The 72089-nt window shown below is 35.3% G+C and overlaps 5 protein-coding genes across 5 annotated transcripts; 2 read left to right on the top strand and 3 right to left on the bottom strand.

Moving 5' to 3' along the window:
* Positions 1-13627: 13627 nt before the first annotated feature.
* Positions 13628-17234, bottom strand: LOC110706837 (lipoyl synthase, mitochondrial-like). Its single transcript, XM_021884806.1, has 4 exons — positions 16648-17234; positions 15044-15255; positions 14090-14469; positions 13628-13983 (listed from the first exon to the last, which is right to left on the bottom strand). The coding sequence occupies exons 1-4, from the start codon at positions 17088-17090 to the stop codon at positions 13864-13866; spliced, it is 1155 nt and encodes a 384-aa protein (XP_021740498.1). The 5' UTR covers positions 17091-17234; the 3' UTR covers positions 13628-13863.
* A 9544-nt stretch (positions 17235-26778) lies between these two features.
* Positions 26779-28836, bottom strand: LOC110706718 (F-box protein CPR30-like). Its single transcript, XM_021884678.1, has one exon. It carries the CDS (start codon positions 27946-27948, stop codon positions 27238-27240), a length of 711 nt encoding a protein of 236 aa, XP_021740370.1. The 5' UTR covers positions 27949-28836; the 3' UTR covers positions 26779-27237.
* Positions 28837-33678: 4842 nt separating this feature from the next.
* On the bottom strand, positions 33679-34737 carry LOC110706750 (F-box protein CPR30-like; the record flags this gene model as incomplete). The annotated part of the gene is made up of 1 exon (XM_021884706.1): positions 33679-34737. A coding segment is annotated over one exon (1059 nt), but the record flags the coding sequence as incomplete, so codon positions are not given.
* Positions 34738-45226: 10489 nt separating this feature from the next.
* LOC110706836 (protein STRUBBELIG-RECEPTOR FAMILY 3-like) lies at positions 45227-52671 on the top strand. Its single transcript, XM_021884805.1, has 17 exons — positions 45227-45479; positions 46253-46409; positions 46549-46678; positions 46779-46850; positions 46966-47031; positions 47150-47218; positions 47327-47398; positions 47491-47562; positions 47652-47717; positions 47790-47855; positions 48916-49304; positions 49414-49775; positions 50432-50703; positions 50808-50946; positions 51359-51477; positions 51599-51755; positions 52224-52671. The coding sequence occupies exons 2-17, from the start codon at positions 46301-46303 to the stop codon at positions 52296-52298; spliced, it is 2235 nt and encodes a 744-aa protein (XP_021740497.1). The 5' UTR covers positions 45227-45479; positions 46253-46300; the 3' UTR covers positions 52299-52671.
* A 3652-nt stretch (positions 52672-56323) lies between these two features.
* LOC110706835 (uncharacterized protein DDB_G0271670-like) lies at positions 56324-57988 on the top strand. The gene has a single exon (XM_021884804.1). The coding sequence runs from the start codon at positions 56566-56568 to the stop codon at positions 57562-57564; it is 999 nt and encodes a 332-aa protein (XP_021740496.1). The 5' UTR covers positions 56324-56565; the 3' UTR covers positions 57565-57988.
* Positions 57989-72089: the final 14101 nt, after the last annotated feature.

Here is a 72089-nt window from a genome sequence, read left to right as displayed (position 1 = left end):
GTAGAGGCGTCCAAACCAGGCGCCTGCCCACTGGCTATGGCTGTCGGATCTGGCGCCACCGCCAGTGGGTGGGCGTCCTGGCCAGGCGCTCCACCTGCCTTATATATATTTTTTTTTTTGGAAATCAGAAAATTTGTGTTACTTTTAAATAATTTTATTTTATGTCTAATTTTTTTTTTAATGTGTTTGATTTTTTTTAAAATATTTATTAATTTTATGTGTTATTTTTTATAAGTCTAGTATATATATTTTTTATAAAATCAAATAAAAAACATAAATTTCCACATCCTAAATTAAAACATAAATTTATTAATCATAATTTAAAAAAAAAACTATTTTTAATAGAATTTCGGATTTTCAATTTTTTAAGGCAAAAAATAAATAAAAATTAAACGGTAACGACGGCGTCTGGTAGAAACGCCAGTGCACTGGTGGTGGTGCCTAGCCTGGACGCCAGTGCACTGGTTGAGGCGCCTGGGCTGGACGCCAGTGCACTGGTTGTGGCGTTTGGCCTGGACGCCAGTGCACTGGTTGTGGCGCCTTGCCTGGACGTCCTTGCCATGGTTTCGGCGTCCAAACTAGGCGCCACCTCGTTTTCCGTAGAAGACGACGTATCTCCGGCGTCCCTCGCCTCTCCGGCCTCCCCTCCAGTCTCCCTGGGCAACCCAGTACGACTCCACATTTGTTAGATCGAGATTTGTTCACTTTGGGTACGATTTTAGAAATGGGCAAAATTGTCAAACCATGTCTAATTTGTGGGCTTTATGTGGAGATTTGCGGGCGATGTTTAACAAATCCCATCTATATACAAGTACATTCATACATGCGGAAATACAACATTTAATTATAAAAGATATCACTACAACGTGGGTCGACCTAAACTCTTCCACAATTGACGTTATTGGTTGTTATTGTTTCGGGGTTTTCTGAGGTGTCTTGCGGGAGAGTTATGATTCCGAGACTGAGCTGTCAATGCATGTACTTGCAAGATCACGAAGACTCCGTTTGGTAGGAGCTTCGCCTCCGACGATCAAGTTAGTATACGTACAGGAGGTAAAAGTACGGAAATGGTAAAGTATTTCTCGCTGATTGAGAGAATTCCGCAATTAATATTGCTCGGTAATTGTGTTTGTATTTTTGAATACCATATTAATGAGGGTTGTCCCACTATTTATAGTGGGACAAAAAAGTTACTCATGGAAGGCTCCAAGGACACGTGTCAACAGGGGATTGGAGCCGTGTTGACCAATGGTGATACGCCACGTGTCACCAGCCCATTGGGCCACGTGTCTAGGGTATTTTTACCCTAAACATTTGTCCCTCACGGGTGCTGACAAGGCTGTGCCACGTGGCACCTATGAAGAGATTTTTTATTTATTTATTATTTTTTTTTTAATCTCTTGGATTCTGGCTGCTTGGGTGAAAAGGCGGGAGAAGCAGAAGGTGAAGAGTCGGGACTCTTCGCCTTCTGAAGAGGGGCTTATAAATAGCCAAGTTCCCTCCCCAAGCCCTCATTTACAAACTTTGGAGAATTTTCTGATTTTCAAGAGCAGCCGGTGTTGAGAGAATTTCTGAGATAGTTTCCGTGTGAGCATCCGGTGTATAACCGTCTGAGGGGTTTGATAGCAAGCTGAATTTGCATCTGCACTTCAAACAACACAGCCGGCTCAAAGGACGTCTGCGTCTTCGCAAGCAAACCCAAGAAGTTCCCAGTGACCAAGCGGTTTTCTCCCTCTTTCTTTTAGGTACCGCCTCTATTCTTTCAAGCTCTTCCATGTATTTACGCTTGAGTCTTTTGTTTGTTTTCTCATTTATTTGTCCCATAGTTAGATGGACCCTTTATACCCTATCCGGAACATAATAATGAGACCAGCCGGTCCGTTAGTACGGCTGAGTCTAGGACTGGAAATACCGCCTATAGACTCTGGGACTTGCCTTGTTTATCTCCCAATCCGACCGTCTCCGTGTCTGTGCAGGACACAATGGCCAGAACCAGGAAGACGGTTGTGGATACTAATTACAAAGGCGGGGACTCGGACGAGTTACCGCCTAATGAGAGGGCCCCAACTGAGGCAGCCATAGGATCTCCCGGCGGTGCCTCTAGTACGCCTAGTGATGGCATTCTAGGCTCTGATTAGGGAGACGGTGAGGAAGCCGCCTCTGTTTCTGATGCGAGGGAGTGAATAAATTCATCTCAGGAGGCCTCCTCCTCTGCTTCCGGCTCTACACTCGGACCGGTGGAGAGCAGCTCTAGCTACCTAACACCATCTGTCGATAATGAGGAGGAGGAGAGACCCTCGTGGCAAACCAAGGGTGATCCTTTGATGATCACCGTCTCTTCCAAGGATAGGGCCCTTATGCAGAATAACTTGGCAGATTTCGTCCTCAAACGGCCCCTTGGGACGGGATATAGACTGGTGGTCCCGCCTGAGAAGGGGACAATTGCCTAGGAGGATGACCAGTGCAACGCAGACGGCTGGTTTGGCTGCTACGAGGCGGCATTCTTGGCGGGACTCCGCTTCCCTCTTCATGACACAATAAAGGCCATACTAAGGGGGTATGGCCTGGGCATCTGGCAACTCACCCCCAACTCTTGGGTGAATATTATTGGGTACATCGCCGCCTGCGAAATGAAAGATCTGAACCCCGGCTGGGAGGCGTTTACCCATATGCACTACTTGAGTAAGAGCCCAAGCGGCTGGAGAACCTGGTACACCCTGACCACTTACCCCCAGTACCTCATGACACTCGACAAACCGTCTAAGTGGTCGGACTGGAAGAGCCGCTTCTACCTGGTCAAGGCTCTAACCAACGAGGAAAATAGAGAGTTCCGGACATACAACCGAAAACCTAAACTTTTAGGGCAGAAATGCCGGATGCCCCCAGTGCCGGAGAGGGATAGAGAAGCAATACTGGACTCCCACTTTTTTGAGCTCGTCCCTTCCACCCTCTCAACCGGAGAGGTAATAAGGGTGCCCAGAAATTGGGTGCCCAAACATGAGTTTCTAAGGGACGAAGCCTTTTTGTCCGCCTGCGGACTTAGCAGCATGTTCGAAAAACGTAGGTTAAGAGCCTTAGCCGGCTTTTTTTACGCCGGATGACAATTTTCCTTTGATTACAATGCCTGTCTGCTATTGTCCTGACCTTGACCGGACGTATTTGATTTGTGTTTTGCAGAAGAAGCAAAGGACATGTTGCCAACAGAAAAAAACGCCTGCCAGGAAGGCTTCAGACATCTGTAAGGAGAATCTGGAGAAAAAACCTGTTGCCCAGGCGGCTAAGAAGGTTAGACCGTCTGACTTATCTTTGATTTATTTGCTTTACTTCCGTTTTTTGCTTGTTTTTCTGATTGACCCTTTGTTACTTCGTTTCAGGATAGGAGCAAAGCTCCCCGCTCCCTACAGAAGCAGATTCGGTCGAGGCCGACTGTAGTGGAGCTTGCATCAAAGGTGCAGAAAACCACATCCGCCGCCCGACCCTCTACCGGCGGTAAATCCATAAAGACCCCAGGCGGGTCTACTGCTGAAGTTGTGGCCTCAAAAGAGGTCACACCAATGAGGACCTCCACCGATCCTTCTACTGACGGAGGCCAGAGAGGTCTCCAACAACAAGGTACAAATCCTTTCAACCTCGCGCTGCTTGACCTGTCCATGCGGGTTAAGTCTTATTCTCAGTCTCCGTCTGTTTCTGGTGCAGATAATTCCTCCCGCTGGCCGGATGCAGCTCAGTATGCCCGAGTCATGCTGAAAGCCGTCCCCCGGGACGAGAAGGAGGTGATCCCTGGGATCAACACCTTCAATGCCGACCGTGTAATGGTCTAGCTAGCTGATGTAAGCTTGATATACCCAGTCGGCATTTTATTTGATGTATGCACATCCAGTTTTTCCTAACACAGGTTGTGTTGTTGCAGGCACTGCTGCGCGTGGAAGGGCTCAAAAAGGCCTACATACGCAAACAACAAGAGGTAAGGAGGGCCAAACGGTCTGCGGATGACGCACATAATGTTGCTGAATATTCAATGATTGTGCATGACTTAGAAACTAAATCTATAATCATGCGACAGGCGGACCAGGTCAAGACCCTCCAGAAGGCCCTCAATGAGTCGAAGGTCAAATTGGACAATCTTCAGGCGGCGCTAGACAGTGCCGAGAAGGAGTTCAAGGATCACGAGGAGCCCCTCAAACGGTTAGAGCAGGTGGAGAAGACCAGCGACCGCCTGCTAAAAGAGAATGACCGCTTGAAAAAAGAGGCGGCTTCTGCAAAGGACAACTTCAAGGCCACCCGTGAAGCAGAACAGAGCCGGCTCATTGAGGAGAATGAGCAAGATTGCGAGAACAGAATGAAGAGGGTGTTCTCCATTATCCATCCGGGTACAGACTACAACGTCATGGAGCTCGCTTACAAATACGCAGATCTTGCCATTCTGGCTGAGGAGGAGGGTCAGCCGGGGCCTGAACCCTATGATAAGTGGGTTAAGGCGGAATTCAAAAGAATGGAGGAGGAGGCGACTACTGATGAGGAGGCTAATCAAGATGAAGTTTCTCCCGACTCCGTCCCCACCATTGACCCGCCACATCCGGAAGGGACTCAGGTTCCGAATGACCGGGTGACCGTGCAGATAGAATAGCAACGACCTCCCGGCCTGCGCGCCGTGCATTATCTTGTAATCGCGCCGGATGAGTCGGCTTATTCTGCCATTGTATTTTACTTTGAATATTAATATATATATTTTCTCACCGGCTGTGCCGGTTTTGTTGAATGATTTCTCCTTATTTGCACTTATTTAAATTTTGCTCTATGCCAAGTTTCTTTCAAATTTCTTCAAGTACTATTGCCGTGTGATCCTGAGGCGGGGTGGGGTTAGGAATATTGCCCCCGGATAGGTGACTGGTAGAGCTGCACTCAGACAGGCGGCTATCCGTATGCCCCCGGTCAGGTGACACGTACAGCCTCGGATAAAGCACGGTTTTTAAGTACCGTTTATAATTTGTTTTGTATGGTTGCCGGTTGCGTTCTTTCGTTAGGAGCCCAAAGCTTAGGGCCTTTCTAACATTGATGGCGAACCGTGTGTGGTGCTTTTGTGTAAAATTTGGTTAGCTTAAGCATATTTTTCCTGCGCCTGCCTCTTCAAAAGGGGCAGGCGGCGGTCAAGATGTACTGGGAGTACCGGCTGCCTCTTTTTTTTTTTGCTAGCCTCTGTTGGTACTGCTTTCCAAAGAGCAAAGCGGTTGTACTATTGGGAGTGCTGGTCAGCTATTCTTTGATGCAATGGATCATTCAGGCGGAAATGACTGACTTAATTTCCATTTATTATATCTGCCTGAGTTATGATCGCTAGAACAATTTACCACCCGAACTCTTCAGTGAATTCACCCGTATGGGCGTCACCGGATGTTTTTTAGTGATAAATGTGCCGCTTGTGTGATGCACAAGACATGGCGTATGGAAATTAAATGATGAGAGCCGCTTGTGTTAAACACAAGACATGGCATATGGAAATTACATGATGAAAGCCGCTTGTGTTAAGCACAAGACATGGCGTATGGAAATTACATGATGAAAGTCGCTTGTGTTAAGCACAAGACAAGGCGTAGGCATACAGAAATGTAATAAACCAAACTCTTCCCATTAATCATACGGTAATTACAAAATATTTACAATTCTCAAAAGTAGTACTTTTTTAGGTTGTCTACATTCCAAGTTCTAGGCAACCTCCTACCGTCAGGCGTTTTCAGGCGGTATGTGCCATCTCTAACCTCTTCAAAAATCCGGTAGGGGCCCTCCCAGTTTGGGGTTAGCTTGCCCTGCTCGTTTGCCCTACCGGTTGCCTCCATTTTGCGGAGTACAAAGTCCCCTACTTTCAAGGGCCGCTTGTGTACCCGTTTTTTGTAGGCCCTAATCATTCTCAGACGGTAGACCTCATGTCGTAAGGCGGCGTTGCCCCTTCGCTCTGGAAGAGCATCCAAGCAAGACGCATGGCCTCCCAATTGGCATCCTCATCATACAGCATGATGCGGAGAGTTGGTTCATAGTGCTCGATAGGAAGAACAGCCTCAGTGCCGTATGTCATAAGGAACGGGGTTTCACCGGTTGCCCCTTTCTTAGTTGTTCTGATAGCCCAAAGAACATGAGGCAACTCCTCTGCCCATAGACCACCAGCCCTTTCAACTTTCCTCTTAATGCCGTCTGAGATAATCTTATTGAAGGCCTCAACTTGTCCGTTTGCCTGGGGCCTGCCTACAGACGCAAAGCAATGGGAAATTCCCTGATCCCCCAACCAGCCCTTGAGCACAAGCGTTTCAAATTGAGGACCATTGTCGAAGACCATAGACATAGGGACCCCAAACGGGGTGATGATGTTTCTCCAAATGAAGGAGATTACATCCTTGGTTTTTATGCCTTTGACCGCCTCTGCTTCAACCCATTTGGTGAAGTAGTCTACGGCTATCAAGATATAGCGCCGACCGCCTGAGGCAGGTGTGTAAGGTCCCAAGATATTCATCCCCCATTTTGCAAACGGGACCGGACTGTGTATAGCTGTAAGGTCTGTTGCCGGACGATGTATCAACCGGCCAAACCGTTCGCACTAATCACACCTCTTTACCAGATCCATGGCGTCTACCTCAAGAATGGGCCAAAAATATCCTTGCCGCCTGGCTTTTTTAGCAAGGGATCTGCCGCCTATATGCTAGGCACAAAAACCCGCATGCAGATCTTCCAAGACTTCCTTTCCCCTTTCTGGGGTCACACATGTCAGAAACGGCTGTAAGTATCCCTTCCAGAGGAGTTCTCCTTGGTGCATAACAAAGCTCAGAGCTCGTTTCTTGAGCGCTGCTGCTTCTAAAGGAACACCCGGCAAAGAGTCGTCTGTCAGATAAGCCCAGATGGGGTCCATCCAGGTAGCGCTTCGGTCCAAAATTCCAATGGGATCATGCTCTATGCTTATTTTTTCCATGACTTTCCAAAAGACTGTCCTCGGCGCATTGCAGGAGGCGGACGATGCTAATTTGGAGAGCGCATCCGCCTGATTGTTTTCAGACCGTGGCACTTGACTCAAATGGAATTCATCAAGTGACGCAGCCTCTTCCCTGACCGCTTGCAGATATTTGATCATAGCCGGATGGGTGGCTTCATAGTCACCGTGGTATTGGCTAACGATCAATTGAGAGTCTGAGCAGGCGTCAATTTTCCTTGCTCCAGCCGCCTTACACATACGTATGCCGGCTAGTAGGGCTTCATATTCTGCCTCGTTATTTGAGGCTTGGAACTCAAACTGTAATGCATATTCAAACTTATCCCCTTCCGTAGAATGGAAAATAACGCCTGAACCACAGTCGTTTGCTGTAGAACTACCGTCTACAAACAACTTCCAAACTTGATCAGGATTTTTCGGTTGCATCGGCCTAGTCATCTCAACAATGAAGTCGACAAACGCCTGACCTTTCACTGACCACCTGGGTTCGGAAGTTATCTCCAGGCTTTGTATTTCAACAGCCCATTTGATCATTCTACCGGATGACTCTATGGTGGTCATTGGGCGCTTGAGTGGCTGATCAGTGTATACAATTACCGGATGAGCCAGGAAGTAGGGCTTCAACTGCTTGACTGCTTTGTAGAGGGCCAACCCAAAATTTTCAATCATAGGGTACCGGAGCTCAGCATTTCTAGGGACATGACTGATTAAATACACCGGGAGTTGATTGCCGTCTCTCTCAGCAAGGAGAACAACATTAAGGGAGTGATCTGAGACGGCTAGGTACATGTAGAGAACCTCTTGGGGCAGAGGGCTCACAAGCCTTGGTAAAGAATACAGATGCTGCTTGAGCTTCTGAAATGCCACCTCAGCCTCTACTCCCCATTCAAACCTTGACCTCTTCCTAATTGCTTGGAAGAAATAGAGGCATTTGTCGCATGACCGGCTGAGGAACCTCCCCAATGCCGCCAGGCAACCGGTGAGTTTTTGGACTTCTCTTGCAGTGCGGGGTGACTGCATGTCAATTACCGCCTGCACCTTTTCCGGATTACCCTCAATTCCCCTTTGGTCAATCAGAATTTCGAGAAATTTCCCAAACTCAACACCAAAGACACATTTCTTAGGGTTAAACATGACCTTGTGCCGCCTGAGTGTGGTGAACGTTTCTCGGAGGTCGGCTAGGTGATCCATCTGTAGCTTGGATTTGACTATCATGTCATCGATATACGCCTCTACATTCTTGCCTATCTGATGGCGGAAAACTGTGTTTATCATTCGCTGAAATGTAGCAGGCGCATTCTTCAACCCAAACGACATCACTTTGTAGCAGAATAACCCCTGATCAATGACGAATGTCGTCTTTTCTTGATCTTTTTTCCAGAGGGGTATTTGATGGAAGCGTGAGTAGGCGTCCATGAAGCTCATCAGAGCATGTCCGGCTGTAGAGTCGACCAGGCTATCGATCTGTGGGAGCGGGTAACTGTCCTTTGGACATGCTCTGTTCAGATCTGTGTAGTTTACACACATTCGCCAGGTATCATTCGGCTTTTAACCAGGACAAAGTTTGCTACCCAATCCAGGTAGTAGCATTGCCGAATAAACCCAGCATCTAACAGCATCTTGACCTCGGCGGCTGTCGCCTGAGATCTTTCCTCGCCATGATTTCTCTTTTTCTGCCTAACTGACTTCTTTTTTGGATCTACGGCGAGTTTGTGAACAGCTAGATCCGGGCTTACGCCTGGCATCTCTTCCACTTCAAAGGCAAAAATGTCTTTGAATTCCTTCAGCAGTTGGAGTAAGTCTGTCCCCAACACTTTAAAAGAAAGCGTCCCAACCTTGACGGTTCTGTCGGGCCGGCTGTCGTCCAGGACGACATCAACGCTCTCACCGGCCGGTTGGGGTCGAAGGTCATCCGACCTTTCTCCGGCAAGTGATTGCTATTGTTTCTCTTTTTTGACGGGTGCCAGTTGGTCCGCCTTTCTTTTCTTACCGGCTGCCGTTGGAGCCGGGACTGCAGGATCACAGTTATCAACATCTATGGGCTCGCCATGACCGACTGTACCCATAGTTGGTTTGACGTCAGAGAGGTAGCACTCCCTAACCGTCTTCTGGTCCCCGTTTAGGGAACCGACTGTACCATCATCCTCCTCAAATTTGACAAGCATGAGAGATGGGATGATCACAGCCTTGGACTCGTTGAGGGTCGGCCGACCAAATATCATGTTGTAGGCCGTCAATTCTTCCACAACCAAAAATTTTACGACTATATGGCGGCCTTGCCCCTTTTCACCCAGCCAGATAGGAAGGTCAATGCTTCCCACCGGATGCACCACTCCTCCCCCAAAGCCGACTAAGGGGTGAGGTGCCTGATTCATGCTGTTGGGCTTGTACTTGAGCTTTGTCAAGCATTGATAGTTGATTAGGTTAGACGAGCTCCCGGTATCTATTAAAATCCGACCAACTTTCTAGTTGGAGACCTTGCATTCAACGACAATGGGGATATCGTGGGGCCGTCTGACCTTGCCCCGGTCCTTTTTTAGAAATAAGGACCTCAGGGAAGGTGTCTCTCAACGCCTGGCCCTCATCCACTGAGTTAACCAGCTTCTTGATATTGTCTTTGGCACCCCGGATGGTTGGGCCTCCGCCGGCAAAACCGCCTGCTATGGTGAAGATTGTCTCTTCGTCCGTTTCAGAGTTAGCAGGGCCGGGTTTTTCCGGCTGCCCTTTGCTTGCTTTGGGGTTGCCTTTGGGCTTTGGCAAGTAGGACTTTAGAGCTCCCTCGTCTGCTAGACGATCTAACACCGCCTAAGGCTGTAGGAGCCATTAGTGTCATGGCCCACATCCTCATGGTATTGGCAGTACTTGCTCTCGTCCTGGATGCTGGCAGGACTTTTCATGGCGGCTGGTTTCTGAAGGGACAACCGGTCCTTGATCTCCATGAGAATGGAGGAGCAGTCCTTTGTGAACTCGTACTTGGGGACGTATGGTTCAGATTTTCTTCTTGCCTTCTGGGCCGGCTGACCAGACCGATCTGCCGCCCAGATTCCTTTCCTCTTGTCTTCCTTTTTTGCCGGCTGCTGCGGCCGGTTATCTTTTCTGTCAGATTTTTTGAAATCTGACGGCTGCTTTACAGCACAAAGCTCCGTCGCTTGTATATAGGCTTCTACTTCCATTAATGCCTCTTAGAGGGTGGCTACCCTTTTCCGGACGAGGTCGAACTTAAAGGTCGACCCATCCTTCAGACCCTTGAAGATGTCTGTGTAAGCAACTTCGTCAGACAGCCCTTGAATCTGAATTCTCATCAGATTGAACCGCCTGACATAGGACCGGAGTCCTTCCTTCTCACCCTGCTGTATTGCCCCAAGGTCAAGGCTGGTCTTTTTGGCAGGGATGTTCATTGAGAAGTTTGACGTAAATAGGTATGCCAAAGTTCTGAAGTTGTTTATGCATCCGGCTGGTAGGTTACCAAACCACCGTTGGGCAATGCCCTTCAGGGTCGCCGGGAAACATCGACACCAGGCGGTGTCATCCAACCCCTGTAGATACATGAGGTTGGAGTATGCCATTAGGTGGTCTTCCGGGTTGGAGGTACCATCATAGGCACCTACCAACACATTCTTGACCTTGGGCGGTTGTGCCGCCTGAGTTATGTCTGGCGAGAACGCCGTAGGCTGTTCTCCCAAATTAAGCAGACGCAGCTGCCAATCCGTGGGTTGGAATGGCTACTGCCCATGACCACCGAAGAGGCCTGGTGCAGAAAAAGGGGATCCACTCGGTACATATGGCGGACCATATTGTCCCGGATGGATCACTTTGGGAGATCGCGCGGAGGGTTCGCGAGACTGACCCCTTTGGTCTGTTTCCGAGTATCTGACGGAGGCACTGCGGAGGCTGTCAGGGAAGGTCGACGTTGAGGCCGACGCAGACAATTGCTGATTTCTCTTCTCCTAGAGAAACGTCCGGGCATCAGTGAAGGTTTTCTTGGATCCATCCAGCTGTAGGTGCCGGATGGCTTTTCTTGCCTCCACTTGAGGGAGGCGGAGCCTATTTAAGTCGATCTTGGGCCCCTCCCCCACCTTGGGCTTTGGATGAGGAGTGGGCACACGATCTTTCAGAGCCTTCTTCCTAGAGGAGGAAGGCTTCTTGGCCGGCTGACCCTTCTGGGGGGTGGCTGACCGGATGAGATTCTTTATCTCGCCCTTGAAACAATTCATGAAGGTCATGAGTTCGTTTCTCGTGACGAAAGTGGATCCCGCTGCTGCCTGGGCATCCCTTACCGGCATACCAGCTGGGTTGCTTGGAGCAGCTTGGTCCTCACCTCGCTCCTTCATTTCTTTGGAACGGGTGCGTTTTGTTCTGAAGGACCCGTCTGGGGCCACATAGGTGTCGATTTCATAGTTATCATCACTTTCATGGTCCGTCTTGACCTCAGGCTCGGCCAAGGGCCATTTTTCTGGATTCGGTGGTACAGTATCAGAAGTCATCTTGGAAGTACTCTCCCCACAGACGGCGTCAAATGTTTCGGGGTTTTCTGAGGTGTCCTGTGGGAGAGTTACAATTCCGAGACTGAGCTGCCAATGCATGTACCTGCAAGATCACGAAGACTCCGTTTGGTAGGAGCCTCGCCTCCGACGATCAAGTTAGTATACATACAGGAGGTAAAAGTACGGAAATGGTAAAGTATTTCTCGCTGATTGGGAGAATTCCGCAATTAATATTGCTCGGTAATTGTGTTTGTATTTTTGAATACCCTATTAATGAGGGTTGTCCCACTATGTATAGTGGGACAGATAAGTTACTCATGGAAGGCTCCAAGGACACGTGTCAACAGGGGATTGGAGCCCTGTTGACCAATGGTGATACATCACGTGTCACCAGCCCATTGGACCACGTGTCTAGGGTATTTTTACTCTAAACAATTATAATTTGTGAAGTTGTACTTTAGCAACATTTGCTCCCTAGATTTTTTTTACTACCGACTATTTGCATTTTCATCATAGTTGGCTTTAAAGCCTTGGTCTCAGTATATAAGTGACACAATCTTTAGTTGGTTCGAATTCATCTAGATGATGGGGCTCGTGTGGAGATGTGAAATATTTTATACACATCCGGGTGTATCATGCACCCAACTCAACTAGCCCAAAGTTAGTTTTTGCTCTTTAGTTGATGATTAAATGAAAAACAATCATCAAAATGAGAACAAAATGCTCATGGGTGTACTGTACACCCAGATAAATATAACAATCTCTCATGGAGGTGGATACTTAAATGTCAAGAGTGTTAATTCCTCGTTTGGTTCATGTGAAATCATGAAAAGTAGAAGGTAAAAACAAAGTAGGTTGCAATTTTCAAAATAATCTAATTCTCATAGAATAATTATTCTTCCGCTGTAGAATCAAAATCCTCAAAAATATGGCATGGCCTATCAGACTCGCTTACAAAGTTACAACAATGCATTTGTTGTAGCTAGGCTAAGTCAAATGAGTGGATAAACTTAATAGGCTTTATACCTTTTCCAATATGTTAGGAAAATCGCGATAGATTACGAATTATTGACCCACAATATAATTTGGTGGTCGTCAATGGACTACTTCTCCTATGACCAATTAATTTTGAAATACAATTTTGATTGACATTTATCTGGTCAATTAATCAAACTCTCCTATAAAACTTTATAGAGTTATAGAGGCCTATAAAAGTTTATCAATACTCAACAAAAGAATTTGTAAGAAAGAGAGTTTTTTTTTAGATTTTGATTATATTTTTTAAATCTTCAATATTATCTACTTAGGTAAGAAAGAAGAATAATTTCCACAATTTCCTAACTATTTCTAAGCAAAACTTAAAGATTATAAAAATGTTGGGGAATGTTGGAAATGATTAAATGTATCACAAAAAACAATTCTTAGCTTCCCTTCAAACCCGGGAAAAAAACAAAAACTTAGTATCCGTGTACTACCTCCGTTAAGTATTAGTTGCAAATTTGAAATATTTTATATCTCATAAATAATAACCCAAAGTTGCAACTAATATTTAACGGAGGTAGTAGTAATAGTCTAATAGCTATGGTATACACACACGAGCAAGCACATTCTTACTATTACTCTGTAGTTGGCTCCAACTTAAGAAGTGATACAATTTCTAAAATAGGCTGCAGGAAAATGAATATAGTTAAGCTTTTAAGCGAGAAGCGATTTGAAAACCGTGACCCATTTAATGTGAAAGAACCTGGAGATGGGTCCAAGGTCCAACCAAATAATCTTATTATGACAGATAAAATAATGCTCATTTTCATGATCAAAACTTTGAAATGTTGACAATTCTCATAAACATATGCTTGTATAACAAATAGTCATATAAGATATAGTTAAATTCATCACAATATGTAGTTCTATAATGTAACCTTGTTATAATATTTGAAATAGAAAATATTGATGGTCAAACGTATGTTTTTAATAAAACGAAGGTTGTATGATACTAACCACAGATTCACAGAAATCATGCTAAATACACTAGTACACTCAGTAGAAGGGGGGGAAACCCCAAAAATAAATAAGTGGCTCAAGCTGTGCTAATTTTTTCTTAGTGAAAAAAGTCGGGTTTAAGTTTTAGGGGGGGAGGGGGGGGGGGGGGGGAATATTTACCCACTTAAAATGGAAGGAATCTGGAAAACGAAGAGGCATAATATCATGAATCATGGCTGAATATACAAACAAGCAAAAGGAAGAATTTTTTTTGCTTTGCGTATGACTTTATGAGGTTAGAGCTCTCAGAGAGTATTCATCAGGTAACAAAAATTATAATCACAGTAATTAATATACAATGAAATCAAATGCAACAATTGAACAGCCATTGAATCACGGAATTGTTCACCTCCAAGAAATTAGGAGCTAACTGGATGCAGCAGAAGCTGAGGTTGCTCGATCTGCATCTATCATTGACTTGATGTAGTACTCACCAGCTTTGTATGAAGATCGCACCATGGGACCAGATGCCACATACCGAAATCCCTGCAGGAAATTCAAAATGTTAAAACATTAGCTGTTGAAGTTTAAAGAGACAGTAATCTTGTCTGTCTTGAAAGTCCAAGCAATTTACAAAATGCTTAGAACATACCATCTCCATTCCAAGTACTCTATATTTATCAAAAGCTTCTGGAGTTATATACTCCGACACTGGCATGTGGCGCTTTGTCGGTCTCATATACTGACCGAAGGTCATCACATCAACACCAGCTGCTCTCACCTTTTCCATAGTACTCACCACTTGGTCAGGTGTCTCACCACAACCCAACATTACCGATGTCTTAGTTAGGGTGCCAGCAGGAGCGTATTCTTTAGCCAACTTAAGAACATCTATAGATTGCTTAAAGTTAGCACGTCGATCTCTAACAACACTCTGAAGTTCTTCCACTGTCTCAATATTGTGAGCAAACACATCTAGCCCAGATACAGAAACTTTCTCAACACAGGCAGGGTCCCCGCGGAAATCAGGAACTGGAGAAGTTGCAAAAATGACAGAGTTAGAAAGGCGAGTCTTAAATAAACAGACACACATTAAAGACTTAATAGGCAAATAAAATAGAAATGTTTAGCTCTGTTTCCAAGTATTCTGTAGCCTAACAGGAAGGGAGGACAAAGAAAGGTATATACAAAGCCTGATCAATCAAGCCAGCACCATCAAAATTTTCAGTTAAGCTACTGTAATTCTGTTCTACCTCTCCCCCCCCCCCCCCCCACACACACACACAATCTTTCCACCATCGATGACAATAACATAGCTACTACTTCACACGCATCAATTGCAAGGAAGCTACCGAGGAACTCCAATATTTGCTAGTTTGGTTATTCATTCTCAGGGACAATATCCGAAAAGAGTATAGGAACTGAAAGAGCATATGAGAGCATGATGAAGCACGGCAATCATTGAGTACAGAAAGTGGACACTCCCTTGATTATCTTCCTAGGACGCATGTTAAGGGCTAAATGGTATCAGAGATGATAAAACAGCAGGACTTCTCATATAGACAAAAATTGAGTAATTTAAACAGTACAAAGAAGTTTCTAGTACCAAGAGCCTCTATCAGCATAGAGGGCTTTAAAGTCTTCAATTTCTGCACAGTCTCAGCAAAGTGGCCACTACCCTGATCAGGTAAATCATCTCGGTCAACACTTGTAATTACTACATAATCAAGGCCCCAGGATGCAATAGCCTCAGCGACGTTAGTTGGTTCATTTGGATCTGGTGGGGGAGGAGTTCTGGAAGTCTTGACATTACAGAACCTGAGAACCAACATATTATAATCTTACAAGAATATTCGAAATATTATTGGAAAGGGAACTTAAGCAAGCAAATTGTTCTATAGGTAGAATTATAAAAGCTATCACAAATTGTCCACATATGAAGCACACACAATCCCATTGCTCTCCTAGTAAAACGGTCCAGCCTAGGACTTTGTGCTCTTGCTCAAAAGTAGATTCCAAGAATGGGTCTTATACGGTTGGCAACTTGGCATGAGCCGGGTTTCGGGTTAGGGGTAAATTCCATTCTAACCAGTAGAAAGTGGCATAGTTAAGAGTTAAGAAAGTTTAGTAATCCCACTTTCGAGGCAAGCCCTAGAAATTCGCAAAGAATTTTCATCAGAAATCCTTCCTCATAAGCAATTTCTAAAGCACTACATATACAAGGTCCTTTGATTCAAGTTTCTCACTATAAAAACATATTTGAGTTCAAATTCCCCTCACATGAACATTGCTTAAACCAGGTTTTCCATCACTAATAATGCCACAGTCCAAAATCAAATGCTAACAAAAATGACCTGATTCACTAATCCCCGCCTCCTCCCCTGGCAAAAACTATGATCCAGAACTTTCAAATAGGTATGTGGTATATGATATAGTGGTACACATTTTAACTAGTTAACAAGATAAGGCAGTGACATTCCAATACCCGTTCCACATACCAGACATTTGATTTAAGTAATCCTGAAGCTAATATTCCATAATTCAGGTAAGCAACTCCACCATGCATTGCCTAACGAAAGATTCACCCATTCAGCTTGACGATTTAAGAAAAAAAGACACCACAATTTATGGCAAACAAAGGTAGATATACAACTACAGTGCTCCAAACATCCCCCATGATCACGGATTCAGGTCAGTGGTCACCTAAGCTAAAGCATAACTCGTGCCTTCACATGGTTAAAAAAATAAGCAAACAAAGAATTCTAACTTTTTGTTTGATTCCAAGCAGCTAGAATTTAATCAAGCAACCCAATATGAATTCCCAAATAATTCCAAAATTGGAAGCACATTGCAAGTGACTTCATCACAAATACCAAACAATTTGTTATCTTCTCCAAAATCAAATCTTTCCTACCAAATAAAAAAATCAACACTCCATCCAATCTCAAATACCAAATTATTTTCAATCCAACAAACTACAAATCATTTCCACATTAATGTATACATCTAAATAACACCAGCCAAAATCAAATGTATAATTATTAACCATTTTACACCATCAATTCCATACAAACTAATCAATTTTAATCCGATTCACGCAGTATAAATCAAAGACAATCATTTCTAATAATCTACATAAAAATCATCATCAAATTCAACAAAAAGCAACAAAATAAATCAAATTGAAAAGCAAAAAAAGCAGAAACCAACCTACAACCGCGAGTACAAGTATCACCCAAGATCATAATAGTAGCAGTAGCAGTCCCAGTCTCACCACCAGACCAACATTCCCCTAAATTAGGGCAACGAGCTTCTTCACAAACAGTGTGCAAATTCAAATCCCTCAATTTCTTCTTAATCTTGGTATACTTATCACCTCCAGGAATCGATTCCTTCATCCATTTGGGTTTAGGAAGAGGCTTCTTCTTCGTCCCAACTTCGACGGAATACTCTTCGTTACGCTGCAATCGGATGAACTCGTCTAGGGTTGGAGATTCGTCGGCTAATCGACGTCGGAGTAATTCTAGGGTTTTGGATTGGGGTTCGGGAGGAGAGAGAGTGGATTTAGGGCGGAGTTGGAGGAGAGAGTTGATTGACTGTGGGTTGTTGCGGTGGTTCAGATGGCGGAGGATGGGAGTTAGCCGAGGATACATTTTTCTTTTTCTCCCCGGTTTTCTTTGTTTTTCCTCCCGTTTCTCGGTTTTGTTTTTCCTGCCTTTAAACTACCTTATTTAATTCTTAGGTGTCAATTCGTGTGTTCGGATCGGGTTCGGTGAGGTTAGATAGGATTTACCGGTCTATTTTAAAACTTGAATCATGTTAATTAAAGTAACCACGCCAGTCGAAATCTAAATCGGATATTTTTCGAGTCGGTTTTGGATCAGGTTGGGTCGGGTGTGGTTTAGAGATTTGACACCTCTATTCCGATGTGTGGGTTCGGCTTGTTAATCTGATTTTTACTTATCTGAATTAATTATTCGTTTTGAACTATTTTTTTCAGTTTGGGACAAAAAGTTTAAGTAAAGTGAATTGAAATTAACTTAAATAAATTTAAATGAAATAAGCTAGACCTAGAGTTAAAAGTTGATTTGATGTGATCTACTATTAATTGTAATTGGAGATTGTATTAAGTACATATTAGGCATGACAAATTGAACAGAAAACTATCAAAATTTGGCAACTTCATCTCTATAAAAAGGTAATTAATCTCATGATAATATGTCATAATCCATATAGACCATATGTCTTAACCCTTTATAGTTTCATTCACTTTCACCCAATGCAACATTGTACTATCAACTACTAACTAAGCTTGCAAGCATATGTGAGCCAGAAATTGTTTGAATTTGCATTGGCAGATTGTTTCTTCAACAATGGTTAAGCAAAATTTGATATTTGGTATTTAATTTGAAACAATTGATCGAATTATTAAATAGCTTAGTGAGTTTAACACAGGGTCACAGGCGGTGGATCGATCAAGGATAAAAAAATAAAAAAATAAAAACATAGGTGGATTAGTGGTCACCACTTTGTACAAAAAGAAACTTAGTATGGTTGTGGATTTGAGGGTACCCACTCCATATTTCATTTTTGTGTGATAAAGTTTGTGGATTAGTTGTTGTCAAATTTACAGAAAAACCCTAAAAAAAAAAAAAAAAAAAAAAAGGGTAATACCTAAAGGGAATTTTTTTTAAATCATCAATTTAATTTAATTAATTATGGAAAGATTCTCATTATATTGGTTATTATAAATAATAATCTTATTTTTAAGGCTACTTATATGACTCAAGGGTTTATCTATTTTATTATTCCCTCCGTTTTTTTAATTTGCATCACTTTTCTTTTATGGATGTTTTTTTTAAATGCATCACTTCTATATTTGGTAATTTTATATTATATTTTATCATTTCTCTTTCGTACTTTAAACTTCACTTAAATTATTTTATCATTTCTCCCTCTTCTATGGTCTCCACTTAAATAATAAAAATATATATTCTCTCTCACATTCTTTTTCTTTCATAGTCCCTATCTTATTTTTACTATAATAATTTATTTACCCACTTACAATATTATATTACACTTCTAAAACTTTGTACATTCCTAAGTGATGCAAAAAAAAAAAAAAAAAAAAAAAAAAAAAACGGAGAGATTATACTCTAATTTGGCTGATATATTACATTATTCAAGGTTACTATTCTCATCAATTAGAAATTTTCTATATTAATTTAGGGTATGTATGATGTATCCTAATAATATTTATTTATTTATTTTTTTATTTGAAAAAAACTGGAGTGGAATTATATCAAATCAAGTTCTTGTGAGGCTTTGGGAAAAAGGTCCAAAACAAACAAACTCATCACATCCTCAGTGTCCCATCTAGCAACTAGAGTATTTCCCGCCTGTTTTACATGAGAACAATAAAAGAAATCAAAAGACAAAGAAATAGTAACAATATCATCCAAAATAAGGGAGAAGGGAGTGAACCCAATAGCCTTTGAAATGATGCCCGAAACAACCGAGCTAGCGTCGCACTCCAGTTGAACCTTTGAGTAGCCCAACCGTCTAGCCAAACTCATACCAAACCTGCAAGCCGCAGCTTCCGCAACATCAGCTGTCCACACCGCACCAGTTCGTCTAACAGCTGCAGCAATAATAGTCCCCTTATTCATCCCTCATCACCACACCCAGCTTTGATTCGGCTCCAATTTTTGAAATATTTGGCTTTCAAAATAGAATGCAATAGCGTACCCGAGTTACGGTAGAGCCTCCAACACTGCTTTGCAAGAAGAGCCAGATTAAAACATTGTAAATCACGAAATCCCATTCCACCTTCACTCTTTGGTCGACATAGTAAATCCCACCTTTGCCAATGCAACTGTTTTGTCGAAACAGATACCGCATCATCATACATTTTATCTCTATGCACGAATTGCTCATTAATTTTGGTTAGCTGGGTTAAGAAAAAGACTTAATTGAAGAATTGCTCATTAACAAGTAAAACATCAATTCGTATGTACAGTTATTGATTAAGCTGGACAAATATTTAGATATCGAGGTTGCGAAATTGTATGAAAAATCATAATAAAACTAAACTTTCATTAATGCAATCAAATAATCATATTAAACAACCACGTACTTCGTATAATCATCACAGATATTACTACTTTGAACTACATAGTACATAGAACGTAACATATACCGAGAATATTTAACATAACCGTTTAAAACCAAAGAAACTAATAAACATATAAAACCAGCTGCTGGATTTTAATTCTTCTTAGAGATGTCTTTAGTCTTCTCTTCATCATCAATGTCTTCCTTTGGACTCGACTCGACTTTTTCCACTTCCAGTGTACCAAGATTGTCAAAGTCAGAGTCGTAACCCTCTTCCTCGGTGCAACAGTTCCATTCATCTAGGCTGAAACTGACCGTGGCGAAATTCGTAATCACACGCATTCTAGGCTTCCTAGAACGTGGTACTACTCTTGGTTTATTCGACTCCTTGTTCACTCCCAAGAGTCCCAACGTAAAAGACTTCCTTACCCTCGCAACGTCACCATTGCCGTGTCAGTGTTGGTAATCAGAGAGTTTGGGACTCATATTTAAAGGTTACGAATGAACTAAACTTGGTAGCAACAAATTAAAGAAGAGACTTCTTTTAATGATGGAAAAAAACCAAAGACTTGAAACTGCAGAATATCTCTAATAATTTGAAGTAATTTTGGAATGATAGAAGTCATGAGCTAAGGAGTAATTTATAAGGGGTTGCAAAAGCGGTGTATTTACTACGTGATCAACAAGAATCCTAAAAAAATTAGGAAAGTTTTATTATTATTTTGAGAAAAATATTAACCCTAACCGACTATCAAAACCCTTGTACATCACAAATTCACTGCATACTACTCCGTATACGGTATATACTACTATATTCAGATATATTGATGATTTTAATGGTAAAAAATATAGGGATAAAGATTACTCGTATGTATAATCGAATCAAACTTTCAAAAACAAATTGAATGGAGTTTAATTTTTCAATAACAATATAGTACAGTATAATCTAGCAAAAAGATATTAGAACAATTAAACTTTTCTATATGGCTTTAATAATTTGAAGTCTAATCAAATACTTATTCCATCGCACATTATTATTTGTAGAATCAATAAAAAGTAAATCAGTTCTTCTTCAAGAAAAAAAAAAACCTTTATTATTATTATTATTATTATTATTATTATTATTTTATTTTTATTATTTTTTTTTTAAATAAAACTTAATTTGTGTAATTTGTTTGCTTTTGATATAGTCAAGGATATTTTGAGGAATATTATTGTCAGATTTTTATAGATATTTGGAAATCTTATTCAGTTTAGCTTTAGACAAGAAAAATATATATTGAAAGTAGTAAATAGTAATTGCCAAAATTTAATAACATACTGACTGTATGCATAACACCCAAAACACAATATTATATGATTCAACATTACAACCAGTTGATCAAATTAATAACAAACGTCAAAATGGTTCAAAACTGCAAAAGCAAAAAGAAAATAAAATTGCAGTCTCACAAAGTCTGCTTGATCAAACACACACTTGGTTATCGAGGACAAAAGATAGATAGCAGGTCCAGCATTTTCACATCTAACATATCTCAACAGCCAATAGCACACCTATGAGATAAGAACATGAAAACGAGTTATCGTGTAAATATATATACGCTAAGCATGAAATCGTATAATAGTAGAAAGTTAGTCGTAAAAAGGATAAGATGCAGTTCAAACCTCAAAATTTTTAAGTTTAATTTCACCAGTGTACGCGCACTCACAGTTTAAGTTAGTCGTAAAAAAGGTAAGATGCAGTTCTTTTTTTTTATTGGCGGGAAGATGCAGTTCAAACCATCCAAATCATGCCTACAAAGATCAAGAGTATCAAAAAAAAGAAAATCCAATATTTCCAACACCACGATGTATAAGACACTATCAATAGAGCAAAATTAGTCACAAATCACAGTGGAACATATGAAAAACAGTACCTTTCATTCTTGTTCGTACTTTTCTGAAATCCTTTGGGTGGTTGCTCATGAATAACCGGGAAATTTCTTGTAGTGTTACCAATCGGAACAAAACTACTTGAACACAACACAGTATCAAATGCTTTAGGCAGGCCGGAGATTTTGACATAATCAATTGTCTTCTTGGTCAAGTTGTACCAAAGAAACTTTTCATTATCTTGCTCAAAAAGGATTTGAGTGCCATCCTCTGAATATGTTAATGGCTTCAGATAATCGAAGCATCTGATTACATTAGGCTGCGAGATGGAAACCAGTTTTGTCCAAGACTCAGAAAGATAGTCATCCATCACCCACAAATCAAAGCTTTCTTTAGGGTAATGACAGAGAAAACAAAGACTACCCCCTAAAAGACCAATATTCATGTAAAATTCGGTGTCAACGTAATTTGGCTGAGCAACCTCCCTGCATTTCTCCACTCCAAGATCAAAAGCTATGAGCAGATTTGAGTTACTGTACAAGTCGGGACTTTGACGTGCCACCCAATGCAAAGCTCCACTTGCATAAACTCCATAGCATGGATAGCAAACAAAGTAAGAAAAATGATGCATCTGTTTCCAACTTTTGGCTTTCAAACTATATACTTGAACTTCATTATGAACTGTACCACCTTTGAGACGGTTGTGCTGCTGTAACATAGAGACAATCTTGTAGTCATCAGTAGTATGATCATAGCCAAATCCTTGGATATAGTAACGAAAGTGATTGAAAGCATGCTCAAAATGAAAATCAGGACAAGGAATTTTTTCATGTTTGCCAGTATATGGATTCCAAAGGGCGAAGTTCTGGTCCTTGCACAAGCAGATTAAACCATTACAAGAACCCACAATATCAGTATATTCATGATCATATAAAAGTGGGTGACTGATCTCAACGGCTTTATTGAGAAGCTGAGCATTCACTGAGAAAAACCTATCCCCCTTAAGAATGAGTGACAAACCACTGTTGCACTTCCTCGGAACTTCAAGATGCATCTTAATAAAATCTGGCCCGTGAATGATATTGTACCATGTCTTGCAAACACATTGAATCTGCACAAGGGTCTTAACAGGAAGTTGAGAAAAGATATGACAAAGCACTTTCTCTGGAAGGGCTGCTAAAAGACTGCTCAACTTCAATGGTTGTTCCTTTTGCCTTGTCACAGCATGATTTCTGCAATGAACAAAAAAAAAGAAAACAATGTGATGAATGAAATAGGGTTTTCCAATAAAGAATTTCAAATTGCTAATATATCCTCATAAACAATCTCTTAAATAAATAAATAAAAAAAAAAAAAAAAAAAGCAACTGACTGAAGGAAAAAGTAGGATTCATATCTTACAAAGGTAAATGATATATGTAACCAAGATACCTAATATATATGTATAAGAAACCATAAGTAGACAACTAAAAGCATTTGATAACCGGATGACGCATTTATCATACATTCTGAATATTATAGCATTTCAGAAAATTGTGTTATATTTTAATACATAAGAACATAACCCCTAGGGATACATAGAGCAAAACCCTTTTCAATGAGAACCTTATTTGTTGAATCTTTACTGCCAAAAAAACAATATAGCACCAGATAAAGTATAGGTAGCACAACAGGAAAGAAAACAAAATATTGAACAACTATGACCCAAAGAAATCTATGCAAGTGATCAAACTAGAGAAAGGTACACACCAAAATGAACAAAAACTGTAAACAACAATACCCTGGTGAATTAACAAAGCAGGCATGAAGGTGAAAGTAAAGATCAAGATATAAATCTACTACCTCATCTGGTTCTTATGGCTGAAAATTTCAGGATCAAGTAGACTTCCAGAAAAGACCTTTGCTCTGAATAAATTTGGCAGGTGACGTATATTAACATGCCTAATTGTCTTCTTTTGCAAGTTATACCAGACAAACTTTTTAAAGTCTAATTCCAACAGAAGTTCACTACCATTCTTAGAGTACATCAATGGTGTGATATACTCAAAGTATTTAATTGGCCTAGGGTGAGTAATTGAAATTAGTTTGCACCACTGATTAGAATCCTTCATTGCCCACATATCAGCACCGTGTTTTGGGTATGTGCAAATTATACAAAGAGATTCTCCTAAGAGCTCCAAGCTCATGTGGAAATGTATGTCATCATATTCTGGTTGTTGCACTACTCTGCACTTTTCGAGACCAAGATCAAACGCCATAGTTAAATAGGAGGTACTATCCATCTCATGCCTTCGGCGTGTAACCCAGTGCAACGCTCCATTTGCAAAAACACCAGGGTATGCGTCACAGATAATGTAGGGGAAATTATCAATCCTTCTCCAATTGTTGGCTTTCAAACTGTAAATATGGACCTCAGAGCCAGCAAATGTGTCACTATCAGGGTCCAGGAAGCCATATTCATCAAAACCACAATAGTGGTAACACTGCAAACACTGGACAACCGTGTAGTCATCAAAAATAGGATCATATCCAAATCCATAAATTAACGAGTGGTAGATATTTGAATCATTTTGGGAATCAGTAAAGAGAGAAAGGAAGGGAGAAATTTTAGACTGGGATTCAGAAATAGGCAACCTAAGACATTTTCCAGCCAGGGGATTCCATAGAGCAACATCTTTATGTTGGTTGGCTATACACAACAAGCCATTGCATGAACCCTCTATATAAGTCCAGCCCTCAGTGCATGTTAAAGGGTGGTTGACCTGAACAGCTCTATTCAGATTAAGATCAACCATATGCAGCTTCTCCTCTCTAATAATGAGGTTCAAGTTTTCATTGCTTTTTCCAGACACCTCAAGATGCATTTTAGCAAAATCAGGTTCACGAATAAGATTATTCCATTCCTTGCAAACACATTTTAACGGCAAAAGGGACATAGCAGGAAGACGAGACCAAATGTTGTAAAGTAGAATAGTTGGGAGTGTTGCCAACTGACTGCTGAGCTGCGCATATCTGCAATATGTCAAAAAAAAAAAAAAAAAAAAAACAATAGCCAACAAATTAATAACTGAAAACAAAATTAGTAACTTCAGGGTTTCAGCACTTTATCAATATTATGACAAGAAAAAGATGAAAAAATGATGCATTCTTAAATACTTTTCATAAGGTATCAAGGGAGTAGTATTGACACCAAGAAAAAGGAAATTATAAAAGAAAGGGCATTGCAACCTAAATACCTAATACAAGGTATTAACTAGAATAACATTTTAATAAGTGCTTACCAAATTCAATGATTGTGCATAAATAAACCACCATGATGCATAATATATGAACTAATTCTCTACAGGTATCAAAATATCTCCATCCACAAAAATTAATAGCCATCATACTCTAAGACAAGTAAACAACAACTAGAATCATTCAACAACATTACTTTCATCTATAAGGAAAATCAAACAGTTATTTTTTTTTAACTCACAAAATAATATTTACATTCCAGTTGGAGATTCAACCACAATCTAAATTCCAAAAGATTTAAGATAGATTCAATGCTCCAACTCTTATATTTCTGTAAGAAATTTTCTCCTCGCTTTTCAATGTTACCACAAAAAAAAAAAAAAATGGAAACTCAAAGAATAACTCTGAACAGTCACAAGGTTCATATCTTAAAACCTCACTTTTGCTAAATTTAGTCCACCAAATTTTACAATCACTTCAACCATTGAGAAGCACATATATCTCACACAAATAATCCCTCATTGAAGTGACGACAGAAAACAAATGAGCTTGCACTCTCCAGTTGTCAGCAATTTAACACAGAATCTTGCTATACATGAGGACTGACCAACAGTAAATAATTGTCATTCTCTAAAAAATAATTGTTTATTTTTAAAAAATAATAGTCGATTAAATCAATATTTTAACATGATTTTGCAAGCATATTCAACTCCCATGTACTATCGTTACTACCTACGTTCTTATCCACCTTATCTTACATCCACTCAGATTTTCCAACCTTTCCAAGAGCCTGCCTAATCTAAGTGTTCCATCATAAAAGGGGAGAAAGTATAAATCAAGTATGAACTTTTAAAAATGGAGAAAGTATGTACGATAAATTTGAAAAAAGATGGATACCTATACATGAATTAGATTCCTATGCATCCAAGGATAAGGCTTAAAGCATTGACTTCCCTTTTATTTTTAGATTTTCCCTTCTCATACTATTTCCATGAAACAACAAAAAATCTAGCAAAGTAAATTCAAGTAATCTACTAAATAGTGCACACTTAAGGCCTGTTCTCTTCGCCATATTTAAACTCAAATTATTTTTACTGTACTGAAATTATTTTTGCTGAACTTATATGTTTTACAGAACTGAAATTATTTTTACTAATTTTCTATTACATTTGTTCTTTAGACTTATTTTAAAGAGCTAGAACTATTTTTACTGTATTTTTTTATGGTAAAGAGAACAAGGCCTAAGTTCAAACCATTAAATACACATTTGCCAAATTCTTAGTCCACTGCACTTTGTGTAACTGCCTAAGACATTTGGAAACAGAGGCCTCTCCCATTCATTTTCCCAATTCTTACACATTAGACAGAAAAAAGAAATAGCACTCTCCTCCAGACAAAAAGCTTAACACAAAATTGCACTAAGGCGAACATTTAACCAACAAATTCTATAAAGAGGCGAAAAGAGCAGTATAACCTGCCTCCTTCCTCTGCATTTATCTATACGATAATCTCTCTTTAATTTAATGTTGTTGTCATTTACTAAAAGGTATTCATCAGCCATAACAATCTTTTACATAAGATATACAGAGTACTTCATATGAGAATGATTCTTACTACCAACCTATTTACTTATAATGTCCTTAGCCGACCCCCTCCCGCTCCCCCACCTGCCTTATTCTTCTTTTCCAAAATTAAGCCACCCCTAGGAAAGGCTAGAGAAAGACAGCATGCCAAGCCAATCATACAAATCTAGCAAATTTAACAAGAGAACTACAATAAATTAACTTATCTACCACATTTCACATAGATAGAGAGAAGAAGACTCATCCAACATACCATAGCTACTTAAACTATCTAAAGCCACATAAGGAGAGAAGAGGATTCATCCAACATACCACGATAGTGCAATAAAGGTACAAACAGATAATGCAACTAACAATACTTCGTAATAATGGTGACAGCATCACAACAATGTTATCATGCAAAAACCACGCATCAAATGACAATAGAATCATACAAAAAGTTCATTATTAAGCTACAAACATAAGAAGGCAGAGAAGTACAACATATCATGCTACCTCTTCTTTTTAGGCTTCTTTTTCTTCTTCTTCTTCTTGGGACAATCAAGTGGAACAAGGCTTTCCACCATCAGTACCGTGTCAATTGAATCAGGAAGACCACAGGTGTTCACAGTCTTAGATCTTCGCCGCTTAAGATCAAGCCACACAAGCTTCTCAAAGTCTTTCTCAAAGAGCACCTCCTCAGAACCATTCTTATTCAAGTAAACAATTGGCTTCAAAGATTGATAGAAACCAACACACTCCCTCTGAGGAACCGTAAACAGCTTAGTCCATGATGGTCTTCACCCCATACTCCTTCATGATCCACACATCAGTCCGAACTCTACGGTAAGCTACCTGAACCATAAGGCACCCATCAAGGACCCCTAAATTAGCAGAATAATTCAGGCACCCATCAATGACCCAATCAGTAGAACAATTCGAAGTCACTCGATCATAATTAGGTTGTGGCACAACCTTGCATTTTTCCGTCCCAATATCGAATGCAATAAGCACATTCACCCCATCGACGCTGGTTTTCGAACATACAACCAATGCAAAGACCCATTCAAATAAACTCCCCCAGAAATGCTATTACCAATGTAATATTTATTAGAATATTCTCTAACTCTCTTCCAAGTATTAGCCTTCAAACTATATAATTTCACTTCACTAACATGATCATCACTATTATCAGAAAACATTTGAATAACACGCACCAATTTATAATCATCATTCACATGATCATATCCAAAACCATAAACTACCCTATTAAGTTCTTTAAACCCAGGAATTTCAACAGGAGAAACAGGCAATACCCGGTATTTTCTCGTCGACGGGTTGTAAATAAACGCCGCAATTCCATCAGCCAAACACAGCAATCCATTGCAAGAACCCACAATCTCTGTTTCAAAAGAATCACAATCAAAGGGGCAATTGATTACTGTGGCACGATTCAAAGTGGGGTAATCGACGGAGTAAAGATAGGGATCTTTGTTGGTGGAATTGTGACTACCACCATATAAGAAAATGTCGTTAATTATGAGGGTTTGATGAGTAGAGTTTTGCAAAGAGTTTTTGAGATGAAGATTGATGAAATATTGTTCGTCGATCAAAGACCGCCACGATTTTGCGACACAACGGAAGCGTAGAAGAGACTCGACTGGAAGTTTTGAGAGAATTATAGTGATTAATGGCGTCGGAAGATCCGCCATTGTTGTGCCTTGCATGCAACTATGGTACACTCCAGGGTTTAAAAATTACAGTTTCCAAGAAATATGATAGGACTCGATTGAGGGTTCGTAAGGTTGTAAACTAGTAACCCCACGATTCATTTGTGTTAAAGCCTTAAAAGGTGATCATCCGGGCTAGGCTGAGTCTTAATATTAAATGTTGTGCCCAAATTCGTAAAAAAGTGGCGGGTTATTGGGTTGAAACGGACTTGTCGAACTGAATTGGGCTTTTGGGCTGGCTTTGGGTTTTTAACTAAAAAAATGGTTTTTTTTTTTTTTTTTTTTGCTTACCCAAACTTGTCCTATTTTCGAGTCGGGCAAGCAGGGTGGGCCATAATTAATCACCTCTAACTTGTGTAAGTTGTGTATGTTCTCTTCACGTTATTTTTGCTGAAATTAATTTTATTTTGCTGAATAACACTTTGTTCATTTCACCTCAAAATAATACAGTAGTATTTATGAAAAATTGTTTCACTTCAGCCAAAATAAGTTTAGTTAAGTCAAAATAGTTAAAATTAGTAATTTTTGAAAAAAAATATATGATGGAGAATCAATAAAAATTTTAGACCAATTAACACTTGGCTTTAATGTGTAGAGTTTTTTTTTTTTTTTTTTTTGGGAGGGGGGGGTATGTGTAAAGATGAGTATGAACTATGAAGGATATGTTTAAGAGGGGAACTCTCACAAAGCATGCATAACACATTAACACAACAATTATTTGGTAAATAACTTTTTCTATGGTCAAATAATCAAAGTATGTATATGAGTATATGTTATTTGCATTGACTTTTTTGTTGACTAAAAAGCTAACTTTTTCGTCAAAAGTCAAAAGCTAGTAAGACTAGCTTTTTTGTGTTGGCGATATGCTTTTAACGTTTACATATACTTTTCAATTCTAACAACCAAATTTACCAAACATATTTATTTAAAAGTCATTAGTCAAACATCTAACATTAAAGGCTAAGACAAACAGTTGGTTAGACCGGCCAATAGAAAAAGCTAGCAACTAACTGCCAAACAAGGTCTATACCTACGGAATATATACTCTGTAATAACACAAACCACAAGTGTCATGTATCCTCCTTTCCTTTATTTTTTCTTTGTCCAATTTCTTTAATTTTTTCCAAATAAGAAAATATAATAATCTTGTTTTCAATTCACGATAAGTATATAATGTTTATTTCATATCCATTGATTCAATAACATATATGGGTGCATTTTGATGGTTACTCCTTCCTCTTCCTTTTAACTAAATCTTCATTTTTCTAAAGAGAAAAGCATAAACTAAAAAAACGCATTTTAATTTTGTAAGAATACATTTTTTATTTTCCAATTTTACTGGTAGTATTAATAGCTTTGTGCGTTGCATGGATAACATGATAATTACAATGATAAAAGCAAAACCACAACGGTTCGTCAAGATATGGTTTGAAGGATGAGGTATTTTCTTTCCTTTTCAAAATGCATTTTTACAAGACTAAATAAACGATCAATTATCACAAAAAAGGCTGGATAAATGTTTAGATAGCGTATATAATTCACAAAATCGAGGTTGCGAAATTTGTATGAAGAATCATGTAATAAAACTAAACGTTCATTAATGCAATCAAATATTCAAATTAAACAACTACATACTTCGTATAATCATCCACAGATATAAGATATTACTACTTGGAACTACACAGTACATAAGAACATAACATATACCAAGAATATTTAACATAACAGTTTAAAACCAAAGAAACTAAACATATATAAAACCGCTGGATTTTAATTCTTCTTAGGGACGTGTTCTTCGATCAGCTGCCTCTGATCTTTAGACTTCTCTTCATCATTATCATCAATGTCTTCGACTCGACTCAACTCGACCTTTTTCACTTCCAGTGTACCAAGATTGTCGAAGTCAGAGTCGTAACCCTCTAACTCGGTGCAATTGTTCCATCCATCTAAGCTGAAACTGACCGTAACGAAATTCGTAATCACACGCATTCTAGGCTTCCTAGAACGTGTTACTACTCTTGCTGGTTTATTCGACTCTTTCTTCACCCCCAACAACTTTATCTTCACCCTGGCATTGTCACGATCACCATTGCCGTGGCGGTCTTGGAAATCAGAGGATATGGGACTCATGGTTGAAGGTTACGAATGAATTAAAACTTGGCACCAATAAATTAAAGTAACGACTATTTTTTTTATGGCAAAAAAAAAATATAGACTTGGAGCTCAAGAATGCCTCTAACAATTTGAAGTAATTTGGAATAATACAAGTTAAGAGTTAGGAGTGTTTATAAAGAGGTGCAAAAGCGGTGTACTACGTACAGTTATCACCAAGAAATCCTAACGAAATCTGATAAGATTTTAACCTACATTATGGAAAGTTTTATTTATTTTTTTGAGAAAAATATAAAATGCAAACCGACTATTAAAACTCTTGTACATCACTATTTCACTACATACTATGTATTTTTTTTTTCTCATCTTCATATATATTGATGATTTTAACGGTCAAAAAATATACCCGAGAGTGGAGACTATGTATAATTGAGTCAAACTTTTAAAATAAATGGAGTTTAATTTTTGGATGACAATAAGTTTTTATCAAGAATATATTTGAACAATTGCATGGCTTTAATAATTTTAAGTCTTTTCAAAAAAAATAAAAATAAATAAAATCTAATGGAGTATTAAGGGAGCAAGCCCCAATTTATAACCTTGATAAACAAATTAGGTTTACCAAATGACATTTTCGTAAATAAGATGCATTGAAAAATGTGTTTTTTTATTTAAAAAAATATATATTTTTACTGTTTGTGGGCCACTATGACAAGTTGGACAGATTTTTAAGTTAACATCGTTAACTCACCGTTTGCTACTATTCATCATCTTCTTCTTCCCACCTTCTTCTTCTTCATGTTCATCTTCTTCCTCATATTCATATTTTTTCTTCCCACCCACCTTAATCTTCTTCCTTCAATCTCTGCCCACTTTCACCTCCTCTTTTAAGTCCATTTGACATCATTTCCACCGGCTTCGCCGGCGAAATTAAACGAAAACCCTAATAACAAAAGGAGAAATTAATGGCACGGTTAACCCTAAAGGGTAGCTGAGTTTTCCTTCCTCCATTTAATTCGACTTCGCACCGCCATTTTCGATGGCTTCGCAGCCGGAATTAAACGAAAATTAAGCCCAAATAACAAAATGAAAATAACGAGCATGGTTAACTTTAGAGGGTAGGTAAGCTTTTCTTCCTCCATAGATAGCACTTGTTCGAGTCATAGTGAAAAGGTGTACTTTCCAGTTTCGTCATTGAAATTGAAGGTTGAAGGAGAAGTGAAGATTGAAGGAGGAGAGAGAAAATCAGAAAATAGCAAAAGGTTGAAAGAGAAGAGAGAAAACAACTGTTAACCAAAGTTAGATGTAATTTACACACACCCCTTGATAAACAATTTTTGTTTATCAAGGTTATACACTTGTATTTTCTCGTATTAAGGATACATATGCTTAATAACTCCATTGCACAATATTATTTGTAGAATCTAAAAAAAGTTAATTAGTTTGGTTTTGATGTAATAAAGGGTAAAGGGTATTTTGAGGAATATTGTTGTCAGATTTTTATAAGTTTTGGAAATCTGATTAAGTTTAGACAAGAAAAAATATACATTGCAAGTAGTAATTGCCAAGATTTAATAACATACTGAGTGTATAACATACTGACTGTATAACACACAAAACACAATATCATATGATTCAACATTACAAATTTACAACCAGTTGATCAAATCAATAAAAAAACGTCAAAATGGTTCGGAACTGCAAAAGCAAAAAGAATAAAATTGCAGAGTCGCATAGTCTGCTTGACTAAACACACACTTGGCCGTCGAGGACAAAAGATAGAGAGCAGGACCAGCATTTTCACATCTAACATATCTCAACAGTCAACAGCATTACAGCACACCTATGAGATAAGAACATGAAACAAGTTAACAATATGGCTGCAAATGAATCAAAACACAGTTTAAGCAGAAGAAATCAGAAATGCAAATGAACCATTTTTCACAGAGCTGTTCTTTAAGTAAACTTAGACCATAAACACATAAAATGCTATAGTGTTTACCACCCCTTTTTGAGATGTTATGATCAAAAGTGTAATGCTAAGCATAAAATCATATACTAGTAGAAAGTTAGCTGTAAATAACAGCTAAAAAAGATAGGATGCAGTTCAAACCTCAAGATTTCCAAGTTTAATTTCATCAGTGTATGCGCGAACTCAAAGTTTAAGTTTAAATCCTTTGGATAAGAAACCATCCAAGTCATGCCTACAAAAATCAAGAGTATCAAAAGGAGAAAATCCGAAAATTCCAACACTGCATTGTATAAGAAACTAACATAAATAGAGCAAAATTAGTCACAAATCACAGTGGAACATATGAAAAACAGTGTGATCACTGATCAGCGAACTAGTGCTTTCCAATATTAAAAAAAATAATAATAAATTAAATTTAAAAACAAACAAACAAACAAATTGCTACAATTACCTTGTAAGTAACCTTGAATAAAAAATCCAAAACAAATAAAATATTTTCAAGAAGAATGTAAAATTCATATCTTATACTCGTATGGCCTAAGAGCTATGTATAAGAAATCAAAAGTAGACAACTAAAGCATTTAATAGCACAGGATGAATGGATGATGCGAATGTAATTTGTCCTCTAAATACTACAAAGTATAATATTTTTGAGAGATCATATTTAATTTTTATTCATAACCTATTGAGTGATAGAGATACACATAGCAAAACCATTTTCAAAAACCCATACGCAAAAAATTTGATAACCTTCTTTTTTGCATCTTTACTGCCAAAAACAATATAGTACCAAATTGAGTAAAGGTAGCACAACAAAGAAAACTATCAACACTGAACGACTAAGCCAGAGAACTCTATTATAGAAATTGACCTATAGGAAACGATACGCACAAAAACAATGAACAACAATATCCTGGTGTAATCAACAAAACCGGGTTGAAAGAGAAAACATCAATATATAAATCTGCTACCTAATCTAGTTTTTATGGCTGAAATTCTCACTTCCAAACAATTCTATGCATTTCTCAAAATTGACACCTATACTTTCAGGATCAAGTAAACTTCCAAAAGACCTCTGTTCCAAATGAATTTGTAGGTGACGAAGTGACGTATGTTATAATGCCTAATTGTCTTCTTTTGCAAGTTATACCAGATAAACTTTTTATGATCTAATTCCATTTTAAGAGTAAACCAAATCACTAACGGTTTGATAAACTCAAAAAAATTTATTGGTCTTGGGTGATAACTTCCCCTTTCAGCCCAAGACTTCCAAAGGAGCATAATAGCTTAAGGAAGGAACTCCATATCCACCAAGGCAATCACAAATAGATATATAACAAATTTGGCAAAAGAACTATAACATATTCAAAGGCCATAACCTAACTACTTAACTGATCAATAGCCACAAATAGAGAGAAGAAGACTCATCCAACATACCATAATATAGCTATTTAAACTATCTAAAGCCACATAAGGAGAAAAGAGGTATCATCCAACATACCATAATAGTGCAATAAAGGTACAATCAGATACTGCAACAGGACCAGTAATAATAATGGTCACAAGACTCACAACAATGTTATTATGCAAAACAACCGCGCATAAAATGACAATAGATATAATCATAGGAAAAATTCATTAAGCTACAATAATAAAAAGGCAGAGAAGTACAACATATTATGATAACTCTTCTTGTTAGGCTTCTTTTCCTTAGGACTATCAAGCGGAACAAGGCTTTCCACCAGCAGTGCTGAGGCAAACGACCAAGGAAGGCCACGGGTGTTCACATTCTTAAATGATTGCCGCTTCACATCAAACCACACAAGCTCCTTAAAGTCTTTCTCAAAGAGCAACTCCTCAGAACCATTCTTATTCAAGTAAACAATTGGCTTCAAAGATGAAAAGAAACCAATACTCTCCCACTGTGAAATCGAAAACCACTTAGTCCATGATTCTTTCACCCCATACTCCTTCATGATCCACACATCAAGCCGATGGTTAGGATAAAATACCCGGATCGTAATACACCCATCAATAACCCCAACATTAGAATAATAATCCATTTTCAACTCATTATATTCAGGTATTGGCAAAACCCCGTGTTCTTCCGTCCCAATATCGAGTGCAACAAGCACATCCACCGCTTCTGATATTGGTTTTTTAACCACCAACCAATGCAAACACCCATTCAGAAAAACCCCCTCACTAAACAAACCAACACCAATGTAATAATTATATGGAAATTCCCTAATAACTGGGCTAACAGTTTTCCAAGTATTAGTCTTCAAACTATATACCTTCATTTCACTAATGTGATCATCACTATTTTCAGGAAATATTTCAATAATTCGCACCAACTTATAATCATCATTCTTATAATCATACCCAAAACCAAAAATTAATCTATTACGTCCTTTAGGAACATACCCAGGAATTTCGACAGGCGAAACGGGCAAAACCCGGTGTTTCCTCGTCGCCAGATTGAAAATATACGCCGCAATTCCATCTGCCAAACACAGCAATCCATCGCAAGAACCCACAATTTGTGTTTCAGCAGAATCGCAATCAAAGGGGCAATTGATCAATGTAGGGCGCTTTAAAGTGGGGTAACCAACGGAGTAGAGAAAAGGATCTTTACTTGTGAAAATGGTATCTTTTTGCAAGAAAGAATCCTTGATTATGAGGGTTTGATGAGTAGGGTTTTACAAAGAGTGATTGAGATGAAGATTGACGAAATATTGTTCGTCGATCAAAGAACGCCATGATTTTGTGACGCAACGGAAGCGTAGAACAGATTTAGCAGGAAGCTTTGAGAGGATTATGGTGATTAATGGCGTCGGAATATCCGCCATTTTTGTGCACTGGCAAGACTATTGAACGAACTATAGAAGATCCCAGGGTTTTGAAAATGAAAGGTGGGTTTTTAAGGATGAGAAAGAACCCCCACGTTTCACTTAGTTCGGAAGTTAGACGGTTTGGGCTCCCACATTGGATTAGTGAGTGGAATAGTACCGAATCAGGAAAATCGAATGGTAGAATCGTAATAACCTATAAAATATTGATAAAAGAGTAATAAAAATATTGCTACATCATTTTTTAATCTTTAAAAATGCTAAATTTTAAAATTTAAATATTTGGATAGTAATTTTCTAGGCTTAGAGAAAGGTTTGATTGCGTTAGGCTAATTTAAATAAGTAAAAAGGAAGATTGGAAAATCCTAATCTATCTTATCCGATTATGTCTGATCATACACGATCATGTACTATCTAATAATAATCCAAATGACAAATAGGATTATGTGATCCTACCCGATCTTGTACGATCCTACATAATTCTATCTGTTCTTGTACAAATCTACATAATCTTATCCGATCTCGATCGATCCTACAACGATCCCACTATGATTCCGCATCTGATCCGAACAGTTGTGCAATCCTACGATCCGGAGTGCGAATGATTGGAATCACGATTCTAACAACAATGATCTGTATATTATACTCCATAATACATTATTCATAGTAAATACTCCCTCTGTCCCAAAATATATATATTATCTATGATTATACTATTAATTAATCTAAATATTTTTTATCATAAAATATGTTGTTAGATATAATTAACATAAAGTTTCATAATATAACCTTTATTTATATAATTTTCATCGACATGTGTGTAAAATTTAACTCTATCAATTATTTTGGGATAGGGGAGTATGTAGAGAACAGCACAAGAAAAGAAAAAAGAATTCACAAGGTAGAGAGATTAAGCCCTTTATAGCTTATAAAACTATTAATTAAGAATGAAAAGTCTTGTATCCAACTTTCATCGATGTTGTACCTTGTACGTCATGAGATGAGATGACATACAAATTTCATCTGCATCATACGGATATTATCTTAGATTCTTAGCGACTAAGTATTGTCAAAGTCGAAATCAGTTCTTTCTTAACTAATTGTTGCATCTAAAGACTAGAGTAGCACACATATACCTTAGCTTAGCTTGTCTTTAATCACCTGATAAAGTGACCAACTGACATCATCATACCAATCAACAAACCAATTAATTTAGTACATATATAAACATATAATTAATCAATTATATGTTCCTCTCGTTTTTATTAGTTGACATATTTTTTTAGGCACACGACATTTGTTAATGTATAACCATTTATATTTTCGATTACTCCCTATTACGGAGTAAAAATAAATAAGTTATAAATACGTAGTAATATATATTTATAAATTTGTTAAGACGAACGAACGGATTTTATAAGAACCTACATATCTTACATAAATATAAATTACAAAAGAAAGTTAACTTATACTTCGTATATAAATAGCAATTAAAATCAAAAATACCAATATAAATATAATTGAGGAAGTACATATAAAATTGAATAAATTACACAAGTACTTCCTAATTGTAATATTGGAATGATATACTTCGTATTTTATACTACGTATTATATTAGTTGTATTACTTGTATAAGAGTTGTTTAATCAACAATGACAAATATCAAGCACCAGATACACCTTTTTCTTTACTTTTCTCAAGTTTTTTGTGGGCGATTTTCCTTACTCCCTGTTCAAGAGATAAGCTGGATATTTTTATTTTTTTTTTGACAATTGATTATTATTGGATTATGAGTATTATATCATTTATATGAAGTGATAAAGGAATAAATTAATAAATAAGAGAGAGTGAGGGATAGCTCAAGTGGTTAGAGCTCCCCTTCTGATTTCAAGAGATCTTGGGATCGATTCTTATCACTTGTCCTCGTGGCTCTCTAACACCAAAAAAAAATGAATTAATAAACAAGAAAAGAAAAAAAATAAATAAAAACATTTGCTTGAAAACAACATACTCCGCATTTAACTTCTGCAAATATCATCATGATTGAGGGATCACACTTATTAGGCTACTAATCACATCAAACTTCTAAGTTCAACTCTTCACAAGTTGTGACAAAAACAATGAGGTAATTTATTTATGTGGGGTAGACATAAACTCCCACTAAAAAGCTGCCACGTCACTGCAAGCCAAAAAAAAGAGGGAAAATGGGGGGGATATTTTGGCTCAAGGCGCCTAAATGCTAACTTGGCGGGAGAAAAAGCTTGGCGCCCAGCCTCATTTAATGCTTCATAATCCCACCAACATCTTTTCAATAAAAAAATCAAGAGGTTGTTCATACTTCAAAACTAATGGTCGTAGAATACAACTACAAGCATGGAAGCCATTAACGACGGTGAGTTCTCCCGTTAAGAGAATTTTTTTTTTGGATAATAAAATGCGTTAAAACGCAAAAGCGGTATGAGTACTTCATACTTGTATTGAACTAATACACTCCATACTGGTATTAAACTCATTTTCAGTTCTTTTACTTTATTTAGTGCATAAAAAATTCAACGGTCCATAACTAGGAATTTAAGTTATTGCCATAGTATTATAACCTTGAATTTTCCAGTCCAATTGAAATTGTTAGATAGCTATCGTTACATACTGATTCCGAATAAATCTCACAGTAATTATTTTGTTATATGAATCTTCTAATCTGATTTTGACAATTGGAATTTGTACATAACATTTGATGATGGAGAGAGATTCAGAGAACCCCAATAAGAATATGTATTGAGTTGTAGTTTGTGTTAACCAAATTCAGATTAAAATGGTAACTAAAAACAATATTTTAGTATCATAGATACAGATATTGAAAAACCTGAAAAGTACATGTTTTGACTTTAAGTTGGTGTCACTATCCTTTGTAATAATTATGTTTGTTATTAATATAGTAACAAATAAATTACATTGTATCTTAACTTTTTATTTCCTTTGACGATCATATTGATCAGACATTATTGATTTCAGGGATGATTCAATCAATTAGTATTTAAATGTCTCTAAAATAAAAAAAAATAAGATCATGCAACGCATTGCTTTTCAGAAATTGCAAAAAAAAAAAAAAAAAATATCAATTTATTTTACAAAATTTGATAGATAAATGAAGTAAATAGTAAAAGTTCACTTCAAACTTGATACGAAAAAAACAATTTCAAATGTGTTAAAATTTCTGATCATATAAAACTCTTATTTTATGATTGAACCAAACCTATTTACTAAACAAATGTGTAATTTATTAGTTTAAATAAATAATGTCATAATTAATTTATTTTATACAATAATGAAAATAAATATTTGTATTACATTACAAATGAGTTATGACTATTCACAATGTTACAATGATAAAAAAAATGCATCTTCTAAATACAAATACATAAAATAACATATCTATAGTGAAATTATAATAGTGAATGACCACAAATAATACTAATTATGTATCATATCAAATCACATATGATATTATCTTATGGAATACGCAAAATAGTTACCGGTTACTAATAAATATAGCGTTTTTGGAAAAATGGTTTCAAATTACATATGTATAATAAAATTAATTTTTTACTTATTCGTTTTATTATCCTTTTTCTCATCATATAAGGTGATTACTAACTATATTCACTAAACAATTTATTCATTACAAGGTTGCAATACTAATATGATCTTATTCATAAATATTAGATAATAGTTTATTACAAGGCACACAAAAATTATATAACTTGTAATTTACACATATTAACTCTCGATCAATTTTTATTTTTGAAAATGAAATTATGCTCTGTAATAATAATGCAACTACTAAATCTCTATCAATTGTTTCAATAATAAGTTAAAATACGCTCCTTAACATTAATATTAGATAATGATTGATTATTAAAAGGCATAACAATTATTAATTTTATAATATATAAATACTAACACTCGATCAATTAATATCGAAAAAGTGAGATTATATAAAAATTATCATTTTCAAATTAAATTATTGAAATAGATAACGTTTTCTTGAACCACCTATTATTAATGACAATACTTGAGTTAATGGGTTAAAATAAAATAATGAATGTTAAAAAGCAAGTAGTAGAGGGTTAAAATAAAATACATTTGGAATACAAATATATATTAACGGTTACTAATAAAACTTCAAACTTATTATTATTAGTAAAGGTCTTATTCCGTAATATTAGTGGTAGAAAATTTGATATTATAAGGCCCACCAATTATTAATATTTTAATGAACAAATAAATACAATATGTTGACCAATTATTTTTGAATCTTGTAATATATAAATACTAACTATTAGTAAATGCGTCATTCCTTAATGAAGTACTGTAGTAGATCGATATTTGATTATTTTTAAGAAAATCAATTATTAATATTGTAATGTAAAAATACAACATGTTGCTTAAATTGTTGGTTTGTAAAAGTGTATTTATGCTCCTTAGTTTTAATACGAAACTACTAAATCTCGATAAATCAAATAATTTACCAAAAAATGAAATTATATTACTTAATACTTTTCTTAGATGATAAAATTCATTATTATAATAAGGAACTATAATTTTAATATCTGTTTTAAATTACAAATACTTAATTTTGATCAATCATTTTACCAAAATTTTAGGTTCTACAAAATATATATTAGTTACAAAGTAAGACTAACTGAGTAACTGGTCTTCAAATACTTAACGTTTTCTACCACCACCCGATACTATATTCAAAAATTATGGTGAAGGCCTAAAGTGGAATCGTGAAGGGTTTAAATTAAATATGGAGAGATAAAAAAAGTTACATTTGGAATAAAAAAAAATGGTTTTCCGCTATTAAAATAATTATTATTATCTCTTAATTAAAATTTGAACAAACTATAGCGCTACTAAAAATTAAATAAAAAACAAATAATGTATTAATCATACTATTATAATACATAATGTACTATGTAATATACAAACACAATGTCTTTTAAAAATGTTATTATTATTATTAGTATTATTATTATTATTATTATTCTTGTAACGCAGCTAGTAATTAACTCTCGATCAATTGTCTAACCTATTATGAAGCTTATCCAAAAAATTAAAACCAAATTTCAGTTGACAGGCTTAAACATCACTGAAGGGTTATAATCAAACTGTGGAGGGTTATAAAATATATCAATTGGAATACGAGAAATAATTATCTGTTTCTAAAAAATATATCATTTTGTCAAAAAAAAAAGGAATATGCAAATAAAATATCTCTTTATAAAAATATATTAATAATAAAACTTAAAATTTTCAAAACAATGTTTACATCTTGTTAGTAAATTTATAACTTATCTTTGTATTGATAAATAATTTCTTTTTTTGTATGTTAGCATTACTACTATAATTTTTTGTATGTTAGCATTTATATTAGATTATTGATTATAATAAGGTACGAATACTATTAATCTTGTAATATACTCCCCCCGTTGCAAAATAATCTTCCCACTTTATATTTTAAATCCTCATTTATCCTCATTAATTAGTTTCTTATAGTTTTCTCATTTTAATGGTCTCAATCCAAAAATGAAAAAGTCTCAATTTACATCATTCCAAAATAATAAGTGGTCACAATGTACTTAAATTTATTATTACCTTTAATTAGAAAAAGAAAGATTCCAAGTGAGAAGATCGTTTCTGAACTAATGCTCAATTACTAGTTACTTTTAAAAATGAAATAATGCTCCATTTATAATAATACAAGTACTAAATCTCGATCAATTGCTTTACCAAAAAATGAAATTTCGCTGCTTCATATAAATATTAGATAATAATTGATTATTAATATGAATTACAATTATTAATATTGTTAAATACAAATTCTAACACTCGACAAATTGTTTTAGCAAAAAGTGAGGTTATGCAAAATAATCATTTACAAAAATTAATAGTGAAGGGTTAAAATAAATTAAATTTGGATTAAAAATAATAGTTATCAGTTACTAATAAATATTTCATTTTTTCAAAAAGGATTGAAAATGAAAAATAAGTAAATTTTTTAAAACATATTAATAATAATACTTAAAGTTTTGGAAACTTTGTTTACATCTTGTAAGGAAATTTTTAACTAGCATTACTAGTTATGTTTTCGTTGCTTAATATTAATATTAGATAAATAGTTATTATAAGCCACACATATAAACTAAATAGAAACTCTCCATAACTCTAGAACAATTGCTGTTTTTAAAAAGTGAAATTATGATTCTTAATGCGGAGATATTTAACAACTAAATCTCGATAACATGTTGTATAAAAAAAAAAGTAAAATTATGCTCCTTATATCAAAAAGAGACATCATTCACCAATCACCATGTTAACATCTTCAAACTTTATATTTTTATAGTATAGTCCGCCATTATTTTAAAACTATAATATAAGTTTTGAATACTATTTAAATAATTATTGTTACTGTAATCTAGTTCATGAATACTATTAAAATAAATGGTGTTACTAAATAAATTAGAAATTTACAATCGTTACCTCCCCCTTTTTTTTAAAGATACCTAATTTTATTTCCTTTTTTTTAATTTCAATTTTTTTTTCCTTTGTTGTACTTTAATTTGTAATTTTTTTCCTTTGTTTTACTTTAATTTGTTTTCAAGAGTTTGGTGCTAAAACTGGATAATAATTTCTTATAAATATGTCATCAGTCATCATGATAATTCAAGGAGTTTAATGTGTTGTCCTTGTGATTAATCTAATGTCCAACATCTGTTACTGGTCAATAATCTAACTTGCAGAGATTTTATAGTTTGATGTTTAAATCCTGGGAAAATTGTTCGTCAAAAACAATCTGGGTAAATTGACGAACATTGAAAATAACGATGTTTAAATTCACATAATATAGCACGATATTTCAATCTGGGTAAGTTTTATACTTATAACATAATTTGTCTTAAGACCAGTTTAATAATATGAAAATTTGAAACAATGAAGCTAATCTACAAAAAAAAAAAAAAAAAAAAAAATCCTTTTTCCAAATCTGTAACAACATGACATTCATACAAATCAAAATATGAAACACTAGATCTGTAACATAAAAATAAATAACAAATAATTAATAATTTATTGTATAACATAACATTGTATATTCATATGAACTTCTGAAAAAACAAATATTGTCAAGCAAAAGATGAATTTTTTTCATAAAATCATCAAGAACATGAAGAACATAACAAGAGAGAGAAGAGAGACAAATCAAAATTCGTAACGCAACAATTTTTAGCCAAAGATAATAGACGATGAATTAGTTATGAAATATAATATACATTGTATAAAAAAAATAATCACAGAAAAAATCTGGAACAAAAAAAAATATTGAATTTGAAGTTAAGAACATGAAGAACAAGAAAAAGAAGAAGAGAGAAAAACAAGACCAAAAAATAATCAGCCAAAAAAAATGAGAGGAGAGAGAATGGGGTGGTTGGGAATGTGGGGGGTCATTCATTGTGCATTGAAAACACAAAACTGGTTTGAAATAATTTGAAAATTTTGTTTAAAATTTGAATGAAATAATAAAATATATTATTATTGAGGCCAAAAACTACTACCAATCATAGATTGCCACGTCATCAGTTTATACATGGCCCACATAAACCTAGTTTATGTGTATCTTTTGCGGAAAAGAGGGATCAGAGAAGCTGAATTAGATTCGTGTATTTTATTAGCAACATCAATCACGATGTATGTTTTTCCTCAATCCACTTTTATATGAAGAAAATTCCACAATTTTTAGGTTTAATAGGTTATTTGGTTGGGTATGAAGTTACATCATGTTGAGATTTAATTGTATGTGAGTATCGTAATAAAGTTGATAAAAGAACAAAGATCTATTAACTTTATTAGGCTAAAGAGCTAATTCATCCTTTTTTTCCATAATATAAGATTTTATGTCAATCCGGCAATTCATTTTAGTTTAACAAAACAAACGACCCTAATTAGTAATAGTAAGATCAAGTAACTCCTCAAGCAGTTGAGCATTTGAGCTTATTCAATAATGATAACTATCCCCCTTTTTTCAATGTAACAAAATTCACATGCAAAAATAATTAAGTGGCTTTTAGCAAATAAAATTGTACTACATACATACCTTGTTGATGTCATAGGTCATACACTCATACACATTAATTTGTCAAGCAATAAAATGACTACTACTGTAAAGTCAATCAATGTGAGAACAAATACTAATAAGAGAAACTAATTACGCTTAAAAGTGGTTGGCAAATTGTGCCACACTATAATGTACTCCACTCCTAAAAGATAGTGTACTAAAATTTCGGATTTATCAAACGCTGATCTTTTAATCCTAGCTAGAGACTGAGTGTTTAACTTGATGAACAAAAAAAGATGCCTCAAAGACTAGAACATCACTTTATTAATGATTATCCTGGTTTGCCTTATCCCACCAAATTAATAACATATCATACTATGCCTTTCTTTTCTAATTAAAAGGAGAAAGTATTGCTATTATTGATCTTCTTGGTGATATAGAGTGGAGTACAAAATAAATTTGACTAGAAAGATGCATGATAGCATTCATTACATATAAATTTTAATTTTAAAAATTGATGCTTTTAAAGTTACGTATAAATTTTAATTTTAAAAATTGACGCTCTAAAGTATAAATCGATCAAATTAAATATAGTAAAATTATAAATGACTAAATTATACTTTGTATGTAAATCACACACGATGATTAAAATATAGAGTTTGTAAATTTACCTTACTCAACTTGTCATCATTTGTTAAGATTGTTAGTTTAGGATACTTATTAAGGATAATATGTCAAATTAAAGAACATATTTTTATCTTAACTTGTACTTCAATTTTTAAAAGTGGCATGTTACCTTAACACGAATAAAATCAGAATATAGAGTCAGCAATACGCCTTGGTAATATATCGATCTCCAACTGTTTTGTTACGTATACTTGTATGTACAAGATTATATTTTGTAATCTTGTTCTTTGTATTTGTAGGATGGGTTAAATCTTAGCATGTTGCATGTGGACAAATAGAGGGAGTTACCACTTAGTAGACATCCTTATCGGATTACTTCAATCAGGACGTAAATTGAGCAAATAGGCCAACACTTAAACTATTGAGTTAATCTATAATGTACGGGGTCCAACTTGTAGGGCTATTGTCTATTAATCGATCATGCAAAGTTGCAAACTGACAAAAACTTTGGAGACTAAAGTAAGCCATGCAATAAAGTAATTATTTGAGGACCCTTTGTTAACAACAAGCACTGAAAATACCATGTTACCCACTTACCCTCGAATACCATTACTTAAAGACAGTTAAAGTGCGTATTGGTGTTTCATTTTTGTCTCTCTAAGAAATTAATTTGGTGTATAGTGTAACATAATTGAGTTACAATAAAATGAATACAAGTTGTAAGAGCTTAATTGAAAGATAGGAGCGTATAAAGGTGATTGTATAAGTTTATGTTTTATTTTGCAAAAAGGAATTGGTCACAACTTTTATGTTTTTTCAGTGTAGTACTAATCTATATAGGTCAGCACTCAATCCGACCTTAGCATTGAAATGTAAGTGGTGATTGAGAACCTTACCTAGTAAGGCTATATACATTTAATATGAATGTAGTATCTTAAAGTAGGAGCGACAAAGTATCTTTATTTGATATGAGGTTCATTATACACGTATCTCTAATCTCCTCATACGAAGTAACGATTTATATTTCGGCAAATGTGCCGGTTAAATCAGTATATGTAAATTTAGAGTTGCAAGGTGAGCTTCCACAATCTCTACAAAGCAAGATTGATAACTATAATGTCTCACAAATACTGTTAAAATAAATCCCTTGTATGTTGGACCCTTAGCAAAAATAGGATACTTTGTATTTAAGTTGCCTTAAAATAACAAAGTTTCAACGGCAATATGCATTTATTGTTACACAAGCCTTCCCAATTTACAAATCATGTGTTGAAAGAAACTCACTTGTGAGTGTCTCACATTGGAGGAAGAGGAGAGATGGTTTCACTTTATAAGGTAGAGGAGTCACTCTTACTGTTACCAATTGATTTTAGTATGAAAACTCCTAAGCCTTGTTTGTAGACCAAACTCTCCTCCTCCTTGTTCGAGTTGCTCAGACCCATTTCATATTTTCTTGAAATTTAACAATATGTAATACAAGTACCATCTCTCATGAAAACCTAATTTTTTAAGTGAAATTATACGTTTGATACATATCCTATACGATACATTCTTTCGTCTCCCAACAAATATCAATAAACAATTAGGTACTTTCAACCATTTTAATAACAATAATTAATCTTCCTAGCCGTTTGTAGTCTAGACAAGCATAGGTGGAAAGTGTGGGAGAATCAGAAAAAGAGGGAGCGTGTTTAAACTACAACTTTTTTTCTCAGTCTCTTCAGATTTTCTGCCTTTTTCTTTCACCTTTTTGTCATTTATTTTATTTTATGAATCCCATAGTTTGTGTTCTTAACTCCAAGAACTCTGTTATTACTAATTTGGTGTTGAAATTCCAGAGTGTTTGTTCCTGTAAGTTGCTCAAAGCTTCTATCTTTGCTACTCGTACAAAATTCTGTTTTCCCTTCAATTGTAGTTAATTTAGCAGGAAAATTTGCTAATGGGTGTTCATCAATTCTCTCAAAGATTCAATCTTTTTGCTACAAATCTCTGTTTTTCTTCAATTTTTGTTATATTAGCAGGAATTTGATAACGGGTGTTCATCAATGCTCTCAAAGATTCAACCTTTGCCGCAAAATCTCTCTTTTTTTTTCTTGTAGTTAATTTGATAGGTTTTTTTATGCTTGGTGATATTTTCTGCAAATTTATCTTATTTTCTTTACTTTTTAGTTAATTTAACATGATTTTGATATTGGGTATTCAGGCAAGCTCACAAATATTCAGTCTTTGCTAAAAAATCTCTATTTTTTTCTTCACTTTTACTTAATCTAATACGTTGTAGAATTTTGATTCTGGGTATTCAACTGTTCATTTAAGCTCACAAAGGTTCAATCTTTGCTACAAATTTCTCATATTTTACTTCGTTTTTAGTAAATTAACAAGATTTTGATTCTGGGTACTCATCGAAGTTCACAAAAGATTCAATCTTCTCTTTTTCCCTTCACTTTTTTAGTAATTAAACAAAAATTTGAAACTGGTTATTGCTAACTTTATCTTTTTTTTTTCTTTGCTTTAAGATTAAGCTTTTTTGAATGTTCAAAGATGCAATCTTTATTTACTGTTGATTCTTTGAATTTGATGTCATTTTTTTTTCTTAATTTTCCTTCTTTGATTCTCCATTGCAGAAATTACTCAAGAAATTTGGAAAGAGAAAGAAAGTTAGAGAGAGAAAAATGGGGTGCATGAATTTGAATTTGGGCCATCAGCAGTGGGCAGTAGTAGTCTGGTTGATGATGACCTTAACGGTGTCGTTTTGTGATGGATATACAGATCCCCGTGATGGTAAAATTATTAATTTTATTTTTTGTGATTTTGAATTATTGTTGATTGACACCTGAAAATTTTCAATGCAATTGGTAATACAAGTGTATTTTTATTTGTTTATTTATTTATAATATTTTGATTTTTGCTGTTTTATCAGTTTTTGCAATAAATAGTTTATATGCTGCATTGGGAAGTCCTTCATTACCTGGATGGATTCCACTTGGTGGAGACCCTTGTGAGGAAGCTTGGCAAGGTGTACTTTGTGTCAATTCAAACATTACTGGAATGTAAGTCTTATTATTTGATCATATATATTTTATTTGAAATTATAATATTATAAAATATTCTCTAAGATTTTTAGTCAATATTGCTTTTGTCTTTTGGCAGATCACTAAATAATGCTGGTCTTGGAGGAGAATTGGGTACTAGTTTGGACTCATTCTCTGCAATTATATCTATGTGAGTTTCTTAGGTGACATGTTTGATTAATGTATTGAATTATAGTTCATGAAGAACGATTTTATATTTATATTTCGACGTATATTTACTAATCCTAATATATTTTTATCATCAGAAACCTCAGTGGCAATCACATTGGAGGTACCATTCCTGCCAATTTGCCTCCCACAATGAAGACCTTGTATGTTTTATATCCTTTTTGTGGCTGTTTTGCTATTATTAGTATATATTATGAACAGTGTATTGTTACTTGCTATTTGCTATTATTGGAATGTTTATGAGTTTATCTACTGTGTCAGGTTCCTTTCTGATAACCAGCTTACTGGAGGCATTCCTGACTTGTCTATATTAAGTCAGTTGACAGACCTGTAAGCTTCACTTGATCTTTTTGTTTCCGATTCATCATACTTAAGAAGTCTGTAGGGCAGTTTTTTGTTTGATGTTTCTTCTTCTAAAGGGTTTGCTACTGTCTTCAGGTCGCTAAACAAGAATAATTTGACCGGGGGACTACCTGATAGCTTTCAGCAACTTTCGGGTTTAATAAATTTGTAATAAATTGCTCTGTATCTGCAAGTTTTCCTTTTACATCTATGTTACTGCGCTTTAGTGTATTTATGTTGTGTTATTTCATTTGGTGTAGGGATCTCTCTGAAAACAACATTAGTGGTACTTTGCCACCATCAATGGGGAATTTGTCTTCCCTTACAACACTGTGAGTGTTTATTTCATTAAGATCTTTCTTAATTGCTTTCTTATCCTAACTCAAGCACTCACCTAGCTGCCACCTTCCATCGATTGCAGCCATTTGCAGGATAATGAGCTCACAGGACTCCTCGATGTTATACAAAACCTTCCCTTGACTGAATTGTAAGACATTAAAGTTTTTCTTTGTATACTTTAATACCTAGTGATTTTCTCTAATTTCTGCTTATCATACAGAAATGTAGAGAACAACCAATTCTCCGGCCCTATACCTCCCAGATTGTTGACTATTCCAAATTTCAGGTGAGGTCTCTGAAGATTAGATAATTTGTTGAATTGATGTAGAACACTATACCAACTTTGTTCTTCTATGAAGCTGGTAATGTAGGGTTACATTAAGCACCTTTCATTGTGATGAGCTGAATTTCACTTTCCGTTTATGTCCTACTAGGCTAGAGAGCCTAAATCTGAGTTCCATGATAATGTAGCAAAAGAGATATGCAGTAGGCCGTTAATTTTGTGGTCAAATAATTTTTTACTCTTTTACCCTACATGATATCATTTCAGTGATGTTTTAGATTAATATGGTTTTTCACGTTTTTGGATTCTTTCCCCCTTGCATGAAATTCATAATAACGAAAAAAAAATTACTACGTATTATACTACAGAAAAGATTTAAAAGGAACTCCTCTATGACACTGATGTAAGGCTGAGCAAAAATGCTGAACTACTTGAAAATCCAAAAGAGCTGATCCAATTCTATTTCGATTTCATGATATCTGATATGAAAGATCTGAAAGCAGATTTTAGATTTGATATCTGATCGAAATTTTGGAGATTGGATATTCCAATTCAGATATTATTAATTTGAAAAAAAAATAATAAAAAATCAGATATCCGGCATCTGAAATGTGTACAAAATGTTTCGGGACATATGATTACCTATTCATTGCCCCTATCCAGTACTTGATATCCTCATTATGGGGTGATTTGACATATGTTTCATGTTTTATTCACTTTTTAATGATGTACATGTCATAATGGTGGATCATGAAAGATAGAATTTGATTTTGAATTTATTAGTTACAAATTAGAACAAAAGATCTGGTGCTCATAATTATCCGACCATACTGATGGTCAGATGTGACATGCACAGGGGAACCACAACGTTACTTTACTAAAAAGTATTTATTTTTTTCATTTACATGATTTAGTTGCTCAAAGAACACATTGTAGTTTTTTATTTTTCTTTCTGCAGTGACTTTCTGAATTCACTGCTCAAAAGTTTACAAGCAGCAGCTTAGCATAATGCATGTCTATAGTCATTCCTGGCACAAAGCTGAGCTTCTTTCTGGTTTTGCAGAAGCACTGGAAACCCTTTCAATACCAGTGTTCTTCCACCACCTCCAGCAGGATCCCCAACTTTAGCGCCAGCAACAAATTCATCTTTACCTGGACAGCCTTCTTCTCAACAAACACACAAGTGGCCAGAAGATAGCTCATCAGCTCCCAGAACATCAAATTCCGCAAATTCGACAAAGTACATAAAGCCAATAGTTAGTGCTGCTATTGCTGTGTTGATTCTTTTAGCTATCATGCTTGGAGTTTGGTTTGGTGTTGCAAAATGGTGCAAGCGAAGGCAAACAGGTGATGAATTTACCAAGGGGAATGTAAAACCTGTATATGAAGGGAAAGGAGAAAAACCTAAATATAATGAGTCTTTACCTCAAAAACATAATCAAGCTGCTAAAGGTGAGCCATGCTTGGATTTTTGTTTTGTTTTGAGAGAATGAATGGTTACTTTTTCGGCCTCCTTTTGAATCGTTCTAACATGACCACCTCCCCAAATTTGTTTGTCCAGCATTTCAGGAGATACCTTTTAAGACCCCAAATGTGAGGGACGTAGACCAAAATCAGGTGAAAGATGTAAAAGAAGTTGCCATGAGTAAAGATGCTCATTCCATAGACATGACGGGGACTACTGTCACTTCTTTTTCAGCACAACCAGTGCCACCTCCCCGACACTATTCTAATGAGAACATCATTCTGAAACCAATAATGCCTACATTTGTGTCTAAAACACAGAAGTCCACCTTTCCAAGCTCTGTGAAGTCTTTCACTATTGCTTCCCTTCAACAATATACCAATAGCTTTTCTGAAGATAATCTTATTGGTGAAGGCATGATAGGCAGTGTTTATAGGGCTGAACTTCCTGATGGAAAGGTAAGATGTGGGACACTGAACTGTCCTTTTGTCTTGAGTAGTTTTGTGCATTCTGAAATGTCATTTCGTTTAGTATATATATATGCTTGCGGATACTTGTCCTGTGTGCATGCTTCTTGTGTTGCATTCATTTTAGTCTTTTTCTGGTAACTTCTTTACTGATTTGGCAGTAGACAACCTTAATCATTTTGAGCTACTCGTATAAATTGTGAAGAGTAGAATTTATAGTGATCAAACAAAGATTCGAGAGTCATGGCCCATGAACTCCCTTGTTGTGTTCACATCTCAGACTTTAGGGTGAAATATTAGTAAGTGTGTCATATAATATGGTTTCTTTGGGTGTCTCTCCCCACTCTACATCCCCTGACACATCCATCATTTACCCTGAAACCTTTCTTTCAGCCGGATAAGCATTGCTTAACTTATAGCTATTTTCTTAAAAGCACGCTCCCTAATTTTTGTGTTTTTATACTCATTAGTGTGTCTTGGTAATTGTATTATGCCAGATTAAAAAATTTCCGGATTATCTTCTCTTTTCTTGTTGCATCTATATCTGCATAGAGCTATGCTTTGCTATGCCTGTTCCCCCCATCTCAAAGATCCATCCACTTTCCTGGTAGAGTTGAGCCTAACTTTCTTTGCCTGTACATTTGTAGATCTTTGCAGTGAAGAAACTCAACAATGACTCTTACAGCCAGCAGATTGAAGACGAATTTTCTCAGCTAGTTTCTTTTATCTCTAATATTCATCATGAAAGAATTGTCAAACTTGTTGGATATTGTGCTGAGCATGGGCAAAGACTGATCATCAATGAATACTGCAACAATGCTACATTGTACGAGGCACTGCATCTCGATGATGAGATCCATAATAAACTTTCGTGGAATGCACGTATCAGAATTGCACTTGGAGCTGCAAAAGCCCTCGAGTAAGCTTGACACATTATCTTTGATGTAATTTCACATGTTTCTGTCCACGCCTTGTTTATCTACATCAGAAAAAATTAATTTTTCTCTTTTGTTTGTGGTGAAGGTATTTACACGAGGATTGTCAGCCCCCTGTTGTACATATGAACTTCAAATCCGCCAATATTCTTCTTGATGATAACTTTGAGCCTCTAATCTCAGACTGTGGCTTAGGGTCTCTGCTATCAGATACTTATACAGCTCAGGTAATTCCTATTCCAGTGTCCCTTTGTTTATGGTGTAAGAATGGCTATTTCATCATGATAAATAATACGGCCAAATATTCGGATGTCACTATGTCCTTTTCTGTATGATTGTTTGCAGTATACCACTTGTTTATAGGTATGAAATTAGAATATGACTTTGATACGTGATCACTTGCATACTTGGGCATTCTATATGTACTATTTCTTTCATTACTGATATCTTCTCAATTGTTATAAAGAATAGCAACATACTTGCATTGTTTATGGATGTGTAAGAAAGAGTTAATTGTATTAGAAAATTATGATCTGTTGCTTTTCAGTTATACTCCAATAATCTGTGGTTGGTTTCATGTGTTCTATATGGGTCAGACACCAGTGTATCGGCTGCTTACTATGATGTCATTTCTTGCAGGTTTCTGGTGGATATGGTGCTCCAGAACTTGAGCTAGGAACATATACTCAACAAAGTGATGTTTTCAGCTTCGGGGTAGTCATGCTAGAGCTTCTTACTTGCAGAAAATCCTACGACAGGTTAGATATAGTAAACACAAGATTTCCATGTTTCAAATTTCTTATTGCAATTACCCCCAGGAAAAAAGTACTTTTTATGCCATACATGAGCTCATTGATGTGTTCCTTTGTAATATTGTAGTGCACGACCTCGAGGAGAGCAATTTCTTGTGAGGTGGGCAATTCCTCAGCTGCATGACATAGATGCGCTATCAAAGATGGTAGATCCTTCACTGAATGGATCGTATCCCTCTAAATCATTATCCCGCTTTGCAGATATTATTTCCCTCTGTGTTCAGGTCAGTCTTTACTCATGATCCACCTATATATTTTTTTGTTTGACATTCTTTAAAGTGATCTGATTATTCAAATGGGTCTCTGACGTAACGTGACTGAATAATTCAAACATGACTCAATAGGCCTACACAAACCCAATCAACTAGAATTTGTCCCGGTTTGCTCCTTAAATCATAATTTCATAACACATAAATATAGCATGTTTTGCACACTTTTATACGAGTTTTGTTTTGAGCATAAACCAAAACTGAACCAATACCAAACCGCAACCCAACCAATTTACTCAAATTGGCCAATGTATCGGTTTGAATTCGTGAACAGGAACATGATTCTTTACCAACCTCACCAAGAACATGAAAAAGTTAGCTTTAAGACAATCCATTATGAATTGCGGTCTAGAAATATTAAAAGCTTCTATATGTTAACAAACTGGAAATATCACACCTCATACCTTGTTAATTTTGTTTCAGGCCGAACCAGAATTCAGGCCTCCTATGTCAGAAATAGTGCAGGACCTCTTAAACATGATTCAAAGAGAGTCTTGACCTTAAGATATTAGATGCCAATTTCGAATTATCTGAAGCCATGCCAATCAATTCGATGTTGGTGAATCAAGTCGGTTCAAGGGAAGAAAATTTCTTAGCTTGCAAAGTGAGCTAGCGATGTAACATAAGCTAACATGTGATCATTATTAGTTTGTAATGACCAAGGCTTACTACATAGGGTGATCTAGTGGTTAGGGATTTTTCGGGTAGTTCAGCTAGTTTTCCTGGTGTTTGCTCATTACACTGATGGGCATTCTAGGAGTGTATGTTGTATTTTTAAGGGTATGGTCTCTGCTTTTCCAGAGGTTGTGCAATATTATTGTCATTTTTATGCTGATTAAATTCAATTATTGGACGAAAGTTCGATTCTTTATCAAGGATTGTAATCCTACTTGTTCAACTGGTTGCTGTTGGCTACATAAAGTTACCAAGTTTTTTTAATGCTTGCTATTGTATGAAACTTCTCCATTATAATACTCAATTCAAAAGTGCACTTCTAGATTTCTCAACAAAGTAACCCTCTCCTTTTTAGGTTAAAGGCAATAGTTTGACTTTTACATATAGCCAAAAGTTTGGTTTATCATGAGCGCCAAGTTAATGTGTTATAAATCCAGTCAAAAGAGAAGAAGAAAAAAAAAAACAGTTAATGTGTTATAAAATACGGAGTAAGAAATGTTAGGAAGTTGTATTGCAACACAAAAATTGTGTTATTGCTTTGAGTTAAAATCTCATTACAATTAAAATTTTATTGATGATACTAAAGATTTGATTTTGGATATTTACATAAACAAAACTCCGAAAGAAATCATTCAAATTTATATATTTAGGCATGCATCTTGCCCAAGTACGTATATAGCTTAGCTACGTTTAATTTAGTTCAGCTTATTTTAAATGCGATCTTATTTCACAAATGGTCAAATCAAATTATATCATACTAAAGTTGCAGCCACTTATTGCTAAATATCCATATGTGAAAAATACAAATTAATACAAAATTTATTGACATATCATTTGATCATCTTAAGAATTTTGTATAAATAACATCAATTTTTAAATCAAATACTTCGTATAAATCTAAAAATCAGATAAGAAGAGTATATCAGAATTATCAAATATACTCTGATATTTCTGATATACTCTTCTTATCTGATAAGACCCACCTACAATAGGTGGGTAACAATTTCAGAATTATCAAATAAGTTCCAATCATGTAATCTAATCATAGCCTTAGTGTTTGAACTTTATTACTACTTGTATAAGATTATGCTTTTGTTAGAAGATGTTGATATTGCATGACCTAACTTTTCCATGTCAAAAATGATGAAGAAAAGAAAAACTTTTTCATGTCAAAAGGTATCAATCAAACACAATCCACAACTCAAACACAAAAACAAAATGGATAACTCCCTAGTCGGGAACTAATAATAATTGGAAAAGATAATGAATAGTCAAGTCTAACTAAATGACAAACTAAAAAGGCCCACGATTGAAATACACGCTCTTCGCTCACTTCCTCTTTGCATGTGGGCTTTTCTTTTCTCTTTCCTTAGACTTAACTTAATCTCACCTTCTTTTTTTTTTTTTTATAATCAACTCCTTATTTATTGCTACCGCCACACTACCTTTGCTTCATTTACTTCTCCACCGCCGTATAGGTATAGCCGTTTAAGGTTGCCGGTTGTGGTCAAGTTAATAAAAAAATAGTAATTCAGATAAATATTTTATTACTCTTATTGTTCATTATAGGATAAGAGAATGATCTTGATCAGATCTCAATCTTCGCAATTTTTTAAAATACTTAAAAGTGAAATAGAAGAATAAGAGTCTCGCTTGCACAGTTACACTTGCAAAAGGTTTTGAAAAATTGATGTCAATGTTCTAAATAAGGTCAAAACAATTGAAATTTTGTATACACGCCTAGATGTAAAGTGCATAAAAAGTTACCTTAATTGAGCAATAATCATCAAATACCCTTTGATCTAATATATATATATATATGACATTCTTTGCAAAACAACAACCTAATATATATACATATATGACATTCTTTGCAAAACAACGACCTAATATATATACGTAATAGTTATGAACTCATAATAGTTATATTTTTTGCCACTTGAACTATCCCTCACTCTCATAATAGTTATATCTGATAGTAAAGAAAAAAAATGAATAAAAGTCTAGTTTTACATTCACATGTACTCAATTTTGTCTCTCTTCTTTCTCATTTTGGCTCATTCCATCTTAATTTGATCCATTTTAATCATTTATAAGGTGACCACTGTACTTGACTCATCCAAAATCCAAGCATATGACTTGCGAGCACCACCAATGCCACATGCATCATTGTCATATTATCTATATATCTAAGTTTAACAGGAGTGTTGGGGTCGTTTTAAGAGGCCATATAATGATGATAAATTATCGAGCGTAATATAATAAATACTACTCCATAATATAAGTCATATTCTTAATAATAAAAATTATTAACAATGCTCTTACTAAAATAATTTGTAACAAATGAAAAACAAAAGTATTACCATACGAAGTATACTCTAAAAGCTAAAAACCAGTCAAAGACAAATAAAAATTGATAGAGTATGAATCTAATAAATAATAAGAATCATGTTAACAACTGTCCCGGACATTAGATAGCTAATTAATATATGGGTTTTGCTATACATAGCCCTAAGGGCTATGCATAAGAATCAACAATTTCATATCATTAACTCTATTTTTCTTGTTCCAATGGAATCTTATAGTATTATTAATTTAAGTTATTATTAATTTAATGTAATATTGTTTATGGGATAAGTTATTATCAAAATGCATTTATTAACCCATTAAAGCTATTTTTATTTTCCTTTCAGGATTAAACTTTTGTATTTTATTTAATTAGTTAAGCACTAACAAATCTAACATCATACCAATAGAAAATTATATATACTGTAAAAAAAGAAAAAAATTTAAGTAGTATTAAAATCCAAAATAAACACCGTGCAAGTCAATATTTTACCCACATTCTTTCAAGAAACAACATATAGCAACCAAACCATCTATTAGATAATACTAAGTGGACAATACTGCAATATATTAGTGTGCTGCTAAGATATTTATTTTAAAAAAAAAAAATTGTTTATACGCCTGATTTGGTTTATTAGGAGATAAACTTAAGTTATTATCATCCTTTTCAAGCTTTTAATGGAGTACTATTTCCATGCCTAGCCAATCTTCATTGTTTCAAAATATTTTATTCATACATATCAAATAAAATAAAGGTATTTTACTAGAAGTGCCACATACGATCTCGCATATCTTCGGCACCCAAACAACCAGTTGAATCCATCTTAGGATAGATTGGACTGGAGAGAGTATGATGATATTGAACTTTATTTTTTATTTTTTATTTTTTTTTTATTTTTGGAAAAATTTCATGGTAATTAATTGTGTAACTAAGAAAACTAGAAAAGTATTAGTTACATTTTTGGGATGGATTAATTCTGGATTAATAGTAATATAAGATTCCATTGGAACAAGAAAAATAGAATTAATGATATGAAATTGTTGATTCTTATGCATAGCCCTTAGGGCTATGTATAGCAAAACCCTTAATATATTTAAGGCTATGTATAAAAAGCTTAAAAGGAAATAATGAGGAAAGATTAACATTAACTACATCAATCTGCGCGTGATTTTGTCATGAATTCCCAACTTAATTCCATTTTAGAAAGTATATTTAATGCTTATACATTACCCTTAGGGCTACATATATCATTACCCTTAATATAATACCTAAAATAATATTAAGTTCGAAATGCATGACAAAATCATACATCGATCAGTGTAATTAATGTTAATTTTACTTCAATATTTCCACTTTTAATTCTCTTATCTAAAGCTATCGAGACTCGTTATCATTTGCCTAAATTTTTTTTCATTTTCTTCCGTTGTTTAAATATTGCAACGGTTAATTCTATTTTACGAAGTGATTAAGACTAGATGCTTAATTATTCCATGATCAATAACACCAACGCGCCAAGTAATGCACTTGCTAAACACTCCACATTGACTCGTCACCTTCTAGTACGCTAGTACTCTCTCTCTCTCTCTCTCCATCACTTGACATCCTCACCTTCTTTCCTCCCTTCAATGCTCTTTCATTTTCCTACTCATTCTCTCGCTCTCTTTCCCTCTCCTCTGAATCACCCCCCATTCATTCATTCATTAATATTCATTCATTCATTCCAAAACCTAACAACCACCCAATATGGCGGTCGACGACGACATGTGCAGCGACGGAATGCAATGCACAGACCACCCTTACCGCACCACCTCCCCCAGCGGAGGGATCTGCGCGTTTTGCCTTCAAGACAAACTCGGTAAACTCGTCTCCACCTCTTCATCTTCCTTCCTCTTTAACTCCTCTTCTTCCTCCCCTTCTTTCAGATCTGACCTCCCTTCCTCCGCCGCAACCACCTCACTCTCCATCTCCATCCCCACCGCTTCCAACACCATTCTCGCCAACACTACAAATAGTCGCAATCACAACCATCACCATCATTATAATCAACATCGTCATAATAATACTATTAATCATCTTCAAAAAGATCATTCTACTACTACTAGTAGGCCCCGCATACCTTTTCTACTCACTCAAAAGAAAAAGAAGAAAGCTCTTGGTCTTGTTCCTCCTTCAGATGATGTCCAGTCTTCTTCTTTCTCCGCTAATAATTCTGTGCTCAAGAGAAGTAAATCATCTGCTACCCCTCGATCTGCTCGCTTTCTAGAAGATTTCAGCCCGAGAAGAAGAGGGTTTTGGTCTTTCCTTCACATCTCCAACACCCACCACAAAAAACCCACAACGATTGTCACTCCTTCGGCTACAACAACCGCGCCGCCGGAAAATACGACGGAGGCGGCGACGTCAGCGGCGGTGGTTGTGATGGATGAGACGGATGAGAGTCCGAATAGTAGCGGAGGAGCGAGTAATACGGCGTCGTTTGGGAGAAAAGTGTCTAGATCTAGATCTGTAGGATGTGGTAGTAGGAGTTTTTCAGGGGATTTTTTCGAGAGGATTTCGACTGGGTTTGGCGATTGCACGCTCCGGCGCGTGGAGTCGCATCGAGAAGGGAGTAAACACCGACACTCAACCTCACGCGCCGCCGGGGATACCGTTCGGGAGAAAGTCCGGTGCGGTGGTTTATTCGGCGGACTTATTGTTACTTCCTCTTCTTCATCGACAACTTCGTCGTCTTCGTCGTATTGAGGGGCTGGAGATGGACGGCCTAATGGGCCGACAGTGACTCCTGCTGGGCCGCTTGTTCATGGGCGGAGTCGGAGTTGGGGGTGGGCTTTTGCTAGCCCAATGAGGGCATTTGCGAAACCGACTACGACTCGGTATGATAGTAGAGGGGAGCCTGGTGGTGGTGGTGGTCGTGGTGATGGGAGTGTTAAGATTAGTAATGGAACGCCTAATTTGGCTGCCATTCCATCTTTATTATCAATAAGAGGTTAACATTTATTTAACAAATTTAATTTGGTAGTTTTATTTTGTATTGTTTCATTTATAATGTGTATTATTATTATTATGTCTATTATGGTAATTTCTGATGATATTTTGTTAGTAGTAAAATGTTACACTCTTGAATTTTGGGTATAAATTGTATGTTATGGGAAAAAATTTAGATTCATTTTTTTTTTTTTTTTTTTTTTTTTTTGCTATTGGGTAGATTTCATATCCTGTAGTTTTATGTATGATGTAAGATGATGATGATGTGCAATTGTGCAAATGTTATTTAGATCTTGAGTTATGACATTGGATTGAAATTAGTATGTTTGTACTTTGGTAGATATAAAATTTATGATTACATTGAATAGTTGTACACTTTTGTTTTGGTGTTTTTTGCATTAATTTTGTTACGTAGTGAGTGAGTACTTTGTGAGTTTGTGAATTATGAAGTCGTTGAGTTTTCCATGAAGAACCCATACTTGTCTAAAGAGAGAAAATGTTAGTCAAAGATGCAGTTTTCGAACCACATGGTCATCCGATTATTTTATCATTCCTTTTCGATCTTCCACTTTGCTATCGAATCTTCCCGATTCCTCCTTGTTTGTAGAAAACTCTAAAAAAAACCAGTCCCAACCGTTCGTTCTCCTGCAATATTGGATGTTTGATAGTTTGATTTGACCAAATAACACGAAGTATAGCTCCCAACAGAGATCAGTTTTGGAGCGATGGCAACACAGGTTTAGTACTCTATCCTTTCTCGCAATTCTGCTAAAGACACTTGGATTGTAATTGGGATGTTAGTACTTGGAATTGGAAATGCTAAGTACTATAGACAGATTGATTGTGATTTTCTTGATTGAACGTTTTGGCTTGTATGTGCTCTTACAATCTGTTCTATGTGCTTACAGTTTACAGGGATTTATATTTATGTAGTCCTTTCTGTAAGAACACAATGTATATTTTATGGCAGTATGGTGCTACGCATAATGAATACCATTGTTTCTGCTACTTCTTGTATAACTTGTACACAAGGTTCCTTTATTTGGCCTCTGCTTTACTTTTTTGCTTCCACGTCTAGCATGGCTGTTAATGTCCATCCTGTTGCTCCCAGCTCCCAAAACTCCCAACCTATTTCGCATACTGGATTCTCTCTTGATCAATGTTTTATCGTCTTGAATCGAGGAACTCGTCCAATGATCAATCTTTATACTTTGTATGTTATCAGCTGTGGCTGACTAATGTTGAACTCTTCTTGCCTACACAATGTTCTAATCATTCAATACATGTTCGATAGTACCATCAAATCTACTACGATCCGAAGTAAAAATTTCTAAACAATAACTAGGGAAAAGGGCAGACTTCCTAGATGCATTCTTAACTGAAGCAAGGCTAATACAGTGCATTTTTTGCCACAACATTGACAAGCTTGGCAACGATCATGCCTCTGAAACATGAACCGCACCTCTGGGAACTTCTGCTTCCGGTATCTTTGCCCTTAAAGGATTGGCCTTTGGCGTCGCCTGCATTTCCGAATGCATGACTGACTCTAACCAGTCCTGGTTTGTTCTTGAATTTTCCCTGATGAGCATGCATTCATCTTGCCAATGCTGTGCCCTATGCATTTAATCAAAATGCTCAGAAACTGCTTAACAGACAGCTACAACATTTTTGATAGATCAACTACTACAGTAAATTTTTGTATGGTGAGTTTTGCTTTTTTGATTTTTAGCACCAGAAAGTATTATTGTAGATTTGGATGGATATGTTTAATATGCCCAAGCAAATGAAGGTGATTAGATGATAGAGTCTAGGAAACTGACAAAAGTTTGCAGACTACTCCGTAAAAGCAAACAATAAAGAAATTATTTGGGGACCCTTTATTAACAACAATTACTGAAGTTTTCCATGTGAGTAACAGACTATGTGACCCTCAAACACAGTTTCATTATGCTGTATTTTTAAGTTTTAACGGTTATGTAATTTGACATATAGAAATATACTTCACTCATTCCTCCTTTTTTTATTGCCCTATAGAGCAAAGTCAATCTATTAAGGCATAGGCAAAAGAAATCATACATGGTTGATTTGCTAGTGAAAAAACATCTCAAATGTTACAAAAAGGAATATAGGTTTTTTAAAAAAAAAGTACAAAAGGAGTAGACAGGTTGTAAACAAAAATTGGCATTTTCGAAGAAAAGTACATGCTAGGGTATTAATTGAGTTAGTTTATACTCGAGTACTACTCTTTATTTTACGTAAACATTTACCTTTGTCAAATCGTATCATATCATAATCTAAGTATAAAAAGTTGGGCTTTTGAGACAATAATATATGGTATTGTAAATTTTTGCCAACCGAAATGCCAAATGTAGCGCCTCATACAACACCTATGTATTATTATAAGTAAAATTTTCTACCAACATGATTATAATATTGTAAAAATTACTAATAACTTTTAGGGCCGCTGGTGATATGATTTACATTTTACAAACAAATATTAATATAACTATTTATGAATAGCCGATTGAGATCAAAATCCGAATCAAAGTTTTAATAAGGATCGTATCGAAATCCCTCAATCATATCCATTTCGATTCAGACCGGATTTTTCAAACCCTAGTGCCAAAAAAACAGTGTGTAGTAGTGGCCTAGTAGGGCTAGTACCAATTCTCCAATCCCTTAAAGCCAATAACCAAATAGAGATTTGATTGTTACAATGTTATTTATTTGGACACAAATTTTGGTTCTGGACTTAAGGAGAATCTGACCAAATCTTACGAACCAACTAAGAAAAAGCCATAGCTCGGTGGGCCTGGACATGTACTAGTAACCTTTTTAGGCATTAGTAACTTATAGACTCAACTCGTAATAGGTTAAATTCCGTGTAAATGCACGGTTGTTAAATATTTATAAAAATAATATTATAAAAGTTATATAAATAGAATGGCTTGAGTATTAAAAATATTGTTTATATTATATCATATCATATCACTAATAAATAAAGTCGATCTCGCAGCCAGACTACGAGACAACGACACTTGCCATTTCAATTTTTCGCCAAGTGTCACGCCACATAGGAGATAAATAGGTATTATTGTGACACATATGATGCTAAGTAAGTGATTTTTAGATAGATATTTTTAGATAAAATTGTTGTATAAAATTTTATTCTAATATTCCATTTATACAAAATTAATCCTAACTTTTAATAAATATCCTATAACTCAATTCTATCTTCATCCTCAAATTCGTTTTAAAAAGTTCTTTAAAATAAGATCCATTTATAATATATTTAGTCACAAACTTTTATACGTAGTTAGTCAAACTGTGTTACCAACTATTACAAGAGTTATTTCATTAGTGTTATAGGGGTTACTTGGTCAGTGTTATAGTGGTTACTCAAGCAGTGTTATAGATAGGAGTTACTTAGTCAATGTTAGATGTTACTCAGATTACAGGGGTTACTCGGTCAATTTTATAGGGGTTACTTTGGTGCGGCTAGCAGCATACAAAATGCATTGTTATTTAATTTATTTAAAAAAATATTAGAGAATCAGTAAAAATAGGTTTTAATTGGTAAAAATAATTTTAATTTGGTAAAAATACTTTCAGTTCAGTGAAAATATTTTAAGTTCAATGAAAATAATTTCAAGTCAATAATAACATAGATTTCTGTTTACAAACAAAATTACCAAAAGTACACTCCATATGATATCATATGTTTAAATATCCTACATTATCAGAACGAATTATTTGACCGTATTTAACATTCAAGTAAAAATGTTATCATAAAATTTTATCAACTAATACAAAACTAGTATTAAAATAAAAAGAAGCAAGAAAAAATATTTAAATTACATGTAACAACTAAAATGGATTAATGGACAATTTAATATTTTTGAAAAGGAATTATATTTTATATTAAAAAAAATGTCATAATTTAGATACAATTTTTTTTTCCCCTAAGTAACAATGATTTAGTTTAAGAATATATTTTTGGAGGGAAAATTTTTAATGCAATATTGACAAGTGTCTTTTTTTTATTTACTTTTAGTAGTATGTAATTGATTAGCTGAGAGGTTTTTTTTTTTTTTTTTTTTTTTTTTGAGGGATAGCGGAGAGGTTGTTTAGAAATTAGGAAAATTAAGATACCATTAAATGTTTACTACAATTAATAATGTTTATTAAAAAAAAAAAAAAAAAGGCTACATAGACAATCTTTGACAATACAAATTAGTGACTTACAAATAGAGGTGGGGAGATTTAAACTTATGACCTATCGTACCTAAGCCCTCAATTTTAATTATTAGGCCAAGATCTCATCATTGAACAATTTTTATTGTTATTGAATATAATCCACGATTTACAAATCATACGTGATTCTATATATCATCGTTCATGAGAAAGTTTAAGCAAAATCACAACAATATTCTAACTCCATCCTTTCATATGACAATCGCTGATGAAAGGGATATAAATCTTATACCCTTCTCACTTTCTCTTCCTTCGTGGCTACTAAGATGGAATATGCGTACAGTATACAATATAATAAATGTATGAAAACTAGATTAAACCCGAGCCATGTTAGGTTTTATAAATTATTGATAATTGAATATAGAAGTATCTAGAGAAATATAACACAAAACTCTGTAGTCAATTACATACGGAGAATTAATATAGAATTTCCAAGGCAAATTGATGATTAAAAAAAAAAAAAAAAAAGGTAAGTTTTGGAGGGCAAATTCCCTAAAAAAAAACTCTTTGAATTTTGTACTCCGTAGTCAAAACGGTTCATATCTTTGGTCGGATAGAGTATGAAGATACATTCCTTTTTCTGTGTGGCCGGAGTTACTTATTTAGGGGTTATTCAGTCGGTCAAGGGTTACTTATTTTGGGGTTACTCAGTTAGTTAGCGCGTTTTCGCCGGGGATACTTATTCAGGGGTTAGTTATTTAGGGGTTACTCAATCGGTCAAGGATTACTTATTTTGGGGCTACTAAGTCGGTTAGCACGTTTTCTATGTAAGAGTAACCCCTGACCGACCGAGTAACCCCTGAATAAATAAGCCCCGAATAAGTAACCTTTGACCAATCGAGTAACCCCTAAATGAGTAACCCCGTCACACGACGTGACCAGCCACAAATTAAAATATGTGATGAACATATAATCCCTGCACCTTAGTCTTCAAGGAGTGCATGATTTTTTGTTACACATAAATAATAAAGCGTGCTATTTGGTCTTGGATCAGTCTTATGATATATACTCATTGCATATACTAGATTACTAGATCTAATATTTTTTTCAAAGGTTCATGAATGATCTTGGAAAAGGATGTCAAAGTGACAAATTCCTTCATTAATAAGCTAATTTTAAATGATTATATACATAGTAATTTGATAGTTGTAACGGACCAAACTACTCCAACAGCTATATTATTGGACAACAGTCCCTTATGATCCCCCTTCCCTTAATAAAAGGTTATGTTTTAGTATGAAATAATAGGACCTTCGACAGACCCTTTTTTAGTGGGAGAAGATCGAGCTTGGTCAGGAAATGTCTGGTCAAGGATTTCCTGCACAACAAACACACGTAAACTAGTCTCGGGGGTGGTTGCCGAGAAAGGCCCCTCCGATGCTAAAGTTAGTTCAGTGTGTTGAGAGTAAATGCTATGCAAGAGAATTAATTGTTTGAGGCTATTTCTGAATGAATGTAAGAGGAGACAATTGATGGCTTTTATACCTTTGCTCAATAGAGGAGAACTGGGTCATTGAGGTCAGATGGGCTTGTCATGCTGACTGGGCTTGGCTGACTTGGCATGCTTTTAGAGGGTTGAACCTTGCTTTCGCGCTTTGTAATGAAATCATTTGGACCGGCCCAATTAGTAATGACTGAATTAGACCCAAACAGGTTATATGGTGATTTTCACTCGCAAATCATGTTTTAAATAAAATTACGGGGTAACTCTTTATCTTGAAAAGCAATTCCTTAATTAAATTAAAGTGGTCTAAAATTGAGTATAAATGAAGAAAAGTATTCCTTCTAAAAAACACTGGGTTCATGAATTTGAAGTGTTATGTTGTAACTTTCAAATACAAAGTACTGTTTTAAAACTTCACTAATTGATGAAACGGGCAACTTTAAAAATTTCAGATATTACTAGTACTGTATTCATTTCTTTTTATTATGTACAGTATAACACTTTAATTTGGTGGTTCATGTTTGAATTTGGTTTAATTGCCAACCTATTTTCGGAAGGATTTCTCGATCACTAAAAACTTGAGTCATTAACAACTCTTATGACGCTTAGCTTGTATATATAAAGTATTAAGTTGTGTGCGCGTAATTGGTTCCCCTATTAGTACCAAAAAACTTCTTCATTGGTAGTTTGGTGAAACTACCTAACGTAGAAATTAGACTTTAAATTTTGTTGGTGCTAATTAAACATAATTTAATACCAATAGATGCAATTAGAATTGTTGACGGTTCAAGTCATTATAATTTGAGAAATTCAACATGAATAGTGCAGAGTATAAAAGTTTATACTTCGTATTTACATTAAACAAATCTAACATGACTTCAAAATTAGAACATGCCAGCTAATATGAAGAGATGTATCATTTTCTTAGAAAGTAGATTAATTAAAAATTTCTGACAATTTATTCAAGAGTTTTTACGTTATAATGAATGGTGATTATGTGAGGGAGAGACCAGCTATGATATTTTACATACAATACAATTTTGATGCCTCCGTCATTATAATGTTGGATTCTAGGCTACAACTACAATGTGAAGATATGGTACAAATGGTTGAACTTTCGGCGGAGCACATGGATCACATATTCACATGTGTTGTACTTCGTTTATAATTGTTGCTATGAAATGAACAAATCGTGCTAGAAATTGGGAGTGCAATTTTATCACATAAATTTAATTAATAGGGATTCTTAGTGGCAATTTTTTTTTTTTTTTTTCATAGGTTTAAAATTTTAAATAATCAAACAAAATAAGTTTCAAAAAGTTTAAAATTTTCACTCGTTAATTAAGTTAGTAAGTCAAAATAAAGTTACAATCGAACTATTAAAATGATAAGTTTTAAGGGGAAAAAAAAGTTGAAATTCAATATTTTCATCATAAAAAAATAAATACATTAAGGGTAGTAAAAAGAGTTGCAATTTGAACGCGAGTAGCCCTTATAAAGACTTAATTTTCTTGAACTGAACTGAACTTAACTTAACTTATCAAAACTTAATTAAATTATTAAACCTTAATTAAATGAAAATAATGTGAACAGAACATATCCTAAATTGGAGCATTTGTTTGAGAATTTAACTTTAATTGTGCCTTTATTACCCCCTAAAAAAAATTGTGTCTTAATTACTAGTATTGTAATTTTTACATCTCCATTATACAAATGTTATTGTATTTTTGAGTACTTTTCTTTGTTTTTGTTGATGATGTAACATCTAGGATGGTAAAAAGAGTTGAAATTCCTAAAATTAGAGAGTATAGTGATTGTCAATTATTTTAAGATGAAAGGAGTATTAGAGCCATAATTATTATAATCCATAACAATTAGTTTGTAACTTTAATAATCCAAAAGTAATACTACGATAATTAGAAGAGGCAAAAGAGAAAGAATCAAATATTAATCCGTTGAAGAAAGCGATGTTCCTACTTTCATTACAAATTATGCCATTTGGATGCATATTAAAGAAAATTAGGTGATCAATCAATTAAAAACTTAACCAATAAAGCAAAAACCAAAACAAAATCGGGTATGAGAGCTACCAAAACGTATTATTGGAGACTGAATCACCTTACCATAAATGATTGTGACTTGTTTTATTTTAATTTGATCAACAAGTCTTTTTTATTTGAGGTTGTATGCCAACTGTTTCAACTCTGATCATATTGGCTTATTGCTGAGTAGATTATGACTCCTAAGAGTACACATGTTTTTACTTGTAAGAGGTCTACTCTCATAAACGTATGTTATTTTTCTTGTACTTCATTCGTCTAAAAATAATTTTTCTGTATTTAGTATCAAAATGTTCAAAAAAATATTCTTACTCAGATGTATGTAAAGTGAACCCCCTAATAACTCTAAATAGGGGTTAGAGAAACCTTGGAGTTTATATAGTACGTACTCCCAAATTCTAAAATTGAAATAAGCCAAATATATACCCAAAAACAGAACATGCATGTAACTCACATAACCTATAATGTTGATCGGACAACGAGATTCCTATGATAGTCATACACTCGTACGAAGGGAGCTAACTGATTCAATACATATTTTAACGTACCTTAATTTTAAGATTATGCATATAGTCTAAATGTAATAACTAAGAACAAGTAAAAAAAGTCATATATGAGAGATTGGGAGTCACTAATTACAAAAATCAAATCATATAATTTGAAATAATACAAACAAGTATTACATGTCAATTATAGTTCAATATTCCTGTAAAAAAAAAAAAAAGATTAAATATTCAAGGACCTCTCCAATTGCAAGTCCTAGTAGACAATAAGTATATGTTGAATGTTTGTCAAAAAAAAGTACTTCGTGTATATTGAATGGGCCACAAAAATTGTAGGAACTTGGGGATATTGTATTAGTGCATGTCACCCTAGCTTGTTCCCGTGCAACATGTCGTTGTAGACGAGTATCCTTCAAAAAGAAAATTGGCCATAGAAAACAAACACAAACCCCTACCACAAAAGCCTAGGTTATTATGGTAACATGAGGATTATTGGACGAATGGTGTACTTTTTTCATCTCTTAAGTATTTCATATAATTTTGTTTTGACTTTATAAGTTTTTCGATACATTTAACCATTAATGTTTATAATTGTGTATTAGTAAAATGATTAAAAATAATGATATTCTTAAAACATATGTGATATAACGTATATTAAAAAAGATTTCACATTTATTTCTTATACTATGTAGATTATGAGTACGTATGTAGTCTAGAAAATTATCTCAAATATAATTGTATATAATTACTTCGTATAAGATTTTACACATTGAAAAATGCAGAGAAAAGGGGGAACATGTTCTATTATTTGGTACTTTTTTTTTTTTTTTTTTTTTTTTGAAATCCTATTATTCGGTAACTTCTACTAGCTAGCTTAGTGACTGCAAAATAATTTAAATATTATGAAGAAATAATCTCAGTAACTTTATAGTTTCAACAATTATGTCTTTGTATAATAACTTTTTGAGGGGATGTAAAAGAACAACATATATTCAATTAAAAGAGCAATACTAATACGAATTATGATTTGAAAAATAATACAACTAACACAAATTAAACTAAACTAAAATAAATTAAGATTTTCAAGACAATTATTAAAAAAAGATAAAAAATATTCACAACCTCACACATCCAAAACAAGTAATAAACTATTGTTAATAAAATAAAGTAATAACATTTCCTTGAAAAAAAAAACAAAAAAACAAAGTAATAACATATAGAGAAGCTATTGGTGAGGCTTCGTGAGGCAAGCCTCAAAAACAACCACCTAGATTATAGATGATATCATCTAGGCAATGGATGATACCATAAACACAATAGATGATATCATCCAGCTTATAAATGATATCATAGAACTAAAATATGATATCATACAACCAATAGGTACATGATTTGTCATATTACTCCATAGTTTGTTTGCTTATATGTTGCTTTTGTTGGCTGATATGTTCCTCTTGTTGCTTAATATGTTCATTTTGTTGGCTTATATGTTGCTTTTGTTGGTTGATTTCATCCTTTTGTTGGTTAATGTATTTCATTTGTTGGCTAATATGTTTCTTGTGTTGACTGATATGTTTCTTTTATTAACAAATATGTTCATTTTGTTGGCTGATATGTATTTTTTTAAAGTTTGATATATTCATTTTGTTGGCTGATATATTCCTTTTATTGTCTGCTATCAGACATCAGTTGACTGATATGTTTCTTTAATTGGCTAATATTTGTATTTTGTTGGCTGATGTCTTTATTTTTTTGTTGGCTTATATGTTTATTTTATTGGCTTATATGTTGCTATTGTTTGTTGATTTCATCCTTTTGTTGGCTAATATGTTTTATTTGTTGGCTGATACGTTCCTTTTGTTGGCTGATATGTATCTTTTGTTGAATGATATCACTACAAGAAAAAGTATTTTGGGCGTCAAAATTAAGCCTTGAGGGGCGACGAAAAAAAAATCGTGGCACATGAGTGAGAAAGGGTGATGGAATTTATTTGTAGCCCAAAGAGAAATCTTGGGCGACACTTTTGTATTTTCATCGCACAAAAACAAACATGGGCTACATATTTTAAAAGTGTGGCACATGAAATTAATATTGGGTGACACATTTTCAATTTTTGTGGCCCAAAATTGCTAAACCCTAATTAAATGCACTCAGTCGTTTCTCTCCCTTAACTTTCTTTCCCATCTCTCTCTCTCTCCTCTCTTTTTCTCTCACCTCTCTCCTATCTCAGCTCTCACTTTCTCTTTTTAGATCTCACTTTCTCTCTCGCTCTCTCTTGCTTTTACTTTCTCTCTCATCTCTTGGCTCTATGCTTAATATTTTTCTCTCGGCACTTCCTCTCTTCTCTTTTGAGCATGAATTCAAGTATGTAAACCCATACAAGTAGATTTATTTGGTCTAATTCGACCATAAAAATTTCAAATCTGGAATTTTCATGGTCAAATTTGACCATATAAACCCGTAAAAGATGAATGATATAGGTATGTTAATTTTTGTTGTTATTGTCGTGGTTTATGTTAGTTTTTGTATTTTTATGTGGTTATATTTTTTTTATATATAAATTCGTTATTTTTTCGGTTGTAATTCCTTTTTTTTTTGTTATTTTTCATTTAATTTCTGGTTATCTTGGTTTTTTGGGATTATTCTTGTTTATTTGAAGTTCATTATGGTTTTTAGGGGTTAACTTTGTTTATTTCAAGTTAATTATTGTTTTTTGGGTTTAATTTCACATCTAGTGTTTTTTTTTTAGTAATTTTGTGTGATTTTGGGTAAATTTGGTGTTTTTAGGGTGGTTTAGGGTGGCGGCGGGTGAGCGGTGGTGGTTGGTGTGGTCGGGGATTGTTCTTGTTTTATGGTGGTCGACGCATGGTAAAGGGTCATAAATAAGAAGTGTTGCCCAAACTCAATGTCAAGCTAGGTGGTAGGGGGTAATGGGCTACATAATTTACAAAAAGTGTTGTACAAATGAACATACATTGGTGACGAATGTCAAAGAAATGTGGCACAAATGTATTAATATGGGCGACGGATTTATAAAGTGACACCCAGATAAGGGCCACGTTAAAGTTAAGTGGCGCTCAAAGCTACCACTTTGTGCGACAAAAATTGTAGAAGTGACGCCCAAACTTTGGGCGACGGCGATAGGGCGACACTTCTTACGTCGAATTTTTTTCTGTTGCCTTGACTTTGGGCGACACAAATTGTGTCATGGGCGACAATTTGTTTCCGCCCAAAGTTATTTTTCTTGTAGTGTATGTATATTTTGTTGGCTGATATGTATCTTTTGTTGGCAGATATGTTTTTATTAATGTCTGATACGTTCCTAATGTTGGCTGATATCATACATTAGTTGGCTGATATGTTCTTTTTGTTGACTAATATTTGTATTTTGTTGGCTGGTATACATGATATCACATCCAGCTATAGAGCATATCATCCAACTTATAGATGATATCATCTAGACAATGGAAGATATCATCCAAACAATTAATCATATCATCCAAACCATGAGTGATATCATCTAGCCAATTAATCCTATAATTTAGACAATTAACCCTGTCATTTAGCCAATTAACCATATCAGTTAACCAAATAATCATATCATCTAGTCTAAGACACTTAAAAATATTATCCATACTATGAATAATATCATTAACACAATAAAATACGTAGTAGATGATATCATCTTTCTTATAGAAAATATCATAGAAACAATAAAGGATATCATTCTATCAATTAATTAATTACAACAATTAAATTTCTAAATAATCAAAATACTTTTAACAATCTATATAATAATTTAATTGAAGTAACACAAATTTAATTACTAAAAAATGCAAAAAAAAAAAAAGCAAAAAAAAAAAGAAAAAACACAAATTCAACATGCTGCTCGCTATATCCTCCATTGTTGCAAATACTTCCATCTCTCTTTCTTCACAAACCTTCAACTCTTAAACAATAGAAGCTTCTCTCATGGAAGTCATTTTCCCGCATCTTCGCTCTCCTCATCGTCACCATGGCCGCCTACCTTCGCCGTCGAAATTGGCTGTCGGAACAATTCTGGGTTTAATTTATAATTATGTCGAAATTGGCTCTTTGGGATTACGAGAGAGTTCTAATTTTGCGGTTTTGAGCTTCAACTTCATCATCGTCATCATCGTCGTCATCGTCATCGGAGTCACAGTTGTTGGTTGATGCTTTAACTGTTGTATCATCGATGATATGGTATCTCGCCGCACGAACTATTGGATGAGGCTTGCCTCACCCAATAGTTTGTACTACCTCCGTTTTTTTTAATGTGCAACTTTGGGACTAAAAACGGTTCACGAGGCAAAAGATTGAATGGTAAAGATTAGGAAAAGTAAGTGGGTTTAATTAAAGTAGAAGGAGAGAGAAAGTGTGGACCACACTTTATTTTGTTGGTGGGAAATTTTGGCAGAAAGTACAAAAGCCAAAATTTCCCCCAACAAACCCACCGAAAATTTAAAAGGTGGGATTTTTTGGGGTGAAATTTTTGTTTCCCCCCCTTTTAAAAAATTTAATACCAAAGTTATTTTTTTCCAAAATATTTAGGAGGCTATATAAACATTCATGCCCCCATAATTTTCTACCATTCAGCATTAAAGGAGGGAATAAAAGCATCCTCCATTGTCAACCAATAATTACAATCAATATTGTTTGAAGGTGGGTGACACATTCCACCAAAAACTGAGTTTGTTCCCAAAAGATTACCAATTCTAACATAAACCGTTACGGTTAGCATAATTACACACTACAAACTATTGAAAGCTTTACAAAAACAGGGCTTCTCTGTTGTCCTTCCTGCACAGGTGGGTTTAGTGTTCATCTTCAACCCACACAACTCAGCAGGGCCCTGACTCCACCCCCCTATGCTGTAAAACAGAAATGGCAGAAAATGATGACTTTGTTTTTTTTTATATCGAACACATTCTAAATGAAGAACAGATGGAAGAGTTGTGGTTTGAGGAAGAAGAAGAAATGCAGGATGCAGACATTTGGGAGTACGACTCAGAAGATGAAATCATGGAGGGCAACCAAGAAGAAGAACAACAACAGCAACAACAGGCGGACACTGATGTTCAACAAACACAAATGCAACAGCAAGCTCATGGAGGGACTCATAGTGTATGCAGAAAGCAGTTAACATTGCAGCAAAGAAGGAAAATCGTAGATGCAATTTTGGTGAAAATGAACAATGGGACATTACCAAGGGGTCACATGAAGCAATTATCATCTGAATTCAATGTTCACAAATCAACAATCACAAGAATTTTCACAGACATAAAAAGGCAGCTGGCATTAGGGGACTTGATTGATGTCAGGACTAAAAAAATTGGCAAAACAGGGAGAAAGCCATTGCAAATTTCTGATGAAACTCTCCAGTCAGTCCCACTACATCTAAGGCAGACATAAAGGAGCTATGCAGGAGCATTGAAGATTAGTCTTAGTACAGTTCACAATTTGAAGAAGAGGGGAAGGCTAAGAACACACACATGCTGCAACAAACCATTGCTAACAACAGACCATAAGATTGCCAGACTAAGATGGGTTTTGTCGCATATAAATCCAGTTACAGGGCATGAGGACCCCACATTTGTTGACATGAGGAATGTCATACACTGTGATGAGAAGTGGTTCTACTTGAACCCTGATAAAAGGAGGTTTTATCTACTGCCAAGTGAGGATGATCCCTACATGGCAGTTCAGCCAAGAAGATTCAAGCTCAAGGCAATGTTCATGGCAATCATAGGGAAGCCATTATATGGCATAAATGGAGAACTGTTACATGATGGGAAGTATGACATCTTCCCATTCACTGTCCAGATAGAAGCACAGAAATCAAGCAAGAAAAGACCAAGAGGGACTATGGAAACTAAGGCACTCCAGAACATAAACAAAGAAGCAATCAGAGAGATGCTACTAACAAAGGTCATTCCAGCAATCATGTCAAAGTGGCCTGAAGGTCTGCCCAAGGATGTGGTCATCCAATGGGACAATTCA

This window comes from Chenopodium quinoa, unplaced genomic scaffold, assembly GCF_001683475.1.
Source record: "Chenopodium quinoa cultivar QQ74 unplaced genomic scaffold, ASM168347v1, whole genome shotgun sequence".
In the NCBI taxonomy this organism is placed as follows: domain Eukaryota; kingdom Viridiplantae; phylum Streptophyta; class Magnoliopsida; order Caryophyllales; family Amaranthaceae; genus Chenopodium; species Chenopodium quinoa.
Note: the sequence above shows the minus strand (reverse complement) of the source record. Positions and strands in the feature narration are given on the sequence as shown.

Bases quoted from the DNA above. Each gene is read 5' to 3' on its own strand.
- LOC110706835 (XM_021884804.1), top strand. From the start codon at position 56,566: ATGGCGGTCGACGACGACATGTGCAGCGACGGAATGCAATGCACAGAC.
- LOC110706836 (XM_021884805.1), top strand. From the start codon at position 46,301: ATGGGGTGCATGAATTTGAATTTGGGCCATCAGCAGTGGGCAGTAGTA. The intron at 47,718-47,789 runs GTAAGACATTAA...CTTATCATACAG, and splicing joins AACCTTCCCTTGACTGAATT to AAATGTAGAGAACAACCAAT. The intron at 49,776-50,431 runs GTAAGATGTGGG...GTACATTTGTAG, and splicing joins CTGAACTTCCTGATGGAAAG to ATCTTTGCAGTGAAGAAACT.
- LOC110706837 (XM_021884806.1), bottom strand. From the start codon at position 17,090: ATGTATCCTCGGCTAACTCCCATCCTCCGCCATCTGAACCACCGCAAC. The intron at 14,470-15,043 runs GTACTAGAAACT...CAACTTCTCCAG, and splicing joins TATGCTGATAGAGGCTCTTG to TTCCTGATTTCCGCGGGGAC. The intron at 13,984-14,089 runs GTATGTTCTAAG...AATTTCCTGCAG, and splicing joins GAGTACTTGGAATGGAGATG to GGATTTCGGTATGTGGCATC.
- LOC110706718 (XM_021884678.1), bottom strand. From the start codon at position 27,948: ATGCAAGGCACAACAATGGCGGATCTTCCGACGCCATTAATCACTATA.